Source organism: Brachionichthys hirsutus, unplaced genomic scaffold (assembly GCF_040956055.1).
Source record: "Brachionichthys hirsutus isolate HB-005 unplaced genomic scaffold, CSIRO-AGI_Bhir_v1 contig_716, whole genome shotgun sequence".
In the NCBI taxonomy this organism is placed as follows: domain Eukaryota; kingdom Metazoa; phylum Chordata; class Actinopteri; order Lophiiformes; family Brachionichthyidae; genus Brachionichthys; species Brachionichthys hirsutus.
The window spans coordinates 1-71,691 of record NW_027180545.1 but is presented as its reverse complement, the minus strand read 5'-3'; the positions used below and the strand labels follow the sequence as shown (position 1 = coordinate 71,691).

The window sequence follows — 71,691 nt, the reverse complement described above, 5'->3', positions numbered from 1 at the left end:
GTGACACTGACTGCCCGCTGTTTGTTTAAGGACACGCAAAAAGATGACCCCTCCCCTTCAGTACAGACACACAAAAATGCACAAATAGTTCAGACAATGAATCCATTCATCTCTGTGCCGCTCTGTCGCTGCTGTCACTCGCTCTCCCTCGCTCCTCGCATCAGCGAAGGTCAAATACACATCTCGTCTGGTTGACCTGGATCTGCTCTGGGTGTTTTGTCTTTTTTACAGTTTGTTTGAAGGCCTCCAGACCAGTTTTTTTTTTTTTTTTGGTGCAGGCTCTCTTAACTAAGTACCGTAGCCTTGTGGGAGTGTCATGGTAAATGGAGCTGGCAGGGAATTACAGCTTTGTTTTAGCTCTACCAGTTCAGTTCAATCTTGCAGCAGACAACACGAAATGTTTTGCATGAGGGAAGGCATTCAATCAAACACAAGACAAATGAGCAAAATCAAAGACTAATTTAGAGGTTGACCTTCCCAACAAGTCCATGTGTCACTGGTAATTTGTCTGGCTTTAAAGTGATTCTTCACCAAAATGCACTGATTTTCAATGATTTCAAGTTGATTTTGCAAACTTAATAAAATGCTGAAAAAGCCTCATTCTCTAATGAAAGAAGGAAAACATAAATAAATATCTAAAACAACCTGAGACGCACATCTGATATCTGTCCAGCATTTTTTGCGAGCTGCGCTCTGCTACGTCCGACCGGATGGATAGACTATAGGGTAACCCCCCATGTACCCCTCTAGTCTGGTGGGGCATGAAAAGTCATGAATCTGCTTCTTAATCTGCATCTTTCAAATTAAAGGGCTTCTTCTTTGACATGCGCTCAACACTCTGTCATGCATTTCGGTGCGACAGACAAAGAAACCATTCAACAAACAAAACAACACAAAGATACAAAATGCCGTTGTCGAGTCGTGCAGCAAAAGAACAAATGACCAGACTTTAAACAAAACCAAAATATGAGTTTACATCCAAACAAGCATAAACTTTTAAAAGGGTGGCGGCTAAAGATGATGAGCAGTGATCAGCATCAGCTCCTGTCAGACGAGACAATGCTAAAGTAGCCTGTGAGATACTCACAAGCTCATTGATTACACTTTAGAACTCTCTCTTCAAGCATCCTCCTCCTGCCTTCACTCCCCTCATCACTCACTCCGTCTCGCATTTCATACACATCCAGCACTGATAAAAACAAAAAACAAAAAAAGACCTCGCCAGCTTCATCCCCACCTCCCGTTCGTTCCCCACGTGCCGACGTCTGTGACTTTGGAGCCAGCGCATGCAGCTGCCGCTCTGTGTCTCCACTCCTTTACAGAGGAATAAACAAACAAACAAACAAACAAACAAACTCTCTCAGGAGATGTGACCTCATCAGCACGCTGCACAAAAGGTCAAACCCCTCCAGAGTGAGGAGATCCCTGCGCTGACAGAGGATGGAAGCAGCACGGCGTGAGGCTTCTGGTGCATCTTAAGTAAATGCTACTGAGAGACAGGTGCGAAGGAGTGTGGATGTTTTACCTCGCCCGGTTTTTCTCCCCAAATCTCTTTTGCGTCCGATCCCAGTCGGCTCCAGTCTTCCTTTTCTGCTCCTTCTCCTCCACTTCTCCTCTGTTTGCCGGCTTCGCTCTCCTCCTACCTTCCCTCCCCTGGTCAGTTTTGCTTCGGCTCACCGGGGCGTCACAGAGGAGGCGTGCGTCTGGCGTCTGAGTTTGTGTGTGTGTGCGTGCTGTGTGGTAAGTGTGCGTGTGTGGGCGTGTGTGTGCGTGTGTGTGTGTGTGTGCAAGCTGGAAAGAGAGCGTCTGTGTGTCTGTGCTGCGACCTCGAGCGTGTTGTTGCAACTGTGACTGGGAGAGAGGGAGGTGTGTGTGTGTGTGTGTGTGTGTGAGAGAGAGAGAGAGAGAGTGAGAGAGAGAGAGAGATTAGTTGACACACAAACACATCTCCGCCTCAGGGAAACACCCCTTCCCCTCTCCCCCTTCCTTCCTTTTTCCTGTTCTTGTCTTTTTAATTTTTCTCACATCAGGTCTTCTCATCTGATCACCTTGAAGGAATCACAGAGCAAAACATTTCCACTCCTCCTCCTCCTCCTCCTCCTCCTCCTCCGCTTCCAAAGAGACTCCCACAGAAGCTATCCTCCTTCTGGATTCTTGTTTTTAACCTTCTCTTTTGTTGCCTTTCCTCTTCATATTCCCCCCCTTCAGTTTGTTGTTGCGAGTCCCCTGAATCATGAATAAGTTACAGAGAGCTGCCTCGAAACGGCACAAAGGCAACACAATAACCCAAATATCTCCGTTTGGCTTCGTTCTGCGAGCTGCTGCTTTCGACTTGAGTTGAAATCAGCAGAAACGTGCAATGCTGCTACACTTTCCGGGTTTTTTCCTGCCATTCAATGTAAAATGTTGCGATTAATTGAATAGCAAAGCAGTAGGTGGAGAGAGAATGGAATCCTTTCACTCTTCAAATCATTTCAGGGACAAATTATTTATCGATGGATGAGGAGTTTGACTGAACAGTGCTTTGCTGAAGTTTGTGGAAAATGTCAAGATGTGGCACCAAGTGAAGAAGGAAGTTTCACAACACACTTAAACTTGCAATCAAGTCTTTTGTACTTCAGTTTGATAGTATGAAAATCTGCATTGAATCAGGTTGCTTCTCGTTTCTGTCAAACGGGCGAGTGAACTAAACTTTGTCAACGTGCTTCCAATAAAAAAAATAATCAACCTCTTGTTTGGGTTTCTGAGATATGAAGATCTATATCTTGAAAATAAACTATTGAACTTGGCTGTCTGGAAAGTCTTTGCCCTTTAAAAAGATGCGACTTTAAAGGATGCTGTTAAAGACAACAAATAAATAAATGGTGAAATAAAAGTTGGATTTTCTCACACACTAGATTTAAGAGTTTTGAGGGAAACAGGAAGAGGCAGAGGTCAGTTTAACCTTGAGGGAGACCCCTCCTCAGTTTAACGTAAACCCATCACTGCGCTGACAGATTGTAGCTTTAGCCTGCTAATCTGCTCTAGATGCCCATTAAACTGCTCCTGAGCTGATCTGGGGGGGGGGGTCTGGGTGTTGATGTAGAGGCGATGCTGCTGGAACATGGAGACACCTTTATTTTAGCTGTACGACACCCCCAATGCTGCGAGTCCTGGATGGATGGATGTGAGTAAACCCGAGCACTATTTGTATGAACCCGATTAATTTGCTGTTCAACTAATGCATTGTTAGCACACACCCATCCGTCCGTCCATTTTGTTGTAGACTCACGCACACACTCAGATATTTTTGGTTTCAACAATTCACCTAAGCTGCATGTTTCTGGAGGCGGGAGGACCTCCAGGCTCCTGCACATATCATCCTGTTGTAAATACATCCCATAAAACCAATTCCAGAATATTTTTCCATATTTCCATTCACTAACGGTCGCCTCCATCTCACCGGCTGCTGCCAAAGACATGCATTTTTAAAACTGGGTCAGGAAATATTTATTTAATTCTATAAAGGTTAAATAATTTCCTAAAACAGCGCATGCTCTCTCTCTGTTTCTCTCTCTCTCGCTCTCAACTGTCTCTCTAGCTCTTTCTCTCTCTCTCTCTCTGTCTCTCTCTGTCTCTGTCTCCCTGTCTCTCTCTCATTCTGTCTCTCTCTCTCTCTCTCCCTCTCCTTTTTCTAACAGGACAGTAACACATCTTGACAGGACTATTTTCGGTGGCGGATTAATCCTCACTCCTCACAATAGGACTGTGTATGTGGGATATTGTAAAAATAAACTACTGTGTGTCTTCGTGGTGATGAAGGAACACTTCACCCAGAGCAACACTGATGTACGTCTGTACAGCAATGGAAGTCAGAGGACTGAGATAGATCAGGAGATGATGCAACTCTGCTTAAAAGAATCAACTGATTGCCTGTTTTGCATCTGTTGCCAAATTGTTGTTGTTGTTTTTTGGCAGTCTGAGACTAAAAATGGGAATATCCTCAAAGTAATTAAAGACAATCAAATCTGGGATATACAGATAAAATTGGCATCATCAATTTTCTATCCTTATATAAACCCAAATACCAGAACATTGGTACAAAAGAGTTGCGATGCCCTTTATCCATAACGACTCTATTACGATTCAGAAAGGCCTAAACAGCCGGGAGGGCGAACTCTCCGGTCTGCTGCCAATAACCCTTCATGGAAGAAGCGGGCAAAGTGTGATTCAAACTGCGTGAGAGACATGATGGAAGACATGTCTGTACATTTCAAGCATCGACACACGTCACAGATTCCTCACAGCTCTACACGGATCTGGTGTTTTCATTTTCATCTCTTAGTAGTTTATTCCAATCGATGCTCGAAATTCTCCAAACATTTTTTTTAAATATGTAAATTCTATTTTAAAAAATAGACATATTTAATTTAAAATATCAAAGACTGTGGAAGAATGGGAAGCATGTAATTACCCTAATATTAGAGATTGTGTACTCTACTTGCACATACTTATTTAAGTCAGTAGGCAGAGTGTGTGTGTGTGTGTGTGTGTGTGTGTTTGTGTGCGTGGGGGGGGTTGAGGGACCAAATTAGAAGAAGACCCCCATCCCTCTGAACAAAGCCTCTCCACCAGCTGAATTACGGGGCTTCGGTTATCGTGATTTTACTGTGGAGGGTGCTGAGGGGGCGGGTGGGGGTCTTTTTCTCCCTCCAAAACAAAAAGCTGACCCCCTGTTGAGTTTCTCCAGGGGCTGTAGTCGTCGAGCCATCTTCCTCTGCCTGAAACCTCGGGGAGACGTTCAATCAGCCCCCCCCCCCAGTCTCTTTCATCTCATTTCCCTCCCTCTAAGGCTCCCTCCCGTTAACTATCCCTCTGATCTGCCGATCTGATCACTTTCTCCAACAAAAAAATAAAAATCTATTTTCCTCTCCTTTTAGCCATCTTCCCTTTTTGTTCAGGCCTCCTCCCCGTCTCTCTTTCCTCTGTGGCTGTCTCTCGCCCTCCCCACTGACCCTGGCCGTAATCTCTCTCCTCCAACCCTCTTTTTTTCTACAACTTCTCTTTTCCTCTCCTCTTTCCATTGTTAATGTCTCCTTCCAAACAGCAAAGCGATTTTTTTCTAGCTCACTTGGGCCTGGGAGAAAACCCAGGGGGGGGGGGGTTGTGCTTCATGAGGCGACATCTCTGAATAAATAAGCATGGGTAATTTGCTGCGAACCTGCAGCCCCTCATTTTTCCCCCCCCACTACCAGTTTATAGCGAGGAGATAAAGACACAATAAAATGGTGGGAGATCCTCACAGTGGCTCATTACATGGTTGTCACTGACGTTTTCTCACAGGGCTTTGTGACAGATTGCTCAGCCCTGCTCGGCTCCGTTGTTTTCTACTCGGAACAAATTACCGGTATCTATATTACATTCCGGATCCTCCGGTGGCTGCGTATTGGGATAAAAACCGGGCCTCGTTTAAGGAAGTAATGAACCGCTAATTGTAGCTGAACTGAGGTAGATTATCACAAACAAAGTTCAAACCTTGTCACATAAACGGCCAATAGCAGAAACCAGCTTGCACGCCTTCCCTTTCATAAAGATGAAATCATTTCTAAACCACTTGCCACCAAAAGAAGACATTTAATGCACATGACTGGACGTGGCTTTTCATCCACGTGCGTAATTGTCTTTGTTACAAATACATACAAACACTCACTTCTTCCTTCATGGGAAGTGTGTGTGAGCACCAAGTCAGCTATAAATAGTGCTGGACAGGAAGCAGCTCCTGAGACTACAAAGTCGTGCACCGCCAGTCCAGGTGTCCCCTCGCCATCACATCCCTCTGGTGCCTTTTAGCCTCTTTCCGCTCAGGGTTTTGGGTTTTGGTTTTCTGGCCCACGGTTGGACTGTTTTGGTTCCCTTTCGCTGCTCTCACGCCCTTATTTTCAGCTGGAACAGGCAGATGGCTTCAGGAAAAAGGCTCTGAGAACTTCAACAAAAGACAAAGTTAGCAGCAAGTATATGGAGCGTTTCACCGAGGATCAATGTTTTATTGTGAGCCTCCAGTGTTTCTCATTCTGCCGGCTTCACAACCTCACGCAGAAAGACAAAACCAGTCTGATCAGTGCTGTTTGACTGTTCTAAAGCTCACAGCAGGAAGTTAGAACATTTTGTAACAAACAAATCCTCTAGAAAGCGAGGTGGATTTTAGCTTCTGGACATATTCCAGCGAGGAGCCGCCAGGCTGTTTTACCGGCTTGTAAAAGTAGCGGTTGCTCAAAATGTTTATAGCCTCTGCAATTCATCTTTTAAATGGTTTATAGATTTTTTTTTTTTTACTTTTAAAAAATGTTTATCCAGATGTTCTTTTATTGATCTTTATTGATTTGATCAGACTATTAATGTTATTTATTATAGATGTTTCTGTGTTTTTCTGATGCTCAAGCTGCTCAAACAAAATACATTTTCTTCAGAACTAAACTAGATGCTTCTGGCTGCGCAAAGGGGAACGACTGACTTCACCTCCGTAACTTAGAAGCTACCAAATCACCAATCTTGTTTTCAGAGTTATTTCCCAAGATCCCCAAGTGGCAAAGAAAAAATAAATCTTCAGTCTAAAAAATCTTTATGGCTGTTGGCTGCTCAAAAATCACAAGCATGCAGAAAACTTGAATAATTATTTAAAAAAAACATTATAGTTCAGCTCAAAATATATTTTTCCTTCACATATAAATATGATCACCGTATAATTTCAACAAAATAATGTCTTTCAAGTTTATATTGAAAGACATTATACATTTCTTGTGTGTGTGTGTGTTTTTTTTTTTTTTACTACATATATGTAGCCAGTCTTCAAAATATTTATGAACAAATAAATATTCCAGAGTTTACAACAATTCTGTGAATCTTTCCCTTCGGCCTACTTTAGACACATCCGTTTTTTAAATACATTTCAGTCGACCAATGTGAGAGTCGTTACACTTCTCTGTCTGGACACACTTCCCTCTTTCTCTTCCTTTAATAAGCTACTGGAAGTTGGTGGGAAAGTTTCTGGTGAAAGTCAAGTGGAGAGAGAGGGAGAGGTGGAGGTAGAGTCTAAGGGGGCGAGTTTCACTCTCCGTTAGTTCACGGAGCCACGAGGGCAGCAGTCAGAGGGATGGTCAGCGCCGGGCGGCAGCAGGTCACGCTGTCAGCGAGGCTGGAGATTAGCTCGCGTGTCATTCTCTAACAATCTATTCAACTTTGTCTGAGATATCTCCACATAGTTTCACATAAAACCTTCACATTTTGTGCTACTATTTATCACTGGAATTCATGTTTACAGGTATAGAAATATTTCTGCTGCTTTAAAGGTCCCATTGAGAACAGTGCCCTCCATCATCTGAGATGGATGGATGGATAGATAGATAGATAGATAGATAGATAGAGTTTTCATTGGCTGAAAAATGGATTTTATTATCAAACTGTTTCTTGGGGTTCAGGAGACTTTTAAAATATGTATAATTACGTTATGGTTGGCGCTCCATATCTTCTCTGCTGCCCTCTTGGTTTCATTTTGATGATGTACTTTGGACCGCTGAGTGGGTAGTGATGTTGTTTGTATGTAAATGGTTGTCGTAATGATAATAACAACATGAATTTGTCTCTTTTCTGTTGTGCAGGTCTTTTTCTACAGCAGCTTGACGTCTTCCTTTATTACATTAATAAGATTGTTTTGCTCATTTTACCTTACAAGCATTTTATACTGCAGATCAGAAATGCATTTTTGTTTTCATTGCTAGTGCTTTCCAGACAAAATACATTAGCCACCTTTTTACTTTTTGAAATGTATTTGCTTTTGTTTTAAAGCTCAACTTCCTGCTTGTGTTCTCTTGTAATGCTGCAGCATTAAAAAAAAAAAGAGTGGCTGGTGTTGGAGAGGACGACGCAAAGGACAGGGTGAAGTGGAGAACGCTGATTTGCTGTGGCGACTCCTCAGGGGACAAGCTGAAAGTACAGCCGTAGTAGATTTGTTTGGACATATACAATATTGGGTGTGTTGGATAAGAATGAACCTTAGTTAGTAGTAGGGAGAATTATTCTTCCTGCACCATTACCCTCACACGGTAATGTTTCCAATATGATCAGATCAGGGCATTAATAATCCTTTATTAATGAATAATTAATATATAATAAGCATTCTTATTATTAGCTAGGTGATGGTCGCTATTATTATGTGTTCCATAATCTAAGTATTACCAAGGTTTTTAGTAAATTCTGAGGGAGGTGATAGAATATTCAGATAATTTGTCATTGGATCATCCAATCTCCATTCCAGAGTCTGTGCTCATTTAACAGATCCGAGATAAACATCTGTTCACCCTTTGCACACAGATAAAGCCGTTCTATGAACATGTGGTCACTGCTGGAGCTTACCAATTTCTCCATGTGTTGTCCACTGCGAGACTCGGCTCTCGTCAGACGCTGCAGAAGGACAGACGGGGTTCATTAGCCGCCAATGAGAACAGAGGCTAATTAGCCATCAGTCGCCAGCTGGGACATCAAACCTTATTTTGTGGGGTCTTTGTGTCTGAGGAACTAAGAGAAGCGAAAAAAAAAAACAGTGAGAGGTTCTGATTTCACTCAAATCTCTGCTTTGAGAGGATTCCAGCCATTTGAACAGGCGTGAAGCAGCTGCAGCGCAAGAGAGAGACTTTTTAGTGAAAGGAGGCAGACGGCGTTTATTTTGAGGGGTTCTAAATGAACAAAACATAAATACATGTTTACATTTTCAACTTTGCCTCAAACTTTTAGCAAAAAATAAAAATAAAAAAGGTTGAAGTCCACGCCTTTCTATATTAGAAAAGCACTCAGAGAGCGCAGATCTGTTTCCTCGGGTATTAAAGATAGAACTAGAGAATATTGATACTTATACAGTTTACTTATTGAACATGTGCTACTTTAAATACTGTGTATAACTTAGTGTCAGACCAGTGGCCACATTCACTACAGGCTTTGTTGCAACCTGGGCAATTTAGTGACATGTTGGAGTTGACTGTGACTCGCTTGGTTTATAGAAATCTAATGTAAAAGTCTCATTCTGCATTCTCTGACTCCCACCTTCAAAGCTCAGCGCAGTCAAGGGCTCAAGGGCTTGAATTAATCCTGTCAGATATTTATAATGAACTGATTTGATCAAACATATTGTAATTAATAGTAGTGTGATCAAGGCATTAACAAATTACATTTTAAAACCTAGCATTTACCCCCTTTTTTTTTTGCTGCTGTGGCTTCAAGTGGCTTTGGATAAATCTGCAGTGTGTTTCCTGTGGTTTTTAACCAACTGCTGACTTAATGCATTTTAAATAAACCCTCAGTAGCAGGGTTGATGCAAATGTGTCTCAGAGCCTCAGACTAATTACCTGCCACGAAACTAAATGGCTTCCAGGGAGAGTAAAAAAGAGTTTTGAGGCATTTCTCATGCAGTACTCGTACTCCGACTTCGCTGAAGTGTCCTGGGACGTCAGAGCAATGGACGCTTTGCAAACCACCAGCTCCCAGGATCAGTTCAAAACAGCCAGAGGCAGAATGAACTTGCTCAGCAATAAGACCAGATCAAGAATTTTATTATGCTGAAAAAAGGTTGTGTGCAGACAGCTCGGCTCATCACAACTGGAAAATACGTTTTGCTTCTTGGCTAACAATGTCTGAGAATTAGCAGGAAAAGGTGTATGTCCAAAATCACCTGTGACACAGCACACACACACACACACACACACACACACACACACACACACACACACACACCGATGGGTCACACTTTAGATGAGGAGATGTGTCAGCAAGTGCAGGAAACCATTTTCATTGGTTCAATGAATCGAGCCCAATGGATGAAGCAAAGATGATGTAAGTTCTGGTTTTTGTTGAAACAGTTACAGCCATTTGAATTTTCAGTTTGTGTCCTTCTGCTCTAGACAGTCAGGTTCTCTGTCTGGTGGGAAAACTATCAGTGATGATTTAGAAGTGGGTCCATATATTGTTGCAGTATACTGCATTTGTTTCTAGGGGCCTTCAGCGAGGTTCAATAGACTTATTCCTGTCAGTCTGACTCACTTTCTTTTGATCCTGCTTCAGGCCATTGAAATTCTGCTTATGAAACATTCTTTTTGTGCCAGTTTCCTCAGTTTTCGCAACACTGGCATATCACAACCTCTGCCATGTGAGGACGCGCAACGCGACTTAAGACAAATAAGTGATGTCCTTGCACATCGGAGGACAGCAGATCGCTCAGACTTCCACAGTGCACAGAACGTGTTGCACTGTGTATTATGAGAGTGATCAATACTGACCTTTTATTTTATTGCTAGATACGTACAGAATATTAGGTGAGCATCAATATATGTCTACCTTCTGAAATAATTGTTTTTGTCCTTTGCCTGTTTTTGACCAAAATGTTCCAAAAATCAAAGCTATTTCTGAAACTCATAACTTTGTCTTTTTTTTTTTTTTTGCTTTGTTGCTTTTGCCTTGTGATAATTGTGTGGTTTCTGTTCCTCATGCTCATCTTTATACATTTATACATGAGACATCACTTGTGCCAGTTTCCTCAACTTTCGCAACCCCTCCGTCTGTCTTAAAAACGCCACAGAAGCAGAACACAGATTTGCAGATCTACATTTCTCTGGGTTGCCAACTCTCACGAGTTTGGCACACACTGTCACACAACCCAAACAAATGTCACAGCAGTTACAATAAGAGGTAGCGAAAAGAGGATTGATTATCAAGTCATCTTTACAGCTTAAAGTCAAGCTTTCTGGTTTGGTTTTTAAACGAGTGATAAGGGCACCGCCAAAAAGAGGCAGTGCACAAAACAACATATATATGACAGTAGCAGCAACTTCAATTAATTATTTCAGTCTTGCATCTTGGTAGAAAAATAACAATCCCTCTACCCATTTCTACAGACTAATAATAATCAATCCAAGCATTGATCGCGAACGGAAGAACAGTGAAAACTTTAACCATTAAACCATCAGAATGACGATATGGCATTTAAACAAAATGCTGGCAAAAAATGAAAACAGCAGCATCTCAGAGAAAGAAAGAATCTTTGTTCATCTGGATACATGACAATGGCAATAAACAATTTCTGATTCTGATTCTGATTCTGATTCTGAAACTGTCTACAAATGTACTTTATTTTACTGATGAAACTCTCCTATTAAATTACTACCTCATAATTACATTTCCAGCGTAAAAGCACTGAAAACAGAGACAACATTTGAATTAGCGGTATTTACATTCAATCAAATTAATTAAACTTCATTTCAATTGTTAATGCAGAAATCAGCCTGTATGAAATGCTATTAGAATCCTCTGATCCTAAGCAGAACCATTATGCATACATAATGAAGGCGTCCTGTCAAGGCGAGCCTCTCTTTCAGAAATTATCGATTCCTCAAAATGAATAAAGAGGACGTTCCAAAAGTACATTCTGAATTCTGGCCCCACAAATGACACCAGTATTGATTTCAATACAAATCACAACATCCATGTGTCATCACCACGGCGCATGTTACAGATTTACCTTTTTGCCTTTTGTCTGTCTTTGAAATCATGACCTGAGTTCAATCTTCTCATTTGTCTGAAATGGTTGAAAGTACAAACTCATAATTCACCTTTAAATAAAAGTGGAACAACTCAAGAGATTCATTCAACAAAGTGCTGACAGATTAAAACATGACCTCAAGACAATAAATAGCTCTATTTTGACATGGTTTTTTTTTAACCGCTAAGTAGTTTGCCAATAAGATGGTCATTGTAGTTTCTTTTTAACACAAATTGGAGTAAAAATTGCACTTGTTTGGGAGCTATTTTAGCCAAACGCACTGCTCTCCACCATTTAATTCCCCTGCTGGTGAAATGTATGTCACACCGACCCTGCAACGTGTAATATGTCATTCTGGCTCTCAGAATAACTTGTGTCAGGATTCGACACCAAGGGCCTGAAATGGCAGCATCAACTGAAAGAATAAAAAGCTACCAAATGACAGGGGAAGGGATGATTCTTAGACATTCAGCCGTTGTGTTAGAAATATATTTCAGTAACCTTCAATTCCACTGAATAGCAGAACGTTATGATATAGAACAGCTCAGCCTTTGTTCTTGCAGATAACCTCCACCAAGGAGGTCGTGTTTTTGATGGCGTTTGTCTGTTCGGCTTATTATTAGCAGGATTACGGGGAAAAAACTGCCTGATGGATCTTGATGGAAAAAAAATATCTGAAGATGGGTCTTGGTCTAACTTTGTTTGCAAGCGATTAGGATTACAAAAAAATCTTGATTTTCCCAATTACATATAATGGAGACTTTAAAAAAAATCTAATTAATCATCATATCTTGTAAAATTTTCAATTCACTCACCGAAAATCACAGTCATAAAGGGATCCGATACGCACTATCGTGCAAAATGTCTTCTGGATTTGATCCAGAATGAAGTCAGGAAAAAGATGGAATTGCTTTGGTGGAGGTAATAATCCTAAAGAATTATTATTTGACCCAAGTAGAAGTGCGAATGACTTTAAGTCATACATTTTTTATTTAGCCTCTCCACCGATGAAGAGGTGAGGTCCCCACACTCCCCTGGTTGAATGATCCGCTCCAGTTTTGGGCTCACACTGGATATTCCACTGTTTGGGAAGAAACAGTATAGGTCAATTAATATTTGTAAACAAGGATCATCCTTCGTGACGCTGGAAACAAGACAAGGCGGAAGGGGAATGCACTGTGACGTCCTCCAGGGAGGAACCTGGAGCTGTTCCACTGGCAGCCGACCACACTCAGCTTAAAGGTTGAACATCTGCTTTCAGAATCTTCTTCACAAAGAGGCTTCTCTTCCTCCCCCTTTCAGTCAGACGTAGTGGACCTGGTTCACTCCACTAGAGAGGTTAGAGAGCTCTAAGAGAACACAGACCATAGTTTACTCTTGCAACACACACATTTCTCCTTATTGGTTGTATTCTTTACATTTCTGCAGGGAAATCTCTAAAATACAAGACAGTAGATGACAGGAAAAGAGGGAGGCTCTGTGTCTGACCTATAGCGTATTTCATTTAATACTTGGCGTCCTGATGTTTAGTCATGGCACTGCACCGTTTCACACATAGGTCCACTGATTTTTACTTACAGTAAGCTAAACTTAAAAGCTCAAATCCTTCTATAAAAAGGAGAATCAAGCAGTTTATTCTTACTGTTATTTTAAGAAATAACATCCATATAACAAAGTAAATACTGCTAAATGCTTCCTTAAAGATGCCTGTGCCCTGATTCGGTCTGATAGCTTAAAGAACAGGCTGACACCATATAATCTCAGTTAAAGTCAAACAGAATTTATGTATCTTGTGATTTAAAATGGATTTAAGGAGACAATCTTCTTTGGAAATGTTAAAAGACACAGTAGATCCTAAAGGGATGACCTTGATGAGTTTGTCTGCTTCCACATGGGCCTCGTATTGTTCTTATCAGCGTTGTGACCGTGTCCCTTTGCTCCAGAAGTGTGACTGGGGTGTGTTGTGTCTGGAGCTCTGAGCCTGGAGATGCTGCACTATGACGCTCCTCTGAGCCTTAGAGGCTGGATGAGAGGAGAGGAAAGAAGGACCAGAGAGACGGCATGAAAACAAAAGAGAGGACACCGGGGGGGTGAATCGAAGACAGTGCAGAGGAGACAAAAGTGTAAACAAGAGAGGAGAGCAGAGAAAAGATGAGGAAAGAAAAACCCAGAAAGATGCTGTACTGGTGGAAAACTGTAGCTTCCTGCTAACCCATCAAAAAACATCTCGAACATTTCAGGCTACATATCAGAATCCAGAAGGAGCATCTCCGGTGAGAGACACAGTTCCTGAGCCAGTACAAATCACCCTCAGTGGACTATGAGCGTACTATGGGAGCGCTTAACTCCTACAAAAGTGCAAACCTGTCCTGGTGTTACACCTTGATCCTGGGTAGAAGATCTAATCAGCCTTTCAGACCTCTCCAAGGTCACATTCTCCAACATTTCAGCACGCTCCGTTAAAGACTGTCTTGAATCGTTCTGCTAACAAACATAGAACTAATAAAAAAGACAAGCTGACAAATGGCAAAAAAAACTCAAGTTCCTAACTCAACTTGTCATGATCTCACTCAACAAATCAACGAATCTGCCCTGCAGAATTCATTATTTAAATAAAATAAAATAAAATAAAAACTCTTATTACAACGCTAAAAGTTTTGCTATTTAGTCAAGCAAGCAAAAGCTAATAAAAGTATAGCCATGCCCTTGAATGGATCGTAATTCATTTTAAAATGCTGAACCCATTTCCAAAGGAAAAATATACTGTCCAATGTTCCAAAAAAGAAACACTCTGGCAGCCTGGCAACAACAGCTCCTTGACTTTGCTCCACTGTTCATTTTGTGAGAATCTTTTCCGGGACATCTCAGTTTTTAATTAGACAGTTGCAGGTCATGCACAACTTTGCAAAGCTCTGAGGTTCCTCTAATCCTCTTCTTGTGTGTGAGTGTCTTTGAGGTGCTTGGAGACAGTCATTTGCTGCGTGACTGTTTTATACAGTCTCAGCCGAAAGAGGATTTGGTAAACAGCGTGTATACCCCCCCCCCCCCCACCCCCACCCCACTGCCAATTCGCTAACATGTTGATGTCAGCATGGTCAGTATATAATCCCCCTCTTAATGTACTGTAATACTCTTCCTCCGCTGCTCTACTTTAGTGAGCTGTTTACAACACACACAGTAAAACCTGAGGGAAACAGTGCGACACGACAGGATGCTGCACTCGCTCGGTCGACGTAACCACATTACCAGAGGCGGGATGAAGCTCTCCGGGGCTTTGGACAGGATGAATTCTGACCCAGCACACACCTCTGCTATGCAATCACTAAATTAAGAGTCTGTCTCCATGCCGTTCATATTTTAGTTTGATTAATCTCATTTTGTTGAAGTGTTTTTTTTTTTTTTTAACCATGTCAGGTGCTGAGAAGTCTTGTTGCTCCTAAAGGAGAGGAGGAGGCTGATGGAGAAACAAATAATTATAATTAGAGTGAGATATAATTAGAATCAACACCTAAATACACCAGAACTAACGGGGTAATTAATGTTGGCCCGGGCCTGTGCAGACACGTCACAGGCTGGATCTGGAGAAGAGCTCAACAACATTCTGAAGCGATGGCTCGCCTTTACAAATCCGAAACAAGCCACTTGGGTGATGTTGAATTATCTTGAGGGCGTGTCATGTGGTTTTGTAACTGCATTTATTCTTCACATAGATCCACTGGAGATGAGAGCTAAAAAAAATAAATATTTACTACAGGGCGGCCCGGTGGCGCAGTGGTAAGCGCTGTTGCAAGGAGGTCGTGGGTGAGACAGTTTTTTTTACTGTTTTGGTGAGATGAGAGACGAATGAGAGGCTGCATCAGTAAAAGGACACATGACCCTGAATGCAACACATAATTCATAACGGTAGGTAGTAATGAGACAAAAGCACGGCGTGTTGAATGTCTCTTATTTTTGTCTTTTTTTTTCTCTTTTATCGAGAAGTGGGTCTTCTGATTTTTTTAAATATATAAATAAAATCCTAAATAATTCCAAACATAAATTGATTTTTCATCACTTCCAGTGTGAATAACTCTGTGTCCTATGTTTATTTATAGATTGTAAAAAAAACATTTTTGTGAGCTTCACAGTCAGAAATAAAATAACGACATCCAGCCTCATCCCCGTCCTGAGAATTCATCTCCCTCACTTCGACTCTGGCATCGTCGGCCACGCTCCAGTCCTGGAGGATGCCAGTGAGTGTCGGGGCCAACATGGCAGCTAATGATGCGTGGCTCACCAGGGGGATCGAGGCGAGTCTTCTATTTCATCCTGGGGACAGTACAGTTGGGTCAGATTATGCATCCAAGACAGCTGGTGACATAGGCCCACTCAGTCGTTCACAGGATCTGTCGGTCTGGTTGTCCGCCCAGAGGTTCAGGTATGATTGGTTGGAGAGAGGCGTGTGTGTGTGTGTGTGTGTGTGTGTGTGTGTGTGTGTGTGAGCAAGCAAGCAAGGAGGCTGCAGGTGTCTTGCACAGATCACAGGGCTGCCAGATACCACTGCTCATCTCCTCCCTTTTGTACACATCTGTCTACCCAGCTGTACGTCTGTTGCATCAGAATAACACACCTCCACTGCACACACACACACACACCTACACACACACATGTGCACAATTTGTTGCAACTTAAAAATCAAATCTAGCTCATGCTAGATTTGATCTAGCATGATATATATTTTTGTTGTTCATTAGATATTCCTGAGGGTGGTCTGTTTAATAGAAGTCTGTGGTGGCACTGTGTGTGTGTGTGTGTGTGTGTGGAGTGCACATTTGTCTCCACTGAGTTACCAGGATACTGTACTTCAATAAGAGAGCTTTTGTTTCACCAGAGGTCTTTATTTACATGTCCCAGCTCGCTTCTGAAAATAAATAAACAAATAAATACACAAAATGTTTCTGAAGAAAAAGCCGTGAATAATTCAGCCATGATTAAAAAGAATAAACTATGATAATGCATGAATATGACCCGATAATCCCCAAATCTTTTTTTGAATGATCATCATTTTAAGAAATTGTATGTTTAGGTTAGATTAGATTCCTATTTTGCAGATTAAACCAGATTATAGATGCACATAACCTGCAAATGTGCTGTCTCAATAAACCGGTGCCTCCTTACAGGTGACGGTTTCCCAGTATGGATTTAGCTCATCTTGCCGTACTCACTCTCTCACAGCAAGTGAGGGGGGGGCACCTGTGTCCCCTGGGAGACGCCATGGCCTGGCTTTAAACAAAAGCACCTTGCTTGCATTGTTCATGCAGGTCATTCCCTCAGCCGTGCCATGACTTGGATGCTGCGCGTGCCATTGCTTCTTTTTTTCCCTTCTTTCTGTCTTTGTTTTGTCCCTCTTCTATGGGCGAGTCTTTGTCCAATTAATGATGGCATTCTTACTCTAGAGATTATCATGTTATCCCCAAAGAGGAAGCACGAAGTTGGGGAATAATCAGGAACAGGATTAACTAAAAGATGGGAAGGTGTGTAGCAAAGGGTCAGAGGTGAAACAGAACCTGTAACAAAGGAGTGAGCTTTTAGAATACAGCATGCACATATTGGTTGCATGATGCACGAGCGTAGCAAAGCTAACATTCATTTCTTTTCTCCGACAACCACTACGTGTGTAAACGGCGAGCAATTCTCCAAACGGAACAGCAAACTATTTTAATGTCCAAATGTTAAGTAGCAGTTCTGTTCCATTCCACCAAAGGTCGGTCGTCCCACAGCGGCTCCGATCCTAGATGATGTGTTTTAACCGCCTGCCTACCGAAGACGGTACTTTCTTCACTAAACTATCTTCCAGTCAGAAGACTAAAGATAATGGATTGCAGAAGGTGCTGCAGATGGCACTCTACTTGGCCCTAATGAGCCAGAGCTGTGTGAATATCACAATCTCCTTGATCCTGTGCAAGCACATGGACCTGAGCAAAAAAACCAAACACATAATATGATTTAAAGTGTCACTCACAACATCTCCATATATTCACAAAATGGCAGCAGTACGAGACAATGAAGTACCGGCCTGGCCACTGACAATAATGTGGAGTTCAGTTTCTTAGCAGAAAAACACTGAAATAAAGTAAATGAGTGGATAAATCCTGGGCATCACGGTGGCACAGTGGGTAGTGCCAGCAACACCTAGATTTCAGAAGAAGCAGTCAGGAAAATGAATGCAATCAAGCATTCACACACAAATTCACACATTTCAGTCACCAATTGTTTGACAGAGTTCTGGCCTGGCACTGGTCTGACTGAGCACCCAGTGTCCACTAGGAAAAAGAGTGGAATCAGATGACATTGGCTTTGGACTCATCATTGACTAGAATTGAAACGGTCTAGAAGTGGCTTTGCCTTGCAGAAAATGCACATGTGATATTAACAGGTGCCTAAACAGCAAAACACAGTCAAGAGCCTCAAGTCACAACTCAAAAAAACCCACAAAACACAACATGTTTTTCGTGCCGAAGGCAGATACACACACAAGTATGTGCACTGCCAACACACATACAGACATATGTCATCATCATCATTCATATCACACTGGTTTCCTCTATCGGGAGCTCAGTAGAGTTCAGGTATGCTAGCGATGTGCTAATGTACCTGGGAGGCCGAGAGCAGGCCTCAAGGCCTATGGACTGCATTAATATTACAGCACACAGGGTCAGAGAGGAACCAATCAGATATTCATTTATTACTCCTCTTCTCTTTTTCCTCTGGTTCTCTCCATCTCCACTGTAACGTGCTGAAAACTTGCAGCTTATCTTTGTATCTTACACCTCAGTGAATAGACTCTGCTTGTGTACTCGGTCATCCACAGTTCCTGGGGGGGAGATTTGGCAAAGCAATATATGAAATGAGAGATGCCATAATGCTGAAGAGGGAGCTCGTAGCTCATATAAATACACTTTAGTGTGTTCATTTTTACTGCGATTAGTAATCTGCATATAGTCGTCAGAGGAAGATACACACAGATAATTAACTTAGGTAGGAATTACTCAACAAAAAATAACATCACCAGCAAAAGAGCTGTGTTCAAAACGTTCAGAAGTAGAAGAAACAGAAAGAAACTCTTTATTTTTCATTTGCATAATACACAAAGTACACACAATGAAATGTAGTTTTTCACCCTGCAATGGGTCCCTCTAACAATCATTGGGGGAGCTGGGGGGGGGGGGGAGTCCTGTTCATTTCCTTTCTATTCTATTCTTCTTCCCTTTTTTGGTCAGGCAAACATGATCATTATCTTCACTCATATTGATTTTTGTTTTGAAGTTTGCAACAATGGCTTGTATAGGGAAACTGTATTGTTGTGAAGGAGAAGTGGAAACATTTGATTGAAGAAGGATAATTTAACATCCCCATCTGCTGGGGACTAGATGACACAGCAGCACTGTGATTTAGGTCTGATAAAATCGGTTGTTGATAGTGCCTGCGGCAGAGGAAAAAGAATATTACAACATTATGACAATTTTGATATTGTTCAACCGAGCTGAGATACAATAACAAGGTGAGATCTCTGCTGGAAAACTCAAAATCACTAATATGAAGCAGTCAAGAAAAGGAACATGAAGTTGGTGAGTCACATAAATACATTAACAGTTGACTGATATGACTTATTTAAAGTTATCTGAATGGCCATTTGTATTCAGACACTTTCAGAGATCTTAACCACAGTTTCTGTTTTAATGAAAGAATCTTGGGAAAAGCCAAAAACAAAAACTGTCCATCTGCAAATGTAAATCCTTGAAGAATGGGCTAAAGTGTGAACTTTACAGTAAATGAAGTGACTGATTTTTTATTTCAAGCAAACAGAATTATGGATCTATGGAGGCAGAAAATGAGAGATAAATGTGGAGGTGGTGCGTGGAGTATATGCGTGAGTTAGCCTACTCTGCAAAGATGATACAATAGCTGTGAGCGTTGTGTTTATTTTGTTTAAACAAAATATTATAATTTTATTATATCACTTTAATGTATTTTTTTTTCAAATATTTCAGGCAATTTCCCAAATGACATTTTGTTCACTTTATTTTCTCCGTGGCGTTTTCTTAGAAATTACGCTCTTATTTTGAAACTCCCTCCCCCAAAACAACGGAAGTGCTTGGGCGGAGCCGTGAGGTGAAGGGAAGGTGGCAACTTCCGGTTAGCTTCAGAGGTACTGTGCAAACCTTCCAATATGTTTACAGAACATTCTGTATTTTATTTTCCTCTGATGAGTCATTAGTCTGGCCGAACCCGGACGTTGTTAATCGTAGAAACGAGCTGCTAATCTTACAGCCATGCATAGTAGCAGCTAATCAATGCTAACTAAGCTAGCTAAACAGCTAAGAAACGGAGCGTTTAGAGTTTTCGGTTCATGCTCTACGTGCAGTCTGTGCTTCCGGTGCTTTGCGTGTTCTAACCCTGACTGCTAGCGAGCAAGGTGACCATCTCTGCTCAGCATGTAAACTGAGACAGACTTTTATTTGAATAATAATCCCCTTGATTTTAGCATTGAGACACATGAATAACAATTAAAGAACCTGACATTGCCATATATATATCAGGTTCTTTCCAAAGGTTTAACTAACCCCCCCTTCACCTGAATCCTACGAGTTCTTCCTCTGACTGTGCTAAATATCATCCCTAAATTTCATCTGTATGTGTTTTCTTATCCATGTAGGTCTGTAATCACACAAATTACTGCTGATGACCGGTTCTGGTCTTTGTTTTGCTCTCCCAGAGACTTCCCGTGGAGGTCATGGACCACCCAGCAGGACGTGAGGGCCACGCGCCCCGTCAGTCATGGGCAGGCGACTCTTCTTTTCCAGGCTCCTCTGAGAGTATTGCCTTTCTTCAGCAAACCCACCACGCTCCTTCAGCGCTGCTAACCGGGAGCCAAGGAGAAAATACGCCCCGCCCCGCCCAAACCAGCCAGGCTCCACGGCCGTGGAGCTTCCAGCAATCGCCTCTAATTTCAACCTACAACGGGTTAGTTCAGCCTCAGGTAACTAATCTGGATTTCCTGAACGGCCTTCAAGAGCCTCCGGTTCGCCTGCCGTCGTTTGATCGGCAGCGTGAGGATGCGTCTCAGCCGCCTTGGGAAGGAGCGGATGTGGTTCCTGCTGCTTTCGGCAGCGTCCGCAGCCATTCCTCATTTACTCAAGAACAAGCTCAGTGGATGCTGTTATCAAGCTGCAGGGGTGAGCTGTGCTTGTCAAATGTTGGGGGGTGGGGGGGGTTCCACTGATGAGCTTTGATGCGATATATACAAAACTGTTTATTGTAACTATTTAACCTTCATGTTGGCTGTCGTATTGCAAGCCTTTTATTTTACACAGTACTACCGAGGTATTACTGCAAATACTGGCTCCTGGGTAAATATTCAGATGTCAGGTAACAACTTGGGCTTTTTAGGAGAACATCAAAAAGTCATGATTCATATAAGGAAAAAACACAAACGATGTTTCTCCAGTTGCTTTCCACTTATATTGTCTAACTTTATTTGCTTTAGGAGCCCCGAATGATTCTGCCGCTGACGCAGCGCCACTGCACGAGGGCAGCGTGGCTCCACTGGTGAGGAAACAAATACCAACTAATAACTCATTGTTATGTTTTGGGAATATTTCATGCTGTCAATTGATTAAAACAATGCAGTTGATCACAATGATTCACATTTATTAATGGCAAGTTTAAAATACAGAAATGTACTTACCGAAATTAAATACATGTAATGTGTTGGTTCTTCATTAGGAGTAGAAACGGTTCAGTAAAAACATCTGCGGAGCTTCACAACGTGCATCTTATATTGGTTCATCTAAACTCCCTTATGGAAACTTTTAAAGTGGAACTTAAATAAACTTTAATATCGCCTAGGAAACCGTGGTCATGCCTTGCTGAGAGGCAAATACTGCAACACATCATTCAGAACGTTTACATCAACGTGCACGACTACTTCTCAAACTGGCCGAGTTGGATAAAGTTGTAAATGTTTTTCATCACGCTCGAATCCATGCCGTGGAAATGATTCTGATTGGTTCCTCTTTCTTAACTTCACGTTAGCTACCCATTAAGCTGGAAGCAGCTTCACACTCGGAGGTTTTTAGAGATGCTTAGATGCAGCAGTTTGTTTTGTGGTACTTGTACTTTTCTTAAAGAATAAAATACTTTTGATTTCTTTGCTTTCAGTCTCTTCCCTCGGGTGAAGATCCATCTCAGCGTGAAGGATCTAAGACCAGTGATTCACAAGCGGTTCAGCCGTCTGTTCTGCAGCCGGAGGTAGCTCTGGTTAACATTATTTACCATGCATAAAAGGCTTCGTGTAATTTGTGCAGATTATTCTTTTAATTAGTACAGAGTCTGGGTTCAACCCTGGTTTTGTAATCGTTTTTGAGTTCCTAGTCTTCTTTTCTCTGTTTTGTGATTCAGTCTATTAGAAACGATGAGGAGAACGAGAGCTGTGATACAACCGAGGATCAGACGTTCGACACAAAATCTCTGGTACTTACCAGTTTTCTTCTCTTTCTTTGTTTTCCTTAACAAAAAGTATATTTTCATTTTCAAAATTACTGTCTCTTCAGTATAATAATCTGAGACTAAGATTTATAGTGTTCTGAATCTTCCTCTTAACAGATGCTCTGTCTCAGGTCGTGTTCTTCTGTTCGTGTGCTACCGTGTAGTAAAGTATATCTACGTTTACTTAGTTGTGTAGTCCATGAACTTCAACAGTGTAGTGTTTCAGATCAAACGCTGCATGCGTCACAAATGATGTCTGCAGCCTTTGACTATGAATGTTGCATCACTTTATAATATATCCACTGGTTTTTTCCCTTGGCTAAAAGTGAATTGTTTAGTCAAGCACTTCCTATTTTACTTTAACATGCAGAAAAACTGCCTTGTGGTCACAATTTTAATCTAATCTTGAAAAATGTCAAGTCTCCCCTTCTACTTCATGGCCAAGATGGAAACTATTGAGGGTTAGAAAAGTCCAGGGTACTGTGAACCCTCTTTTATGCTTACGTACTGTAATTATTTACTGTGAGTTGAGCTGCAGCAAGAGTCTACCATAGTTCTTCAGAACCCCAGAACAGACATGACGAGCACTGAGACAGGCGAGAGTCCATTTGTTTCCTCATTTTCTATTTTTTTTTCTCCAAAAGCCAGAAAATGTCTCTGACATGTCAGAGGATGACTGCGATTCTGACTACAGTCCTGACCATGATGAAGACGACAGCTCCTCAGATGGCGCTAGTGACAGCAAACCCTTGACCCCCGCAGACAAAAGACTTTCTGTTGCAGGGGGGAAAAGGCCTTACTCAGAAACCTCTATGGTAGCGGACCAAAGTGCCAGTGCTCCAAAAAAGATATGGGCACTTAATCTGAAGAGATCTTTTGAAATGCCTGTGATGCCTAGTTCGAATTCTAAAGAACGTCCTGTTCGTGACAAGAAGAATTATTGTTTGTTTTGCTCGAAGCAAATGACCAGACTTTCTCGACATCTAGAGAGCAATCACAGCGACAAACCAGAAGTTGCTGCTGCATTTCAGTTTCCCATAAATTCCAAAGAAAGAAGGAAAATATGGAATAGGCTAATAAATCAAGGAAACTTTGCTCATAATAAAGACGTGTTGAAAACGGGGAAGGGCCAGCTCACTGCCCGAAAAAGACCAAGTCAAACGAGACCAGCTGGAGACTTTCTTCATTGCATGTACTGCCAAGGCCTTTTTCTGAAGAACAGTATGTACAAACACCTAAAGTCATGTCAGCTGAATGAAAACAAAGAGAAACCTCTGGGAAACCTCGTCATGGCCTGGTCTGTGCTTCAAACGTCGGAGGACCTTGGCATCAGTGGTGGCTTAAAAAAGGTGTTGTCCATTATGAGATACAACGTTGTGACACAAACCATCCTGGAAGATGAGGTTATCTTGCAGTTTGGTGAGCTCTTGCTTAGTCAGGCTGAGAAGGACGATGTTAAGAACCACGGATATGTAAGAAATAGGCTTCGAGAAACAGCACGGCTGCTGCTTGAAGCGCAGAAAATGACCCCTCTCCAGAAACTGGAGGACTTTATCCTCCCTTCAAACTTCCCTCACGTGGTGTCTGCAGTGAACGTCCTGGCGGGCTACAGTGCGGGGAGCAAAAGTTACAGCACTCCTTCCCTTGCCATCAAGCTCGGCTACAATCTGCAGAAGGTCTGCGGCATTGTTGAGAGGAATGCCGAGAAGCGCGGCGATGAGAGCGTGGCACAGTCTGCACGGGAGTCTTTCACTCTGTACCAGAAGAAATGGAACGAGCTTATTTCTGCAGGTGCATTGATGTCCCTCAGAGAAACTCGCTTGAGCAGGGCAAAGACGGTGCCGCTCGTCGAAGACGTGAAGCGCCTCGTCCTGCACATGGAGAACGTTCACCTCCTTGCTGAGAAGAAACTAAGGGACAGTTCCTCTCTCAAAAACTATCGTGCTCTGGTCAAGATCGTCATATCTCGAGCAACCGTTTTCAACAGGAGACGATCCTCGGAGATATCCTCACTGAAACTGGAAGATTTTTTGTCGCAGCAAAAGTCAAACTGGAACACTGGCGGCGAGATAGCCATGTCAAATCTGGAGAAAAAGAAGTGCAAACTTTTCCCAAGAATTATCATACAAGGGAGTTTTTGCCGGATGGTTCCTATTATACTGAAACCATCGTTTGTTTCCTCTATAGATCTTTTTGTAAAAGCTCGCGAGGCATGTGGGGTCTCCAGTAAGAATCCTTTCCTGTTTGCCCGACCATATGCTCTAACCGCCTACACGGTGCCAAAGTTCTTCCAAATGTATGCCCACGAATGCGCAGTGAAAGAGCCAGACCTTTTGACGCTGAGAAACATCCAGAAGCATCACGGGAAAATGGTCCAGATAATGACCCTCGATGAAAGTGAGGCCGAGCAAATCTTCGGTCCAAATAATCCGGTTGGGAGCCTTCGACAGAGCAGCAGCAGCAGCAGCGTGCCGCTCGAGGACATCGAGACGGACTCTGATGGTGAGAATCTCTCGTCTTGTGTTTGTGGCTTCACTTTCATGCATTCAAGATTCTTCCTCAAGGCTACAGACAAGTCATTTGCTGTAAAAGTAATCGGTACAGTAATGTACTGTATGTTATGAAGTATTTATATGCACACAATAGTGTAAATAACATAATACTAGACACTCTCCGTAATACCCGATCCTCCCTGAAACCCCCACACCCTCTTTGGGGGTTCTAATCAGAGGTGGGCGTCTCATCCCCCCCGCCCCCAGCCTCTGTCTTTGTCTGAACCTGTAAATTCTCAGTGATTCACATTCTGATTGCTAAATATCAAACACATTTAAAATCCTTTAAGATCTGCAAACCTCTCAAACTGACGATTTGGAGGGGTGGATGAAGGGTTAATCAGCGAAGCCTGGCTTGAGTTGGACTTTAATAAGAAGAACATTTCACCGTGCTGGTACCACAAATGTTCATTTTCCGTTTCACCCCACAGACACCCAGAATCCAGGTAAACACAAATGGAAGGAAGCCGAGGTTCGAGCTGTGGAAAAACACATGATGCGTTTCATTCGAGGCCACAAGGTGCCTCAGAAAAAAGACTGCGCTCAGTGTCTTTTGGCCGAGCCAAAGGCGTTGAGGGCCCGTTTGTGGAGAGGAGTGAAGGATTACGTCAGAAACAGGATCACTTCCCTAAGATGTGCCAAAGCACGAAAGCAACACACAACTGCTGCAGGCCGGAAAAATCCCGATCAAGCCCCGAGACAGAGGGACGACTCCGAATCGCACTCTGACGGTAGGACTTTTTATTAGAATTACATCTAGAGTGAATATTTTCACAGTTTAGGATTAAATGTAAGGTTTAGACTCTAAACTTTAGAGAGAGCGGCCACCTGTTACATGTAAAGAGTGTTTCGGTCCAAAATATTTGTTTTCGTTAAACTTTACTGTAAAACCTGCGAATTAACTGATTAACTCACTAAATCTAAATCGTCCGGGGCAACGTACGGCTAGGCACCACGTTTTAAAGAAACTTTCCTGGATGCTGGAAGGCCACAAAAAAAACGAGTTTGAAGGCTCGCATTTCCAACAATGTTTTGAACTGACCGAATAACTTGAATTTGACACAGTCTCGTTTCCCACCGCAAGATATCTGAACCTTATACACATGTCGATGTTGCGATATTTCTCTGGCTCTTCTCTAGTAATATCAAATTAAGTGTGTGTAGGTTAGAGATTTGAAAGACTTTCTCTCTTTCTTTCTTTTTTCTTGAACGCAACAAGCTGCTGGTCATGATGAGAGTCCCAGTGCACAGAATCGAGCAAGAGAGAAAACACAGTGTGCAAAAACAGACAACAAAAATGTACCTCGAACATCTGCCAAGTCACGTAATAAAGGTATGATTTTATTTGTATTTATGTATTTATATTTGTGTTCCAGAGATGACTGCTATTATGACATTATGTGTTTGCCCTGGCCGTTGTCCATCCCGGCCACCTCTTGCCTGGGATGGACAACGGCTTCTGTGTTTTCTTTCTCTGAGTCGTAATAACTGGTGAAACTGAAATACTACTTGTAGTCATTATTCGATTGGAACAACTGACTACTGCGCAAGATTTCACAATTAACTATATCATGCTTTTTCTTTTTAAATGGCGCCACAAGCAATAATTTTTTTCCTCCGAGATCATGCATCATGACATGAGATGAGTTTTCTTTACTCAAGGTTTGGTTTCAGGCTGTTTACTGAATGAATGAAGCGTTTTAAGTGAGTTGCCTCTTTCCTCTTTCACCCCCTCAGGTGCCCAAAACAAGGGCAAACATAAATGGACGGAATCAGAGGTTCGAGCTGTTGAAAAACACATGATGCGTTTCATTCAAGGCCACAAGGTCCCTCAGCAGAAAGACTGTCTTCAGTGCCTTGCAGCTGAGCCAGAAGCATTGAGGACCCGTTCGTGGAAGGTTGTGAAGGATTACGTCAGAAACAGGATCACTTCTCTGACAAGGCAAAGCAGAAGGGTCCAAAGCTAGATGGAGGAGGGCTGCCCGTATCTTCAAACATTAACCTCCCTGGACCAGACTCACCATGCACAGCAGAGTGCTTTTGATTTTAATCTTTTATAAATGTGATAGCATTGAAAACATTCCACTCCTCTGTTATTTTGAACCTTTTCTTTTTATCCTTGTATTCATTCAGCCTCCATCACCTTGATTGGTGCTCTTCATTGGTCATTCTGTGGTTGATGGCTTGCAGTTGTTCACGGTTAACAGTTATTTTCTGCTGTACATTTTTGACTGCTGTCTCTTATTACGTGTTTTATTTTGGCAGAGACAACAAAGAATGTTTTGTCCTGACAGATTTACCTCATGAGTAAATGTTTGAGCTACAAAATGCTCTGTCATTTTTCTGTTAACTACATTAGTATCCTAAAGTTGGTTTGATGTCGAGCAATTTACCTGGAATAAAGATAGAAAAATAATATTCTAGTTATTCATTTGAGAATAATTTTTTTATTGAAGGTCAAGCAGCAAAGTTGTTTCTTAGAAATCGTCCTGCTACATCAGACAGAGACGTGACTCGGGGAAACCGAAAGGCCAAACGGGCCAATAATTCAAATTGATCACTTAGGGAAATTCAAAAACATAAAAGATGTACACAGTAAATAAAAAGCAGCACAGATACACTCAGGTGAGCTGTTAAAGACGGTCCTACTGTGTTTTTGGGTGCTTTGAACAGGTGTCCATGAAATTATTTATCTTTATTTGTAACTTTATTTGTAACTGCTGCATACATTTCTTATTATTACAAACAGCTTGTTTTTTTATTTTATTTTTTACAGTTTTTTACAGTTTCTTCGGGATTAAATTTGGACACAGGTCGCACTAAACGGTTTGAGTTCACATCCAGCAATTGATTTGCGCGCTCCCTCATATTTGCCCCTATTTGGAAACACGCGCCCTGAAGGCGGAAGGTGTGTTTATATGGAGCCCCTGCGGCCACGTCATCCGCCAGAGGGCGGCAGAGAGCCACGTCTCCACCAAGACTTGGCAGTCAAACTGCAACCAAATCAAGATTGTGTCAAGTGAGCTAGACTTATCAGCACAAAACCGGAAACTAGAGGAGTTTACCTTCAAAATAAAAGCAAGTCCATTTCGAGCACATGGTATCGTACAGAAAGGTTGGGTGTACAAACAAAGACCTAATGTTTTTAAGAGAAATTAGAACTTGATTAAAATAACAATTATATTAAGACCTCAGCGACCTACTGACAAATAGTGTGAAATGTGCTTTCTTATAAATTTCAAGTTGTTATAATGAAAAGACCGACATATTTGATTAAATCAGTTTAATATGCTTTCTGAGTTTTTAAATATGAACATCAATCTTTGGTTGGTGTGTTAAATTAATGCTTTTCTCATTCACCTGCTCTCTGGCAATTACTAGCTGGTTAGACAATCAGTATCTATCTATACCTTAGCCAATGACATTTTCAAAGTTAATGTCAATTGAAGCAGGAATTTAATATTTCTATTTAAATTAAACAATAGCTAGAGCTAGAATGTCCAGAGTGCAGAAGCCGCTGTTTATTTTGAAAATCCAAAGCAGGAAGTATCTCTGTTTCAGTGCCCGGTCTTGATTAGGGGCCGTTCGAGCGCGTTTCGCTGTCAGATAGTGGAGAGAGAGAGAGAGAGAGAGAGAGAGAGAGAGAGAGAGAGGGAGAGAACGCCCACCCTGGTCTCTCGGCTGGAACACGCCCTCCTTCGCTCCTGCTGGGGGGACCGACCTGAACCAGAAGCGCACGCTGAGCGAAACATAACTGCACATATTTCAGAGCCGCAAAACTAGAAGAAGAAGAATAAGAAGAATCCAGAGAGAGAGAGAGCGAGCGAGAGAGAGAGAGAGAGAGAGAGGGGGGTGCGACATGGCGACGACAACCTGCACGCGATTCACAGACGAGTTCCAGCTTTACGAGGAGCTGGGGAAGTGAGTCTCTTTACTGTCATTATGGATTCAGCCTGGATGCCAGCGCGGAGCGGGACAGGCCAGCAGCAATGCTGTGTGTGTGTGTGTGTGTGCGCGCGGGCGTGCGTGCGTGCGTGTGTGTGTGTGCGCGCGCGCTTTTTCTGGATGACAGCTCTCAAAGTACGTTCTGTCCCCCTGAGCAGGTCTCTCTCTGACAGACCTGCGTTTTCATGCATGTTCCCAGCGCTGCGTGGACACACAGCGTGGACAGACCGCGTGGACACACAGCGTGGACACGCAGCGTGGACACACAGCGTGGACAGACAGCGTGGACACACAGCGTGCGCGGTCTTTACGTGGGTTTGTCTCACGAGCACAGAAACTATAAACGTCTCTGGTGCAACCGGAGCAGTTTCAAAAGTAGAATTCTTTCCCAGCACGGTTTATCTATGAAAGCAGAATGTGAAGATATTCTGCTGCTGCTGTTTTGTTAGTTTCTGATATTCAGGGTTCTGCAAGCATTTTGTATTCATTTAAGTTTTAGTGTTCTCTTTCAGTGGCCAGTCTCTCTGTGTGTGTGTGTGTGTGTGTGTGTGTGTGTGGGGGGGGGGGGGGGGGGTATTTTATAAAGTAAAAATAACTCCCTCTTGGTGTGCCTTGGGACGCTAAACTTTAAACTCTTGGTAACTTCTAGACAGTTTCTTCTTCTGTGTCTGGCAGGCGACACAAGATCAGGCCAGACTGCGCGCTGGCGCCACACGAAACGACTCCGGTCCTTCTCCTTTCATGTAGCTACTCGACTGTTAGTGTTTATCTAATCTAAGGACTTGAAATCACGTCCTTTATAATCTAATGACATTTTTTTTAAAGATAAATTGCATTATTATTGTTGTTGTTGTTGTTGTTGTTACCACCAGGGTCATCAAACATCTTCAACGTGCTGCTGATCCTGCTGTTGTGTGATCAGACAGTGAAATGTAGCGATGCTGTAGCTCGCCCAGTTCTTTCTCCTTCACACAAAACGAACAAAAACTGAATCAATCATTATAATTATACATAAAAATAGACACAATAAGATCAGCAAACACCGTTTTTAGCTTCCCACACAACATTTAGCGTAACTGATAATCGGGTTATGAAATCATAGAGTGACGTCGGAGGCATTAGAATAAACACGGAGGTCAGCTGGGTCATCGAACGGAGTTCTGGACCGCTGCTAACTGGGTCGGGCCTGTGGAGAACTTCCTGTGTTTGTTACCAGCCTTTCCCATCCTTACCCAAAACTGTGTTTTACAAGCAGCAATAAAAGCTCTGGTGCAGTAATACGTAGTACTATAGATGGCTGTGGTGCAGTAATACGTAGTACTATAGATGGCTGTGGTGCAGTAATACGTAGTACTATCAATAGCTGTGGTGCAGTAATACGTAGTACTATCGATAGCTGTGGTGCAGTAATACGTAGTACTATAGGTGGCTCTGGTGCAGTAATACGTAGTACTATAGGTGGCTCTGGTGCAGTAATACGTAGTACTATAGGTGGCTCTGGTGCAGTAATACGTAGTACTATAGGTGGCTGTGGTGCAGTAATATGTAGTACTGTTAATGGCTGTGGTGCAGTAATACATAGTACTATTGGTGGCTGTGCTGCAGTAATACGTAGTACTATTGGTGGCTGTGCTGCAGTAATACGTAGTACTATTAATGGCTGTGGTGCAGTAATATGTAGTACTATAGGTGGCTGTGGTGCAGTAATATGTAGTACTGTTAATGGCTGTGGTGCAGTAATACGTAGTACTATAGGTGGCTGTGGTGCAGTAATACGTAGTACTATTAATGGCTGTGGTGCAGTAATACGTAGTACTATTGGTGGCTGTGCTGCAGTAATATGTAGTACTGTTAATGGCTGTGGAGCAGTAATACGTAGTACTATTGGTGGCTGTGCTGCAGTAATACGTAGTACTATTAATGGCTGTGGTGCAGTAATACGTAGTACTATTAATGGCTGTGGTACAATTTAAAATCTCATCTCATATTCAACCGATGTTGCTGGAGGAGTTTTTTATGGGGGGGGGGGGGGGGCAAATAGGGATGAGAATTGATGAGATTTAAATGATTCCAAATCCATTGTGGATTCCGTGAAATGATTCGGTTCTTTGTCGATTCTCTCATCGACTTTGTTTCTTCTTTCAGAATTTTCAGTCACGTTACGATCCCAAACTAAATGAATGTTCTTCTGTAGAAATGAACAAAATACAAGACCGAAATGATGACAAGCAGCAGATGTGGCTGCATTAGCATTAGCATTAGCATTAGCATTAGCCGGTAATAACCCAGCATATGAGCAGGGTGCTAACGTTACCGCTTAGTGCTACTTTAGATCTGGTCCCCGGCGGACTCAGAGACGGGCCATCGTTTTGGAATTGAATGCATGGCCCTTCGTGATGTGGAATGGAGAGGGGGGGGGGGGGCTTCGGAGTGATGCTCCCAGCTGCACCTTGACTTCCTTAAAGTCTGCATGCAGCATTCTCCTCGGTTTTGTCTCCATGGCGATATGTCCGTATCGTTTACACACGTCAGTGCAGACAGCTGTTAGAGGCTGGCGAAGGCTGCGACACCAGCCGTCCAATCAGCAAAGGACTGGGGGTGCTCGTTTTCTTCCCCTGCAGATGCCGACATTCACCTAATAGATTTGAGATTGTGTTTGTGTTCCTGACAGCCGACCCCTAACGCGTGGTTTCTGTTCAGGAGCCCAACTTTAGCCGACGCTACGCGCGTGCAGGTTATTTAGAGCGTGCTGACTGAGCAGGGATCCTCATGGGAGCTCATCAAGCGCAGAAATCCTGCCGGCCTGCTCTTAATGTAGGAAGTTACGTCGAGTCCGTTCTGCATCAGGCCCTGAGAAATGCAGGATCAGCAGCAAACGCTAAGCTGCAGTCATTAAACTCACCGAGGTCCCGAGCCTCAATTCATCAGGACGATACAGATGTGCTCTTCACAGCTGGACGCAAACCATCGCCCGGTTTGACTGGCGTGAAGTTTAATCGATGCGTCTTTCTGTCGTCCACAGGGGGGCGTTTTCAGTGGTGCGCAGGTGTGTTAAGCTGTGCACGGGACAGGAGCATGCCGCCAAGATCATCAACACCAAGAAGTTGTCTGCGAGAGGTAAGCAAAAGTCCAGAGTTCCTCCAATCGTAGCGCCGCGCCAACGGAGCCTCAGACAAGGGCAACGGCAAGGTCGTTTCACCCGCCCGCAATGACCGTGAGTCATCCTACGGCGGCGGCGGGTGCCTGTCGGATGGCGGGTGCCTGTCGGATGTCGGGTGCTTGTCGGATGGCGGGTGCCTGTCGGATGTCGGGTGCCTGTCGGATGGCGGGTGCCTGTCGGATGTCGGGTGCCTGTCGGATGGCGGGTGCCTGTCGGATGTCGGGTGCCTGTCGGATGTCGGGTGCCTGTCGGATGTCGGGTGCCTGTCGGATGTCGGGTGCCTGTCGGATGGCGGGTGCCTGTCGGATGTTGGATGTCGGGTGCTTGTCGGATGTCAGCTGCCTGTCGGATGTCGCCGTGTGGCATGTAACACGTTTCATCACAGGACAAAACAACGGGGCAGAGAAGGAAAAACGGTTGTCATGGCAGCACAGTGGCCAAACAGTACTGCAGTATTACTGCAGTAATACCTTGGAATATTGTAATCCTAATGGAACGTTGACTAGTTTTGATGAGTGTTGACTTCTTTTATAACCACTGAAAGTCTCACCTTTCATAATAAATGACTTAATATCGTTTCTAATCGTTTCGGCAGCTTAATCAAAAGCTGCTCATCCAGTAACAGTTCAAGCCAAACCTAAATGCCACGTCCATCGAGATGAGTCCACTGGCCCCCCAGCCTCGTAACTGGAGCACCCCCCCCCCCCCCCCCGCTGCCAAGGGCCTGTCAGGTGGTGCCACACTGACACTTGACTTTTACCCCGCCTTCACACACACACACACACACACACGTTTCTGTTCAAATAGCAGGTATCAATAAGTGGTGTGTGCTCCTCTTCACACTGCAGATGCGTGCAAACGGACATCGGATGTTTACTTCTGTGTGCGGATCTTCAGGTGCAGCAGACATTAGATCAAACGGTTTCCTTCTCCTCAAAGGGAATTTTGTTCAGTGAAGAAACGGATCAAAGATCCTCGGTGGAGAGATGTTCTACGCTGGACACATTTCCAGGGGTTTGAGCTTCCTCTGTTTCTTACCTGTGACAATAAGACGGCTCAAAGTGTGGGGGTGATTTCTCATAGCGGCGAGCCTGATCAATTATCAAACTGATTTGCACTCATGAAAAGGTTTTAGCTCTTCAGTGCAAAAACAATTATTTTTTCCACAGTTTTATATTTCCCTTTCCCAAATGTATCCATTTATATCAGGACTTTCTCTATATCGTAGTAGAGAAATAGTTTACACAAAAAAGCGCTCTAATCTACACCGTTAGGGGAGTATTACTGTATTCCCCGTCGTACTTGGCAGCAGTTGCGCCTTGCTAATCACGTGTTGACCGTAGGTCAGTGTGAAGGACACCTTTAACGGCACGTACCCCATCCTGGATGATAGCGACGGCATTAACAGAGGACTAACGTCTAATCCCAGCGCTTGCCTTGATGGGGAAACAGCAGAATAAATCAGACATCAGGGGGGGGGGGAGGTTATGTTTCACTCGAGCCTTTTATCGGGGGGGGCTGCAGCTGCTTCCAGCTTTCCGACGCGACCCGAGGCTCCTTACTAATGGATCAGCCGTGTTCGGGGTGGTGTTCGACGCTGCTTCTTCCCCAGGCCCTATTTATAGCCCCGTGACCCGTCTGACATGTCTTGCTGCTCCGCTGTAGAAGCAGCAGCAGGTGTCATTCAGGTGCGCTTGTTTTTTGTAATACTCGTCAGGCAGCAGGTGGAGGTCAGTGAGCTCAGAGCTCCGGCTGAAGCGACGTCGAGCAGGACGGATGGAGATGGGTCACGCGAGAGATGGGTCATGCCTTTAGCGTGGGACGCTCATCTGACACAGACACGCACTCGGGTATTCAGACGGTCATAGCAGAGGAGCCGAGGTCAGGCTGATCTAGTTCTCTCTGGGTCTATCGGTTACAAGATTATATTTACTGTAGAGAAATTCTTTCTCAAAGGTCACAAACACTAAAACGTGAACATTCATTCATAGTCCGAGCAGCAATCGATGAGATACCAAATGTGGTGATTGCATTCTGACGCACGCCGACAGTCCCCCCCCCCCCCAATGCAACACACGTCAACAGGAAATGTAGGACAGGTCTGTTGGGCAAGGTCTCCGTCCAATCACAGAGCTTGTTTACTGGCAGTGATCTGATCTCTGGTCAGGGGTTGCCAGAGGTCGCCGTATGGCCTTGACATTTTCCGCGATAGAGAGAAGAGTAGATCGAGCTGTACGTGTGTCCATCCATCCATCCATCCATCCATCCATCGTCTTCCTGTTCTTTCAGCTGCAGTGATCGTACTCGATTTTTCCAGCTAGCTCTGCGTTTGTGTCAGATAACCTGAGCAGGTCGTCTTTGTGGTCATCAAACCCTTTCGTCCAAGCCTTATTGTGAAGTCCTTGCATTCTAGCTGTGGCTTTGCGTATGTAAATAAGTTAATTCAGTTGTTTATTGCACTTTTTTTAATGATTAAAACGGTCTGCATTGGCGATTTAACACCGTAGAAAGTCTGACATTTTTTATACAAGTTTTGTTTCAGTGATGAATATTTGTTGAACTTTTTTGTAGTGTGTCCGATGTTTTCTTTTATTAAAGAGTTGAGTCGCGTCTGCAGGGATCAACCCATGCCACTTTTTGTCATCTGAATCCTTAACGATAACAACATTGTTTTATTCCATTAGTTATTTTCTGATTGTAAAAAAAAAAAGAAAAGAAAAAATCACATTTATAATATGATGCTGCTGAGAATCCTCAGAATTCATCAACTCCGATTCACGTTTACGTTTCATGGTTGGTGTATAAAGATATCAAGAACAATTTAGACCCGTTCGGTGATGATCCAGATCATCATGTGAGCGGTGTGAATCCAATCAGGCGGGGGAATGAGCTGCTTGGCGGAGGTCTGCGCTCTCGGAGTTTCTAGTTTATTTAGTGTCTTTATTTAGAAGTAGCGATTGCTATGCTAAAACTCACATGCGGTATAACTCCTAACAGCTTTTACCATGACGCCTTGCAATACGCACTGCAGTCAGCTTCCAGTCATGCAGACGCTTTACTGGTCACTTACACAAAGTCAGCCTGCAGAAGCCACTGAAACGCGACGCCTGCTCTTCTTTATTACCATTTGACATTGCTGCCCGATGGATGACATGTCAGGGAGCGTTCAACATGAGCAGACAGTTGGTGGTTTTTAAAATACCCGTCGGGAGGAGTTCGGCTGGAGTCGAGGCCCAGCAGCCCGAGGAGACTCTGACGGCCTGATCCTTCATGGAGTTTCAGGCTATCTTCACTAAAGTGAACAGAGGAGGGACACATCAAAAAGATAAGAAGCAAGACATGGTGGTCTGTGGAACGGCGCTTCCATGCCACATGTCTCAGAGACATATTAATCACACGTGCACTTTTTCCTCCTCCTCTGTCCCGTCTTCAGCGCTCCGATCTCCGCCTCACTCCTCTCGTCTTGTAAGACTGTAATCACGGGGCTTACGCTTCACTGTCATTCCACAATGCTGGCATGAATACGTGCGCTAGCGTTTAGCCAGTCTATTTTTGTGCCTGCATGCTATGCGCATATGGAACATAACATGAGAACATGAGCTTTTGAGTGTTTTAAGCCTGTGTAATGTGAATGTGGTTTTAGGTGAGCGTGTGTGTGTGTGTGTGGGCTATGATTGCTGCCTGCTTGCTAGCATCATTGAATTCTTAAATAAACACACACACAGATAAATTCACATTCTACATGCAGTACGTGTGTGTAGTCTGTGTATTTGTCCTCCACGGTCTTGTATTCAGATAATACTGTAATAATTATGTTGCTTTTGTTGCCTGATTTCCTGTTTAACAGGATAAAGTAGCAGGACACGTCATTTAGTGTTTTGCTTTTCATGTCTGTAATTAAATCATTCCGTACACATTGTAGAAATGAGAAATGTACAAATTAAAATTTGTTGTGACATTTTTGTTTTTAGATTCTTTTTCTGCTTTTTCCTCCTGACATGAGTATAAATGATGCATAAAAAAACATGCTTCATAATTGTACTATGAATTAAATCCATGTAACACAGGTTGCACGCGTCTGTGTCGTCAGCAACACCGACTAAACTCTTGCCGTTCCACTGACGACTCTTGTGTCAGATTAACTGGACCCAAACTGCCCATAAATCAGACAGAGGGGACGTTCAAGCAAGGTCTACTTTAACAAACAAAAAAAAACTATTGTGATGAATGGCAGACTGGGCAGACAGTAAGACAGACAGACAGCGGCAGGAGATGCGGGTTCTACAGAGGTTAGCAACGAGCTTCTCACAAAGCAGGTTAGGAGTCAGCGCCACCAGGAGGTGAGGAGGGCCATAGCTGATGAACAGATCAGCTGATCAGTAGAGGAGGAGCAGGAGGGAGTGCAATGGACAGAGGACCAGTGAGACGCGCTCTGGAAATACAAGGCCGTGCAGACGGGGGAGAGACAGACGGGAACATTCGAGCATTAACTCCTCTCTCTCTTCTTTGTGTCGCTCCTCAGATCACCAGAAGCTGGAACGAGAGGCTCGTATTTGTCGCCTGTTGAAGCACCCCAACATTGGTAAGGGCAAGTCTCTCTCTCTCTCTCTCTCTCTCTCTCTCTTTTGTCCTTCCTATTGCACCAACACCCGTCTGACTGAAAAGCAGCGCGTTGAAACTCCATCTCCATCGACCTTATCGCTGCAGCACATCACTAAATGAACCCGTATGTCTGGGCTTATCTGCAGCGGTACGATGGAAGCAGGCCACGCTCCTTTGATACTGGTGCAACATGGTCTCCAGCTATTGCTGTTGATTAAGTCGACCACTTTATTACTAGAAAGCCCTCACGGATAGTAAATATCTATGACTCGGTTATTATGGCTCTCCATGGTTTACACACACACACACACACACTCTCTCTCTCCTACCCCTGATCGCTCTCGTCATTCTGATTTTTACTTTGACGTTAACCCTTCGTTGTGTCTGTCTGTGTCTTCCAGTTCGTCTTCATGACAGCATATCAGAGGAGGGCTTCCACTACCTGCTGTTTGACTTGTAAGCCACCCTCCGCTCCTCAACCACACTGGCGTGCACGTGCAATTACACAAGCCTCCCTCCTCTATTACCCCGACCACCACCACCCACGCCACTACATTAATCTCTTGACAGTTTCCATGGTAACAGCGTGGGAAGGTGGGAGGGGGTGCCAACAAGAAGTTAATTAGGAATGTTTGCTTTATAGCCTATATAGTTACCCCCCCCCCCCTACCGTTTCAGACATCCTTGTATTAACTAAATATATATGTGTGTGCGTGTGTGCGTACGTTCACAGGGTGACCGGAGGTGAACTCTTTGAGGACATCGTAGCCAGAGAGTATTACAGTGAGGCCGACGCCAGGTACGAGTTCAGCCGTTACTCTTTGATGTGGGAACAGGCTCCTCCTAGTCCTCAAATATTCTGTCTCCTGCTTGTCTTCTACCGTCTCCTGTTGTCTCCTGTTGTCTTCTACTCTCTGTTTTTTAGTTTTTAATATTTATTTATATTTATTAATATATATTTATTAATAATGACAGTTGTGATGTGGGTGTTAGTCCATTCAGCAATGTTAAAAGAGGAACTGCAGGAATCCACACCAGGGCTGCAGTAATTCGTCCTCTAGCCCTGGTCTGAAGTCAGTTTCTACATTAGTCCATAGTTTGCTCTTTGTAATACACATTAAATGTTTGATAGAAAATGAATGGCTTTACCCACCAGTCTTCAATCTGTCCTGCACATGCAGCTCTGCAGAAATTAAATGTGAAGAGATTCCTTTCATCATCAGATTCAGAAAACATACGTGTTGCCATCTTTTTTTACAACTTGAGAGAGAGAGAGAGAGAGAGAGAGAATCAATATGTGTTGGGTTCCAACAAATACATTAATTTCTGGTAAACCCTGTAGGTGTGTTTACTGTCTATTGTACTGACAGCAACCTACCCCCCCCCCACTCTATAATCCTTCAGTGCTCGTCCCTTGCTCAGGCACACACATAAAGGTAGACACACACACACACACTTTCCTTCCCCGCTCCCTTCTGAATGTCAGTCATCAGTCCTCCCACCTCCCATGGAGGCCATCAAGAAGTGGGACTTTAATTAGCTTTGATAATTAGTCTCTCCCTCACATCTCCACACAGACTCCGAGCGTTGGCGCCCCCGTCAGTACCGCTCAGTTGTATTTGATGTGATGGAGGCCTTTATGCGTGGAGCCTTCGAGTAAATGTCACTTTAAATCGAATCACGGCATTTCTTCCTCATCGGCGAGGAGAGCCACTCAAACACTAACTTCCGGAGACACAGCAGTGTTGATCTATTGGGTCAGATCTGCGTCTCTGCATTCGTGCAGCTGCTCGATGATGCCAGACAGCCATTCATGCTTGAATTTACAAGAATGGTTGTATACCCTCAACAAGCACAAGCGTTTCAATATTTTAACAATTATTATACACAATCTTGTTACAGCTAAATACGGTTCCCTCTCTTTTCATAGATACATATATCTCTGCTTTTAATTTCCATCCCAGTATCTTATTACTTCCCTGCGGAGAACAGTGGGACATCGTTCCTCTGTGCTGAGCAAGCCACACTTTTTTAATTTATTTTTTCACAAGTGGAACGCGAGCTGCAGTCTTTGGCTCTTCACCCCACTAAGAGTTCATTAACAGAAAAGCCCTTTGCAAGGACTTGATGGTTTTGGGAATGAAATGACAGAGACACACTAATGAAGCAAAATGCCACGAGGACGCTCCCTTCTTTCTAAATGCCTCCCACAGTGGGTCACTGAAGGGGCAAGCATGCAGCCACGTCTTACTTTCATTTTATATTAAAGGTCACATTTTATACTCTTTTTTTCCACAAGTCAATGCAGTTCCCAAACACTTGTATGAAATATCTGTGACGGTCTTTGGTCAACATAGCAAACAGATGCTGCAGGACAGCGTCTGTCATTTCTGTCTCAAACAGCTCCGTCTGAAACGCTCTAAACCCGGAAGAAGTGACTGCAATCAGTAAAACACCAGACCTTTTGCGTTTTATTGCGTGAGAACAAGGACACACATAATCTCTCTCAGAGCTCCGTCGCTATAGACACTGGGCGGCCGTCCTGCTGGCTGCCTGTCTTTGCTCCTGCTATTAGTCACCTATTCTGCACATTACAATTTGTCAGTGCATCACGCACACACACACACACACACACGCACGTTTGAGGGTGTATGCATCACTTCCAGTGCACTCAAAGTGGTGTGTTTTTTTATTGGCAGAAAAAATAGCCTGGTGTCATCCCACCATTCTTCTACTTCTATTTAGTGTCATCCTATATATAAGCATTCTATTTATTCTATTATCTCTCTCTTCACAATCTGCCACCCTTTTTTCTCTCCTCTCCTCTCCTCTCCTCTCCTCTCCTCTCCTCTCCTCACTGTTGTGATTTTTATACGCTGTGGTTGTCCTTGTTTTCTCTCATCTTGTATTTCAAAAAGCAAAACCAACCCTTTTTGTCTCCTCCACCTGTCTTCACCAATCTATCACCCTTTCCAACATCTGCATTAACCCCTTCTTACCAATGCCCCTCCCTTGTCTTGCACCTGTTATTGGTCCTCCTCCTCTTTTTTTCCACTTGAACTCCTCCAATCTAACCTGCCATTTTCTCATCTCTGAATTCATCTTACATTTAATCTTCTACTCCTTTACCCTTCTCCACTTTCATCTCTCTGTACATCCCCATGATCCATCCATTCCTCTGTCTCCTTTTACCCCGCACCATCCGTCCTCTCTCTGTTTTGTCTTCACAGTCACTGTATCCATCAGATTCTAGACAGTGTCCATCATATTCACCAACATGACATAGTGCACAGGGACCTGAAGGTTAGTATATATGGAGGAGCGCCTGCACCCCCTCAAAAAACCAAGACCTTTGCCTGCTTTTCTTCCTCCGTCCCTCCCTGCTTCCGTCCTTCCTCCTCCCTCTTGTCTATTCGTATCCTTGCTGTTAGTTTTTGGTCTAATGTCCGCCTCTCCGACTTTCCATTTCATGTTCTTGGTATGCTCTCATCTTCCCTTGTTTCTTTAATGCTGTATTTATTTTTTAATTGGAGGACCCTGGTCTGCATCAACCCTACCACCCCCCCCCCCCCCCCCCATCTACCCATTCACTTATCAATTATTGTATACGTTACTACGTAACCAAAGCTCCCGTTTCACTGGCTGACAACCCGATCAATCAATGAATGAGCGTTGTGCACGCACCCACATTTACCCAAAGTGAGCACACATCCTTCTGCAGCTGTTTACACATGCCCACATAACCATCAATTGTTCCCACCAGTTGTCTTCATTGATTTTTTTCCCCCTCCCTGTTCTCCCTCACTTTGAGTCATTTATTTTGTTGTATTGATCCAAAAGACGGCCTCATTCAATGTCAGCCTGCCTGCTGTGTGTAACCTTTGACCCTCAGTATCAGTATCACCATTCAAATGTGAACACATGTGTGCAATCAGTTTGCAGATATTTTCACAATGATTTCAATTCTTAGACTTGCTATTTATGTATTTTTTTCATTTTATTTATATTACAGAAGAAAAACAAATTGATAGAGTAAATTAAAGATAAGTTGCTGTTCCCTCACTGCTAGTAGGATCAAGGTTCAATTCCTTTCATTGCGGAGTTCGTATGCTGTCCCCGTGTCAGCGCGGGTTCTCTACGTGTTTTCTGGTTTCCTCCCACCTCCAAAAATATCCCTTTCACAAAATAACTTTGGCACAGGTGTTGCACCGAGCCGACTTGACATTCAGCGCAAGATAAAGCCACACTTTTGAGTTCTGTTTGCTGTGGTCCATGACGGTTCCCGTCTACCCAGGGAGGGGAGGGGGAGGGGGGGGGGACTGCAGAAGCAACAAGCTTTCGACACAGAAACTAAAACTTAACTTGAGGAAAATTTATTGAACCAACAAAAATTTAAAATTTATTTCAAGAGTTTTGAATGTGCAGCCCAATCCAAATTTCAATGTGTTCCTCGCACATTTGTTTCTTTTACTTTTTGCTTTTTTTACTTTTTGGTTCCCAGTTGGCAACTGGTACAAAAGCAGCTGTTGACAATGGGAGCTGGCAAGACTGGCAGTAAACTCGATCCCACACACGGCGTGTAAATATTATTACACTCACAATAACCCACTCATTCCCAAACCTCCTTCATCAATGCCTGTCAGACCCTCTTTGATCAGGATATCTAGAACACGTCTGTAATTGACAGAACAGTTAAATGGGTTTCTTAGATGAGTATCTCTTTGGCTATATTCATCTATAAAGAATAAAGAAACAGGATGTTCATTGCAGAGCATCTTCCAGGCTAACCGAGTCAAACCATTAGCCGTAGGCTGTTTGAAACACTATTTAAGGTCATTCATGCCATTTTCTGCTCTTTTGGATGTTTGATTGACTGAAATCCCAACAATAATATTTGATGCGTTCATCACCTTTAATGTGGAAAGCTCACTATGCAAGAGCGCATTGTGTCACAATGGTTAGCTAAAGTCTACTCTGTCTTTACATAAATCTTGAAGGCATTTCCCAGGGTGTGCGCTAACTTGTGGCTCAGCTGAAGTCTGGCAACAGAAGAACCCTTTCGACCTTTGTCCGTACCTTTCAATTGCCTTCTACCCCTCCATACCTTCCCACGTTCCCTCCCATTCCTTCCCAACCCCACTGGCCTTTGCATGGGATTGTAGCTCTGCTCACACTAACATGCCCCCCCCCCCCCCTGGTATTTGCATGCAGCCATTGCATCCAGCAGATCCTGGAGGCGGTGCTTCACTGCCATCAAATGGGCGTGGTGCACCGGGACCTAAAGGTGAGTGATGGGGATCACTTTGCTGTTCCTTGCGAGTATGATCGTGTATTTGCGTAAGTCTAATAAGTAAGAAACTGTCTGTAATGTGTGGACATGATGATGCTTATATAAACAGAGCGTAGGGAGGTTTTTAAATCATCTTAGTCTCTAGATATCTAGAGAGAGTTGCTTTCTTTGTACCCCTATACAATGCAGTTTAGCTCTACAATAGTAGAGTTAGAACAGCCTCTGCATGTTGAGACTGTTAAATACCACTTCCGAACCTTCTCCATCTCTGCCCTGCCGTGTGCGGGTTCCAGCTCTGTGATGTCGTCATCTTCGTCTGTCTGCCAAGGTGTTGTGCTCACAGTGTCATGCATGACGAGCATTGCAGTTGTCCAATACGACCAAGGGTGCTATTCAATGTAACCTCTAGTCAGAGAACGATGTCAACTATTGATTATAAGACACCCTGTGTGGTTTCAGTTGTCTTCATAGAGCTCATAATGACCCTCAATGCTTCCAACCGCTTGGAATGCACAAGAAGCAGTAGATTGCCAGCTGTGAACCGACTTACAAGCTATACATTTGCTCAGTTTGTTTAAATTCAGCTAAATTAAACAATCACACCACTGTTTTCTGAAACAAAACAACAAAACAGCACATCAAATCTGAGGTTTTGTGTCTCAATCGAATCATTTGAGGGTCCGCTTTCTGTCTTGACTTGTGCTGCCGTGTGTTTTTGGATGTGCATGTTTATGTGTTTCATCTTGTCCTGCGTGGTGCATTTTTTTGCAGCAAATGCAAATGTCACTGCCAGCATTCCAGTAAAGGCATGTTGTGTTCATCAGAACGGTTGTGGGTATTTCTTTATTTAGCCGGCACGCCTATCTGGTTTCACACCCAAGCTTTGGAGAGAGCATTTCATGCAGTAGGTCATAATGTGATGCTGAGGACCAAACCAGGTTAAGGCAAATGAGATGACCACACAGATGAAAGAAAATCACCCAGAGCATTTTCACCTTGAAAAAGTAATGTAAGAAAATTACTAAGTAAGAAATGAAGACGCCATTAATAGAGCTGCTAAATAATAATAACCAATAATAGTTTAATTCAATCTGAGAACGACATGCTGGCATTAGATTCCATTTGTTCCAGTGTTTTAGTTTAGTTTGTATGAGGCAAGTATTCTGTATATGCAGAAAGCCAGCACAATGTGGCCCCATTTTATAACATGAATTATATATTTGGCTTTAGGACTATTGCTAAGAAGAAGAAAAAAGCAATTTGACATTTTACAAACTAGATTATAATGAACCAGCTTGCAGGCAGATCAGTCGACGCTGAAAACGGTTGTTGACTTCTGAGCTACAGTTTCTTCTGGAACAAATCACACTGACCTTTTGACCTGTCGCCGTTGCTCCTGCTCAACCTGCGGCTCACGTGCACATAATGGCGTTTTGAGCGATCTAAACGAGTAAAGCGCGGCCTTAAATATTTCCGTCTATGGTCGCTAGCGTTGGGGCCTGCTTCTCTTTCTGTGCTGCTGCAGTCACTTTAAGTTTCCTCATGACTGAAGTATACCTCTGCCATCTTCTCTGAAGGAACTAGTCAATAAGCCGTAATGGATCCAGATTCTCTAGACAGTGAAATAAACGGTACGAGAGAATGTGGAGAATTGATCCATTTGAAAACACCCACTCGTGAAATGCTCTCAAGTACAGCGTCCTCTATCCCTGCCTCTCTATCCCTGCCTCTCTATTCCGCCACCTCTTGCTCCTTTCTAGCTGAACCAGTAGATGCAGCTGTGTGTTTGTACATGCAGGCTACAGAGGGTGAGGAAGCAGCACACGTATCCAAAAGTGCTTCCAATATGATGTGGCCTTGTTGTCTTTATGCACCTTCTCGATGGAACCGCATGTTTTGGCTGAATCTCCACCCGCATCATTTTCAGGGATTATCTTACCGCTGCAGTGTTGGCAAGTTCTAACTCCTTCATTTACAAAAGGGAAAAAAGCCTTACCAAGTAGTCAAGCTAGGAGAATGTGATGGCATGCCTTGGGATCACTCGCAGGCTCCCTCTCTGCTGCCCGTTTCCGCCTCTTACGCGTGCAGGAGCTCAAAGGCTGCAGAAGAATGCTTTTAAGTATCTGAACATTCAAAACACCATATTTCTGTGTCTCTGACCAAATTACCTGAGGAGCGAGAACACAGTGTTCAAAAAACAGGCTTCTGCAATGCAGCAGATGTAGTGGTAGAAATGGGCCCTATATTTAATGTGCTAATGCTCTGTCTTTTAAATTTGTGCATGTAGTGTTGAAATTCAGGACATGAGCTCCGGTGCATAAGGTAGCTGGAAGAGACGGAAGGGCCAGCGTTGACATGAGAGAGGCTAACTTTAATCCCTGCAAGACACGAGAAAGCGTCTTGATTTTAACAATATGCATTGTTATTTGAACAGAGGCTCTGTAAAACTCACATCAGTTTAAGGGAACGACTGTTAAGGGTCCACATCAGTAACATATTTCATATGTGAATGCTCCTGGCCAGGAGTTCTGGTAAGGATAGGGTACAGAAGCTTGTTTTTTTTTATGCAGTTTCGCAATACAGTACTAATATAATGTGGATTTCCGCGTTAAAAAAGCCATTGGCATCAATGAAAAATAAAAGACACTGCGTGTTAAGGTTGTGTAATGTTTCCCATCACAGTGCTTTAGTTGTCATTCAAGGGGCCCCGTTTCATTGCAGAAACAATAATTAAGTGAGATGGAGAGCGATGTGGAAAGGCAACGAGAGAAGGCGCAGTGGGGAAAGCAGCCCATTATTAGAACCCTCCTCTGACACAGTAATGAGGCTGACTGTAGTATCTGGGCCACAGAAGAGGGAGCCTTTAGACTACAGCCCGGCTGCACGGACACATCAGGGCCCCGATCGCAACGATCTCATCTCTTTGGTGTGCTTAAGGGGTGGGATTGCAGAAGGTGTTACTTTGTCATCAGGTGTCAAAATGATATACGCATCATCAGTATTAGAAGTATTTAGTGGTGATCAAACAACAAAATGAAAACATCATGAAACACAGGGACTGTCCTTCTCAAGCAGCATAATCCACTCGCTTAATTCCAAGTACAACCTCTTACTGTATGTGCAGTATGGTTTTAAGCAAGTAAGGTTTTGCTAGCAATGCATTTAAATATTTCTTCTGTTGAAATGTCTGGTGTGTTTGTGTGTGTGTGCGTGCGTGCGTGTGTGTGTGTGTGTGTGTGTGCGCGCACACGGGGAGATGCAGGGGTTGGCATGGGGTGGCTTTACAGTATGTAACAAAGTGCATGCATAAATCCCTCCGGCTTATACACGCCAGGTCATCGTGTGTGTCGGTAACCTTATTTCTCTCCTCCCCATTTTAGCCCGAGAACCTTCTCCTAGCAAGCAAATGTAAGAACGCTGCAGTGAAGCTGGCTGACTTCGGCCTCGCCATCGAGGTGCAGGGGGATCAGCAGGCCTGGTTTGGTAAGTGTAACGGATGCAGGAAGGAATTCCTCTAGCGTTGGTATATATTTGTGTAAAGTTGTTAAGGGGCTTATTATGACCAGAATAGAATGAAGTTAGGGAGGACAAGAAGATACTTGGACGTAGTGAGGGAGGATATGAGAGTGGCTGGCGTTGGGGAGGACGATACAAAGGACAGGGTGAAGTGGAGAACGTTGATTTGCTGTGGTGACCCCTCAGGGGACAAGAAGAAAGTAAAGTAGAATTTGCTTAATAATTACTTGAGGCAAGTGTTTGACAATTGAATAAAGGCCTGAGGATGAAGAACAGTGAACTAATAAAGTTCAGCTTTCAAAATATTTTACTGAGCTACAAAAGACGTGCCCCTAAAATGTGCAATTGTTGTTCTTATTTTTGCTCTTTGGTGCCCCCTCTTGTGGTCATGGAAGAGAAATTGTAAAAAATATTTTAAACTTGTAATGAGGACGGCCTGTGTCTCTTAACTACTATTGTACACACACCAGGACGCTGATGTCCTTACCCTGATGGCACTGACAGATTCCTGTGATTGCAAAAATCCCGCTTTATGTTCATGCATGATGATTTCTAAGCAGAGACGATTAAAAGCACCCCGGGGGGGGGGGGGGGGTTTAGCCACACTTTCACATCTCACCTGAATATACAAGAGACATCCGTGCCTGTCGCTGTCAGTGTGGCTTTTCTAAAGGGAGGATATAATCTGTCTTCAAATCTCAGTCTTCTGCATGAATCAATCAACTATTTCTCACAAAGGATTATCTTGACGTCTACACAAGCTCATCCTAGGAGAACAGATACATCATCGATTGACTTGAGCATCTCAATCAATAGTGTGCGTGTGTGTGTGTTTCGACTGCAGGATTTGCTGGCACACCAGGATACCTGTCCCCAGAGGTACTGAGGAAAGAGGCCTATGGCAAACCTGTGGACATCTGGGCCTGTGGTGAGCGGTTTAGCATTTCCTTGATGATTTTACACACACAAAGGTATATGCTTATACGTTGTGAATGTTTGCGTGTGTTTGTGTGTGTCTCAGGGGTGATCCTCTACATCCTGCTGGTGGGCTACCCTCCTTTCTGGGACGAGGACCAGCACAAGCTGTACCAGCAGATCAAGGCTGGAGCTTATGATGTGAGCCTCTTCTCTTTCATTCACCTTCCTCCCTTCCCCTCCTCTCGCTGCCCTCGCTCCTTTTTGGCAACGCTTACGTAATACAGTCACCTCATTTATATTTCATGGGTGAGAGTGCGGGAGCTTCACCTTAGATCACATTATAGTCCATGCCAAATAGAAAGGGAGACCGACTCTCTGGCAGAGATTCTCACTGGACGGTTGCACCTAAACGCAGAAGGACCTCATCGGTTTAGGATTTCTGTCTGAACACATTTGCTGGAGACTGTGCTGGACTGACCTTCAGATATTGTTGAATGTTGAAGACACACAAGCTTCCTGGGTTCATATCTGGCCTGAGAAAAGAAGCACAAATAAATGAATAAATACTTTTCACACATCATTTTAAATTCTATACGGAAGATATGAAGAAGTCTAAACCGGCATGAGTTATCTACTGCAGGGCCATCCAGCAATAAGCATTAAAACCAGTCTCTATATAAACGCCAGGGACTCCATTAAGTCCCTGGCGTTTATCATCAGGGAGTTGATACAAGAAACGCATCAAAGTGTGTTATTTTTGTGCTGCTTCTAATACTGCCATAAAAAAAAAACAACATCTAACCCACAGAGAACAAGTTGTCAATAGGAGGGTTCAATTTATGATTAAAATTACATGTATGCAGCAAGTGAAAGAGGTGACACCTGCATCCTGGTGACCATCAAAGAAAACAGGAAAGAAAGATATGAATGAAACTGAAAACATAATTAGAATTCAAATACATTGACATTTATATTTAGTAATTTAGCTGATGCTTTATTCCAAGCAACTTACAATCAAGCTGTGATGCAATGTTTGTGTAAGAGAGATAGTAAATATTATATTTATCTAAAATAATTGCTTATAGACTTTCACTGATTGGTAAATCACTTCCTTTAGTTCCCTTCCCCCGAGTGGGACACCGTCACCCCAGAGGCCAAAAACCTGATCAACCAGATGCTGACCATCAACCCAGCCAAGAGGATCACTGCTCAAGAGGCCCTCAAGCACCCATGGGTCTGCGTAAGTGTCCCCAGCATCACACAGACAGCAGTCATTACAGTGCAAAGAACTCGGACAAACAAGTAGTTTCATCACAGCAAATGCAAAAAAACTTTAATAACAAATTCATTCTAATCTTCTCTTTTCTTCTATTTGTTCCCTTCATCCACTCCTCTTCCTGCGTGTTCCTGGGTTTTTCATACTCCCAGCAACGGTCCACAGTGGCATCCATGATGCACAGGCAGGAGACTGTGGAATGCCTGAAGAAATTCAATGCCAGAAGGAAACTCAAGGTCTGTTTACATGTTCAATCTTTCCTGCTTCCTTCTCTTCTGCTCTAATGAACATTTTAGGATTACCAAAGTTTTGCCATGCATCGTGTGTTTTCACTCATTCCTACGTAACTTCAGCATTGAAGCGTAAAATGACAACTGAATTAACACAACAGATAAAAACAGCTGAAGGAGATCACAGATTGTGTGAATTTTTTAGTACACAGTTATTTGTACAAAAATATTTTGCAAAAGTTTTGTTGCTTTCAGATATCTTTGAACGCCAAGGTCTCTCTCGCCCTCTCTCTCTCTCTGAGAGTCTTTAATGTGTATTTCAGCGATGTTATTGCTGTCAGTAATGGCTCTTTGAGGTTCACTGCTGATTGATTCAATTTCAATGTCTTTCGTTTTAATTTTCTGTCAGTAATGTTAATAATTAAATGTGTGCCTCTGAAATCCTCATGTTAACATTTTAAGTGACTAAAAATTAAACGTATCATTTGTTTTCCTCCCAGGGGGCCATTCTTACTACCATGTTGGTTTCTCGAAATTTTTCTGGTAAGTCTTGCTTGGACATAATTCATGTGAGTGCGTCATAATTAGACAATAAATGTGCATGCAGACATGGTAAATGCACGGATTATAATGCTTGCAGGCCAGTTTTATTGCTTTATACAAATACCTACGCACTGAGGGAGACGGAAACGCTCATGAATTCAAGCAGCTCCTTTGAGCATCTGTTCCTTAAAAACACTTTCATCCATTATGAATTACCGTACACTTTTTCCAAGGATTATTTGAAATCTAATATTTCTTTTTTTTTTTTTGAACTCTATATTAAAACAAAACATTCCTTGACAATTGCACATATACATCATTTGCAAACTTGAAAATCTAATATTTCTTGATTGGAGATGAATAGAGATCCGTTTTATTCAGTGGGGTATTTTCAGCGGGGTTGTGCTCGGTAATTGGGACTTCCATTCTTACTTCCATTCTCCGTTTAGCATTTGTTTGGAGGGCCTTGATCTGCAGCTTTGCATTGATGATGCTCATTCTTGAGTGAACATCGATTAGGGGTGTTTGTGATTGTGGAAGAATTCACAGCACTTTGTTTATAGTCCTTGAAATTATTTATTTTTTTAATTAAGAGAACTGAGTCGGTGTTTGTGTACAGTTTGAGTGTGTAATTTAATTACATAGCTGATAATGTATGTGTGTGTGTGTGTAGCTCTTGCGCCGTGTGCGCTGCAATAGGAAATGGTCTGCATCGACTGAACAACCAACCAGCTCTCTCCCTCTGTCTCGCATATCGTCTGGTTGTGTCTCTCCCTGGAGGAACTAATCTATTATGTGTGAGATGATCTGATGAACGAGTCAGATTAGGGACAGACCTTCAGTAAAAGACATGCCACATTACATCGATGCATAAGTAATCACTCGTGTTTTGTGTAGTAGGACTTTATTCTCATGATGTTTTACGAGTCGTGCATTATACAAATCGGTGTATCGCGTCCCGGTGCTGACACGGAGGAGGTCCCGTCTCTTTGTATGCTGCTGGAATGCCTTGTAGAATTATCATCATGAGAACAATGAAGTTGAAAAGTCAACGTTGTAGAATGTTAGAATTGTTCATAACTGGAAACAATCAAAGTGTTACTTGTTAACAATATATTAATTTGGAAGCGAGGAGCATGAGAACCTCTTCCTTACCAAATTTTGTAACGTTATCTCGTCGTTGTCCTGAAGAAGCTGCAGCTTTCTGAGATGCAGCGCATTGAGATGAGAAAACAATCAGAGTCTCAGATCTTTCTTCCTTCATTTTCCCGAGCCGTCTCACCCCTTGTTCTTTCTCCGTGTGTGTGACTGGGCATTGGACTCTTAACAGTGGGCAGCAGGCAGACCACGGCTCCAGCGTCTGTCACTGCAGGGCTGGTGGAACAAGGTAGCATAGTGGCCCCGCCCAGGGGGTCCCCGCCTCATCCCATAATTCATTAAGGTCTTGGAGGGAAGCCCAGCCCCCGCTGGCAGAACATCTGTCTCCTGATGTCTTTGCTGCCCATCACTGCTCTGTCAGCGCCAAACAAATGAGCTAACCTCTTCCTTTGTTTCTCTTTGTTCTTCTCTCTTTTCCTTTCCACCTGACATCTCCTGTCTCTCATCAGGTTAATTTGATCGCATTACATTTACTATATTCTCTCAATTTGCTGTCTGTTGTCTCACAAGTCACTGGATATTTGCCTCAGTCACTCATCTCACTTTCCCCCGCACTCCTCTTTCCCGCTCTCTTCTTTTCTCTGTCTAATAATGACACTGGAAAGTTTATCCCAGCCACTTTAAGGATGGAACTGCCCAGCAGCTGTCAGTGAATGCTGCATGGGGGGCCCTGACGTGGTGCATGCGCTGCAACAAGGGAGGGATTTTGGTGCATGGTGAACATTGCGGAAGATGCAAGGCTGGGCTGATTCTTGTGAAGTCCAAACCTTAAGCTAATACTCTAATAGTCCAATACTTTGCATTGTAACATATCTTAATGTGGAAAAAAGGTATGCAGCCTCATCTCCATCTGATGCGCTGCAAGAATTCAAGCTCCGTGAAGAAACCTGGCCTTATCAGCTAACGTTATTAGCTTAGCTATAGGCATCTCCTTACATCCGTATGCATGTTCCAACTCTCAGATGTAAATCTACTGATCTGCTCCGTGTGCCACAGGTGTTGTTTGAGCAGCAACCTCTGTACAGTGGCAGCTTTAAAACAAATAATAATAACTGCGTATATGGATGCTCTTAATAAGTAGTACTTCTTTAAAGTGCAACAGAAGGCGATTTGGAGCTCATTTTAATAAATGTGGACCCATTAATCCCAGAATTTCCTTCGGGATTAATAAAGTTCTATTTTATCTTATCTTATTCACGTATTTTATGAGTATGCAGAAATGAACCACACGTCAGTGTCCTTGTTTCTTCGGACCACTGGGAATCCGCAGTCCTCTCCGTGTCCCTCAGCCTCCACTCGGCTCCAATTGAATATTTATAGTGGGCTGTCTCCCCCTATCAGCCTCACTGATTCAGTGAATGCCCTACTCCAGCGTTCATATTCATAAACACACGTACAGTCACTCCTCACCCTGAAGCGGGAAAAGAGATACTGCCCTTTGAGATGTCCTCGCCACGTCTACAAAGACTTCTTTAGAGACGTCTACATCTAAATGGGTTTCTCCAATGTCTTAATGCATCTCCCGATTCTATTTAAACACATCCCTGCCCGTCCCTGCTTCTTGCAGTGTTGCATCATGCAAGTTTTTGAATTTGAATTTAGAGATGTGTTTTTTTTTTTTTTTTAATCTCTTCCTCCTCTCTCCTCTTGCTTCATGTGTAATTTGTGGCAAGGTAAGGAGTGTTCCTAACTTCGCCACCTTCAGTTTAAATTTAAACTATCTTTGATTTTTCAGGTTTCCACAGAGATTTTCTCTTCTAATGGAATTTGAGCCACTTTTAGCCACGTTCGGTCCAGGTTTTTAGAAGATCCAGTTTACCACTTATGGGGAAAGAGCACAATGAAATACTTGTATTACTTGTTATCCCTCCTCTTCTGCTTACAATCTCTCTCTCTCTGCATTCTTTTCATATCCTCTCCTCTTCTGCCACCAGAGAATGTGAATGATCTGACATTATTCTGACCCCATTTCTTCTCCTCAGTAACAACAAGCCTTTGGAAGGAAGAAGAACAGCACAACATTAGACCACACATTCACGCCATTCTCACGTCCCTCCTGGTTATGCTCTGCCGTCATGTCACTTCCTGTTGTTCATTGTTGGACTGCTGTAAATATCTACCTCTCTTTTACCATAAGTTCAAAGAGGAGAACAAGTAGAAAAGCGGAGGCAGGACAAAAGGCATGCTGGTGTATTCTGTCTCCTCTGCATCGCTTTTCAAATAGAGCCTTGAGAATGTGTTCAAACGGATGCAATGTTTTGTTTTGTTTTGTTTTTTGCCTTTGGACTAGTTTCCTAACGACTGGACCTTTTTCATCCTAAGATATCACTGCCCAAAGGGTATCCTCATGAAATGTGGGCTTCTGAAAAGCTCAGAGGCTTTGTTGGAAGGGAAAGTGAGAAAATCATTGAGTGCTATGTCTCGTGTTCAGAGAAAGTAGAAGAGAGTAAGAGAAAAAGAAAAGGGAAGAAAATCGCACGACACCAGGGTCGTGTTTTTAGACATGTGGCTGGCTGCTGATGTGATAACATCTGACTGGACTTGAAATAGCAATCAGCTCCTTCTAAAGGTCTCAGTGAGGATTACATTCTAGAGGAGTGACTGGGCTCCAGAGTCTGGTGCTCAGACTAGCAGGTGGATCCAACATGCCCCAAATGAATGTGTTTGTGTGGTCGAATTGAGGGAGGTGGTCTCAAAGAAAATTCAACAATATTCAGAATAATTATTGGAACAGAAATGTACAGGAGGCTCATCCGTCCATCCCAAGGTATTCAGGTTTCGTTGGTCGAGATTTACAGTCACAGAGACGAAGATAAAAGTCTAGCTTCAACTATCAGACATGGTTAAGAGCTGAATGTGTAATAATTATCATAACTCAAAATGAGAAATGTAAAAATTACCTGTATTTGTGTGTGTGTGTGTTTCCACCAGGCTTGCATCAGTATAGTACTTACTACATAGTGTAGAGTTCATACGTGATCCTCACAGCCTCAGTCTCCCACCGCACGACATTCCAGAGAGTCTGGCTCTTGTTTTCGGGGCTGCTCGCAGTGAACGATCTTCCCTATGCCATCAGACCGCCTTGCTCTCCGCGCCGTCGCGGTGGAGTCATGGTGAATGCCCTGCAGACCATTTTCTATTGTCTGCACACCGTTGAAAGGGATTATGGGTATTGTGCGCATCAGAGGGCCACGTCTACTGTGCCGTTCCAACTCTCTTGCCTCCCAGTGCTCTCCATTAGACAGCAGACTTGACTCTTTACTAATCCTTCATAAGACACCCCCCCCCAGAGTTTTTCAATGCAGGGCTTATTGTTGAGTGTGGGATTGCTGTGAGGGGCAGCCATCTTTGTTTTAGCTTCCCCATGAGAGGACCTTAACAAAAATCAATGTGAACCAACAATGAATGTACGTTTTTATTTAGCGTGTTTAAAAGAGAAAGCTGCAGGTTCTTACCATAATGCGGCGAGTCTCAAGACAGACGGGGACAATAAGTGTGATGCATATATGTATAAGTGTTTGATGTATTGAACCAACTATGTTTGCATTTTAGCATCAAACCTCAGCTCAGACGGGCCGTCACTAAAACCTTTTTCTACTTTACAGATTGTGTGAGTGCAAATTGAGTTTGGCAAAAACTGCTCTCTGGCTTTTAGAAGTTCCAGGATTGTTCAAACATAACCAGAAGGACAATAGAGATGAAAGTGTAAATTCATTGGAAGTAGGGGGCATGGTGCTTTATTCAGAATGAAGTGACAATGAATCGCTCGTTACCTGTTCCTCGTGTTTGGTGACTTGAGGTGACGGGGATTCCTGGCGAGAACAGCCGGAGCTCTTTATCAGCGAGGGGCCCCTCGCTCTTTCAGTCTCTACAAAAATGATGCACAGCTCAACAAAGAAGGTTTTGTTTCTGTCTTTCTTTTGCTCTTCCGCTGCTGACTCGTTGTTCTGTCCTGTGTTGGTCATTTCAGCAGCTAAGAGCTTGCTCAACAAGAAGGCAGACGTCAAGGTAAAGGTCAGCACAGCTTCCTCACACATCTTTACCAACACTCCTCCTGTCGCGTCTCTGCTCCGCCTCTTCTCTCTATGGTTTCTCTGCTCTGCCTCTTCTCTCTCTGGTTTCTCTGCTCTGCCTCTTCTCTCTCTGGTTTCTCTGCTCTGCCTCTTCTCTCTCTGGTTTCTCTGCTCTGCCTCTTCTCTCGCTGGGTTCTCTGCTCTGCCTCTTCTCTCTCTGGTTTCTCTGCTCTGCCTCTTCTCTCTGGTTTCTCTGCTCTGCCTCTTCTCTCTCTGGTTTCTCTGCTCTGCCTCTTCTCTCTGGTTTCTCTGCTCTGCCTCTTCTCTCTCTGGTTTCTCTGCTCTGCCTCTTCTCTCGCTGGTTTCTCTGCTCTGCCTCTTCTCTCTCTGGTTTCTCTGCTCCACTCTTTCCTTTGTGGTTGAATGTGTTTGTTCCACATGCATTTTGTGCTCTACGTCTCTGTGTCATGATGCGTTACTTCTTGTGATATAAGTTGAGTTAACTTTTGGGTAAATGGAATCACGTCTGCATACATGTCTGTACTTGTGTGTGTGTGTGTGTGTGTGTGCTGCCTACCACGGAACTCCAGGATCTCATTCTTTATCTTGATTGATCAGCTCATCGCCACCTCTCAGCCGCCATTATTAAATGTAACCATCCATCTTTCAGCTCCTCTGCCTCTCTTCCATCCATTTCTGTCTCTTTTCCCTCCTTTCAGTGTTTCCTTTTCCTGCTCACTCCATCTGGTCTTTAGCCCCACATTTGTGTTCATCTTTTCATGAAGATCGCTCACCATCCCACGCTCGCACATATACACACACATATACACACACATATACACACACACATATACACGCTTCCCACACAGAACTTCCGTGCAAGTGTCTGCATCCATGCATGAGCTTGTGTGACAAAGCTTGTAACCTTGTGTTCACACAAATTAATGTGTTTGTTTCTCAGCTTTGTTAGCCAGAGCTTTGTACACACACGTTTACCTGTAGGTGTGTGTTTGTGTTTAGATAAATGTGGCTATGTGTGTAAATCCATCACATTTGTTTGTTGGTTTGAAAGTGCAGTTGGGGGTGGGAGAATGCCTGCATAAGTGTGGGCGTTCACATGCATGGTTTGTGCGTGTGTGTGCGTGTGTGTGTGTGTGTGTGTGTGTAATATGTGTGTACCCCCTCCCGTGTCTCCCTGCTTCGTCGTTTCAGCAGTGAATGTGACTCCAGTTCCAGGAATAGCTGCCAGTCTGGACCCCTGGAAACACAGACGACAGAAATAGATGCTTACTTCCACGGTGGTGCGCTCATTGCCTAGCAACAGGCTCCCCACACACTTGTTCAAACCGTTTCTAAAGGCATCTTCTTCATTTGCTTTTGTCCCTGCTCTCATTTCCAGTCATCTCTTGATTCTCCCCATGTTTTCTCACCTCCACGTGTCCTTTCTGTTCTTTTGCCATCAGTGAGCTCTTCTCCTTGGCCTCTCCTCCACGTTTTTCTTCTTCTCCCGCTAGTTTGTCCATACATAACGGTGCCCGATGATTGTCAGCTGTACAACGTTCTCACCTCAAGCAGGAACTCTTGCTGTCTCTGGCACTAACTGCACAACAATGGCTACCTCCTATTAAATCCACGCCATTCAGGCCTTCCTGCAGTTTTCCTGTGTTGAGAGCAAAGTGTGTGTGTCGTCTTTTTGCTTTGATAAAGCTACGACATGGAGCATTCATACAGTTTGATATGATGGTTAGGGTTTTTATTCTTTTGAAGTGGTTTTGCTGATGTTTAGGTTTGGACCGTGTTGTGGAAGGATGCTTCAGTGTAATCAGTTTTTCCATCTCTTATGTGCTCTTCCTGATCATTTCCACTTAAGTCACAACTTACTCCTCATGCTTGCGACACCTTGCTTTCGCTGAAACAAATTTCCAAGAGGAGAAGCTTTCCTTCTTCTGCTTCATCTGACTAAAGTCTTTCCTCGTACTTGTTAAGGTTTGGAGACCGTGAGGTTTGGTTGTTGTTTTTTTTCTTGAAAAGGTCATTCTTGTACTTTGTACGAACACAATCAGTGTTCATCATAAGTGAATAAATCTTTTGCGCCCCTTCTTCCACCATCCATCTGTCCGCCCGTTCGTCAATACACCCATCAAACGCCCGGTGACAGAAACGCAAGTCCAGCTCTACTGTCCAGTGTATGGTGAGCATGCTCTCTTTGCTTTTGCCCATTCTCCTTTTTTCTTGTTGTTGTTTTGCTCCTTTTTTTTGGCTCCTCAACTCCCGTTTCGTTAATCCACCACAATTTGTTTTCATTGAGGCTCTACAATGTTACCGGATTAAAAAAAAATTTTTTTTTGTATTGAATCAGTTTTGATGGAGCCATTTCTTGTTGGGACAGGAAGTGGTACTTTGGTAGTAATCACAGACAGAAAAGTTTACATGAGCCAGAAATAGATCGATCAAATACTCAGAAAAATCTGACTTCTATTCCAAGAAGAAGTCTTTGGCCCTTGCTGATTGTGCTGTGACAAAACCAGACCTCACATTACTCTGAAAGCATGACGGAAGCAGGGTGTTTCAGCGCCACCTAAGGGACGCTGCTCCAGATCTGTCCCTTTTAGAAACAGAGGCAGTGCTTTATGTTTGTGGTTTTGACACGGAACTCTTCATTCCAGCAAGACATCAGACGTTCAAGCAAAAGCAATGCCAGTATAGGCAATGAGATGACCTGCTCCTGGGACCATCTCGGGACTCACGTCAGCACCTAACACAGTTAATAAAATCCGATAAGTGAACTAGACGGTAATGCATCCACTCCTTTTTGCCTTTAAGCAGATTCTTTCCATTGTAACCTGCATGTACCCTTTTTCCACATACCCATCATCCCCTCTGTTCCTATCCCCATTTGTTCTTCATTCCACTGCTTCATTTGTCCATCTGAAGAACCAGCTCTGAATACTTTCGCCCACTTTCTCTTTCTTTGCTCTCAGAAACATTATGAAACCATGTTGATTGTGTAAAGATGAGTGATGACTTCTGAACATACAGCTTCTCATTTGCTGGCCTTATTACTTTTGTGTGTGTGTGTGTGTGTGTGTGTGCGTGCATTGTATGCATTCTGTGGGTCTGCTCTTTTATCTCCTCTCCTCCTTTACTTCCTGTTCTACTCACTGGGTTTCTTTAAAAGTAAATAAATATATTAACCTCTAATTATAATATTTTGCTCATGTGAATATCTTCCTTTTCATAGATTCACCTGTGATTGGCTTTGGGATATGATGTCAAAGTAGTGTCACAATTATTAGTATTTCAATTATTTCATACTTTCATGATGAACAATTATTTTTTATGACTGTGTTTTATAAAATGTTCCTGAATACAGCACCACATTCGTTTTTCAGAATAAGCTCCTATCGCCCCCGCCAACCAATCCGGTACCCTTACCTGACATGACCAAGTTCAAGTCAGTGAGATATCCTAAATGTTGTCTTTTAGATAATTTTCCATCCGCAGATGTGAGATAAAATGGCCAGCTTGATTTATTCATTGGTCTTATTGATTATGCTATTTGATGGGATTCTTTACTCTTTCATTTAAACTTCACAGCAGATGAAAACGTGACGCGCATTAAGTGATCTACAACTTTTATTGACCTCTTTCACTGACCAGTAGTTGTTGCGTAGACATGAAGCCGACCTTGTGAAGTGAGCCACGTTGGATCGTTCACCTCCACACCCAGGGCTCTTTATTACTTTCAAGCTGCTGTTTAGCCAGAAAATACCACAAATTATATATGTAGATTCCATGCAAAAATATGTTTGAACAACCGGTAGGTATAAAGCATTGGGCGGCGCTTTGATGCATGGTCTTCAAATTAACATTTGGTCTGGCCTTATTAATGCGATTGTCACAGAAATGGCACCAATGAATCATTGATGAATGAACTCCTAAGCAGCAGCAGTGGACAGAGACAACATGGTCATGTCACTTTGGGATTTACAACATAGTGATGTCACTTTTTTAAAATACGCTAATGAAAACCTAAACATGTAAACTCAAGTCACTAAACTAAACCCAGACGTGAAATCTACATATTTGGATCAGTCATTTCAGTTTACTGGAATTCAGGAACATGGTTTTTCTAGCCACGGTCATTGTTGAAACTTTGGAACAAGTCGTTTCACTATCCATGAGAGAATAATTTATTGGAGTCTATAGGAGTTACTTTCACTTATGGTGTATGTTTTTTGTGTTGTTTTTTTAGGCAGCTCAAACAATCTAATCAAAATGAATGTCTTATAAAATAAAAATAAAAATACGAAACTAAAGTTGTGACAGTTAACGAAAAGAACGGCGGGAACACCATAGGGAAAAGTTCATCCTCTAACATAAGATCAAAAGAAAGTATGTACGAAAGCACATGCATGGGCACACGCTCACTAAACCCACCTCTTATTGTTGGTAACACTTTTGTTGTCTTTCCTCCCTCTCTCCTCCCCTTTGCTGCACAGCCTCAGACAAACAGCACCAAAAACAGCATAGTCACCAGCCCCAAAGGAAACATCCCTTCACCTGCTCTGGTATTTACCTCCTCAGCCCCTTCTCTCACTTTGTGGTTATGCATGTCTATCTAACCGCCGCCAGTCCGTCACCCTACACCACTCCCCCCACACACCTTCACCTGTGTCTGTTTTTCCTCTCTGTCCATCTTGTGGATTGTGGTTATTTGTGTAACAAAGAACAATGCAGGCAAAAGGCCAGCAGGTGCTGTCAGGAAGCGTTTCCCCATCATAGGTGCGGATGATATGTGGCTTGCAGATGGGATAACATTGTGCTGCCATGTCATTTTCTCTTTCGGTTAAAGGCTTGCTCAAAAGAAAACCAGTGCCTGCTGGGGGTTGTTGGTATGATTTACCCCATCCTTTCTGTTTCTGCCTCTGTAGAGAAGTTACTCCCCCAGGTGTGTGCATCAAGTCGAAAGGTCTGCAGCTTGTCCTTCTAGCTAAAAAAGCACACTAGATGCCTCAGAGAATAATTCATCCTCTTGTGTTAACGGTGTGGAATCACCTGGAATGCATTTACCTGGGCGACTGGCACCACACCTCCAGGGGGAGAGTTCTTAGTTAGTTTTTCATTAAGTGCTTCTCTTCTCCATCTGAGTTCAGCTGTACAAATTCACCATCATTTCCAGCTGGTAAATCCGTCAATATTTGTGAATCTTTAAAAAAAAAAGGCAATTATATAACTTTTTGATAAATAAGCCAAAACCTTCTTGTGTCAAGATTTTATTTTGATACCAGCAGTCTTTCAGAGTGAAGCGCTAGAGGAGATGAGCACTTCAGTGTTTTCAGTTTCTATCATTTTTCTAACAATGGTTCTTTTTAAAAAGTCAATCAAATTGTAAAGATGCAGAAATGTATATACAGACTTATTCCTAAGACTTGATTTTCTTTTTACGTATTTTTACACAGTTGTGTTGCACCGAAGGTGCAGAGAGTAGGTTATTAAATGTAATATTGTTCATATAGTTCATAAATTCATAACCACGTATGGGTAACAAGGACCAACATGGTGTCTAGGTTGCTGGATCAGAGCATCTCCAACATGCCCAGTATTGTTTGCTGGTCCCAATTTCCCTATGAAAAGGATATGGGTGATGGGTACTCAAGGGTCATTGGTGTGCCTGGGGAGGGAAGGCTAGAAAGTGTTGCCCAGTCTCACAGAAGAGCTGCTCCAGTGCTAATTGCTAGAGTCACAGAGTATGGGGGGGGGGGGGTTATTGAATATCAGAAAGAAAGAAAAAAGGAGAAGTTGTAGTAATTCTCCTGCCTGTAAGGAGAAAAAATCACATCATATGTTCACAGCAGAAAAAAACTGAAAAGACATTTGATTGCAGAAATTTTAGATCATAAAAATGTAATAGCTCTTTTTTGTAAGTGCCCTCGGGGTAGATTCAGTAGCCAAAAATTAGAAGGATGAAACACTTTACTCTATGGCTGATATGACGAATAGAATACATTTTGTTTTGAAGGCTGAAACGATGCCGTTCTCTGCTTGGCAGGAAGGAACAGAAGGAACAGAATGACCCGTTTTCATGTGAGATCTTAGTCCTCTTGCTGTGTGACAGTAAGATCTCAAGGCAAGCACTTATGTTTGTCAGAGCATATTTCATATATATTTTAAGAGTTGGTTTTTCGATTTTGTACAGATTACAATTGTCTTGACTTTCTACGTGTTTGCACCTTGTAGAGCATCAGAGGCTACGTAGAATTATGCAGACACAGCAGGGTAGAAATAAGAATGTAAGAAGACGTTAGGGTTCAAAACATGCCCCTCGCTGTGCTGTCATGTTCCTTTGGGTTTGTACGTGATGTATCTATGCTGTGTGTGTGTGTGTGTGTGTGTGTGTGTTCTATATACAGATTCATTTTCACCCCCACATCTCACTTCATTCTGGAGATTTCTTCATTCTTCATTCTCTCATTAGTCATCTTCAGCAAACACTTCCTTCCATCTAATTATCATCATCCCCGTCCATTTTTACACTCTCTTCTATCTTTATCCACCTTTATTTTACAGTGTTTTCTTTTCCTCCTTTGTCCCCTATTTCTTTCCTTTCTCTCTTTTATTCCATGTTCTTCCATCTCCTCTCCTCCTCCTCCTCCTCTTCTTACAGGAGCCTCAGACAACCGTCATCCATAATCCAGTGGATGGGACAAAGGTATTCAGCTTTCCCCAGTCTGGTCCAATTCTTCATCCTCTTTGTCATTCTCTTCCTCCTCTCACACAGTGTGATCCTTGTTTTAATAAAGGCATTGGCATTTGGTTTTCTAATGCATACATGCATATATGTGTGTGTGTGTGTGTGTCTGTTGCTTGAGGCCACAGGACCGTATGAAGGGAACATGGGATGAGTAATGTTGTAGACCATGATGACCAGTTCCCCATCGAGTAAACCTGTGTGGTCATGTGACTCATTTTAACACACACACCTCATCTCCCAATATTAAAAATGAACAGCAGAATATTACCGGTAACTAACAGTGTCTACATTTTCATTAGAATGGCACTCGTGTTTATAAAACAGGCTATTGTTTAATTACAGATAATCAAGAACCTTAACTTTATATTAGATTATATTGTGTTTGACACAACGCTCTCCCTCACGCTCAAACACTTGTCATCACTGCTCAGCCTCCTCCTCTTGTCTCCGGCTGCTTTCTGTAAGACTATGAAACCACTTTTGTGCCTTGTCCTCCCGGTATTATTGGTGCACGGCTGCTCTTCTAATTGAGGTCGCAGAGTCTCTCAACTCTCCTCTAGACCCATTTAATCTGCTAATTGGAAATGAGAAAGCTGCATCCTCCCCTGAGAGGAGACAAAGACAGCCCGAGGGGACAGGAGGTGGATGGACAGACGCTCTGGTGACAACTAAAGGGAGATTAATAATCCACTCTGCCCGCTTCTATTTTTGATTGAACACATTCCTTTGAGTTTCTGTCAGCTTCAGTCAGAGACGAGCGCAGCCTGTGGAGGAAGGATGTCACTCGACCGCATGACGTGACACACACACACACACACAGAAATAAAAGTAGGATGAAGTAAAGCGAGCTTTCTCCTGAACAGATGAAGAGTAATCACGTTTCAGGCCAAGTTTAAAAAGTGAAATGCGGGCTAGCGACAGCGATCGGGCTACTAGGATGCTTTTCAGGCACGGTTGTCTTTTGCACTAGTTGACACAATAACATTTCTGTCCTCGTTTGAAATCTGTCCATGCATTTGATCAGTATGAATTGACCTTGATAAACTCGGTACTCTGTAATCCTTTTTTTGTTTTGAGAATACATGACATGGCGACATAGGAGTTTTCTAAATGTTTTGAAATGTGTCTTTGTGGATGTGTGATGTATTCAGCTCAAAATGTGTGTGTGACTGTTTGCATTTAATCTTCAGGAGTCATCAGACAGCAGCAACACCACCGTTGAGGATGAAGATGTGAAAGGTATAAGACCGATAATGAACAAATCACAAACCTCGAAAAAAAAACTGTGTGACAATTAAAGGCCAGAATACGTCCGAGACAAATTCTGGATCCGCGCTTGACATTTCCACGGTGTCGATCTCATAGTGATAGATGCACAACAAGAATACCTGCAGAACTACATGAGGTCACTCCCGTGACCATGAAGTCATTGTTTCAATGCAATAGAAACACAAACAACACATCGACAACAATCTGCAGACAGAGATGTGGCTCGGGTGCCTTTTATTCTGCCTCGTCATGGTAACAAGCTTCATTGTGTTGGACTGTGACAAGCTGTTCATCGCCTGTTACTGTCAAATTGTAAATGAAGGCGTCTTTAAAAGCACGCACAGCAATAGTTTAACCTCCTGGCGGTACAGAGCGCTGAATGTGCTTTCATAGTTAGCGGGCTGCCTTGAGTGAGTTTTGATTTTATTCCACAGCAATATCACAAAATTCGCAGTGTAAAAGGGTTTGATGCTAACTGCTCAAAAACGCTCCAGCACTTGGTTTTGCCTTTGTTGTGGCTAACTGCAGATGATATGTGTGTGCGTGCGTGTGCATGCGAGCTCTGACATGTAAGCGGTCTTATGATACGGTTTTGGCGTCTTGAAGATGTTGAATTTCGTCTAAAATGATGGTATTGAGAAACACACACCTCTGAAAACAACACGTCTGTGACACGCGTGAACCTCTGGAGTCGTGCACGCTCGCGTTGTGTCGACCTTTTTTTTGGTCAGTGTAATTTGTGTGAAAGAGATGTTTGGGCTCCATGTAAGATTCTAGAGAAAAGTCCTGAATGGATTTAGGTGCCAGAGAGAGGTGGAGGATAAACCAATTTTGCTCGCAGGTTTGCTCGTATCTCGGAGCGCTCGTATGTCGAGGTATTACTCTATTCATTATTTTACAAGTATCATCCTTATTCTAAAGTTCCAGTTTGAACATTTCTTTTCGTAGAGAAAAGTAACTTGTACTTTTAGAATGACAAAAACAATTTAAAAATGTGTGTGCAAATGTAGGCTGGAAGTGGCAGTAAGACACAGACGTTGTGCAACCCTCATTAGTTTTACTACATTTGATTTTAATTCACATCAAGAACACAATTCTGGTAAATACTGCATGTGACAGCAAAATAGTGATCCAGACTAAATTCCTCAATTCCCAATATATCCAATCACAAGATTCAGGATGAATGTATTTCAGAAAATGTCATTTTGGTAACTGAGGAGAACAACTAGACTTGTTCAGACCACATTCGGTTTCATTAGTTAGCTTCATGCTAGCTGGCTCACGAAGAAAAGTAAAGCAACAGTTGTTCTTTAAATCATTTACAGGGGGGTGATGTTGTCGTTCGGCCCCTAGTGTAGCTCACCATCAAGGTTTAAGCTCCTTCCTCCTTCTCTAAAGACTGGAGCCTGAAGCTAAATAGAATGTAACATGTCGTCTCTTTGAAAATGTATATTCCTGAATTAGCCACGACATACACACACATACACACACATACACACACATAGTCTGCTACGGTGCCATATTCCTGGACCATTGTGGCCCTTCCCTGCACACACTGGGAAAATCCTCCCCCTCCTTCTTCCAAGCTCCAAAATTGGACTCTCACCCCTCTGGTAGGAGTGGAGAGAGGGCAAGGTCACCTTTTAGCTGGTGGGGGGGGGGGGGTCAGTGTCCACATTTAGCCCGATAGTAGGAAATGGAGACGGAGTTCCCAGAGAGGCGCCACCTTTAGGTCGCGTTGGACTCACACAGCGGTTTTAATATAGTTGAGGAAGGAGCCAGCAGTGCGGTGAGCGCCTGAGAAAACGACAAGGGCCAGGTGAGTGCGGGAGGGCAGGGGGGATAGTTTGTGTCCTGTCGGATCCTGTCGGATCCTGTCGGGTCAGTGACTGCTCGGCAGCTGGTTGGTAACCCAACGCCGGCGTTGGCGGTCGGAGCGTCTGAATGCATGAATCTGTTCTGTTGCTCAGTGAGGTTATCGTGATGGATGCGTGTCAGCGGCGTGTTTCCTGAAGGCTGCTTCATTGTGGGTCTTTCCAGTTTGGTTGTGTAGGCGATCATTTCTCTGTCAGGTATGATTTATATGCTCACCTGCTGCAGCTGCAGCTCTCCTTGAGGCATCATGGGAAATAAGCGCTAACTTTCCTGAGCTGCGCTTTACCAGAGATCACCTCTGCCGTGCCACTACGTCTTCTGTCCTGATATTTCCTGCTCATTACGGTAACCTTTTTTAGCTGAAGTGATGTTTACTGATGCTGACGCTGAAGTGTCTGTTGCTTTGTGAATCTGAGCATTAATGAAAAGAGGACGTTTTGTCTTGCCATCTCATTTCTTCTGCAGGGACATTTTTTTGTCCCTTTGTTTGTCAGGAAGGTTTCATGAATCCCCCCCCCCCCCCCCCATATCAGCTAATTAATCAGAAGAGCAGTAAGGAGTTCAACGCCACCTATCTCATTCTCATGCTGGAAACACTCCCATCAGCAGAACCCGCTTGTAAATCCTGCTATAATGAAGCCATTAATGTGCTTCAGGATAAAAAATGAGACCCGATGAGAGACGAATCAGTGAACAGCAGCTTTACAGAGCAACGATTGGCTGAGTTTATCGTCTTTAGGAGCTGGTCATTTTGCACCTCTCCTCACTTTACGCTTCTGTGTATTGTCCCAGGCACCCCTGCATGCATTAAAGCAAATATCTGCCATTAAGCAACACTTAAACTCCTGACCTGCGCTGGGCCTCGTTGCTCCATTAGACTCTGTAGCATCGTTGCTACATCTCACAATCGGACAATCTGACGACAACGCGGAAATGCAAAAAGCGAGCCGCTCTGGAAAGCCGTTGAATGTTTCGTAGTACCGGTACTTCTGCCCCCCGACTATCCTGCCGTCCTGACTTTCTGCCGACGCTGCATGATATTTACGATAACTCCACGTCTCCCCCTCTTGGGCAAAAGGAGGCATCGCAACACAAAACCGCTGCATGGCAGGCTTTTCATTGCCTCTGTTGGTGCATGCTCCGTTCCCGTTCTGTTTTAGAGAGCTCTGATGAAAATCCAGCACCATGGCGTCATCATTGATGAGACGCCATTGCTGCAGCGGCGCCTGGCTCGTCCTAGCGCTCTCCAGATAGTCCCGGCGCTTCGGCCAGCCTTTCATTGAAGTGTGATCTCTCCCATCTTCTTCCGGTCCTTCCTTCTTAACTCAGCTGCCACAAAGTTTTCTGACCTGCTTGGCTCAGTGCGTAGGGGCTCAGGGTCCACACCGGACTGGGAAGGGTCATCCAGCACTCCGCCTCCTGCTGCCCCCTCTGCCCCTTCCCCGCCACACCCCCCCGTTGTCCCAATGCAGAGTAAGTAGAACAGAACCAGAGCAGGGCGTGTGCAGTAACCCATTTCCTTTTCCCATAGCAAGCTGCACTCATTCTGTCCTTCAGGATTGTGAGAATGGAAGGGAAGTAAAGGAGCTTATCTTTAAGTTACGGGCCGACCCTTATGTCGAGGGAGAAACGGTCCTCTGCTGCGTATATTAATAACTAGATGAAAGGCAAAGTGTGCTTAGCTTCATCGTTGCATTGCATTCCTTTTTTTGACTTTTCTTCCTGCTCGCTGTTTATAATCTGTTCTTTTGATTTGGTCCTCCACCACCCTCCCATCCATCCATCCATCCAATCACGCTGCCCGGACGACACTCAGTGTCTCGGCTCACAGACCTGGTAAGCAGCGTTCGCAAGGTGCCGGCGTCCCCCGCACACGAGGGTGATGCTGCACCGGTGCCGGTACCTAGCGCCAGGCCCGCCCCTCCACCTGCACCCGCCACCTCCTTACCTCCCCCTCACTCCCCTTCCAGCCTTTCCCTGTCCTCCACCCAGAGTGAGTACCGAGCGTGGCTCGCCCCAACTCCAAGCATGGTAGCAAATCGAGAGAGAGAGAGAGAGAGGTTCTAACTGCTCTGCTGTCGCCTTTGTTGTAAATAAACTGTGCCGGTTGCAGCTGAGCCTCGATAACCTCCTCAGTCTGCCGTGAAGAGCAGACTGCAGAAAAATGTCTGTGTCTTTTGATGAGTTGTGATGTCTGTAACTAAATAAGGGACATAAATAGATGCCTTGTGTGTGCTCATGTTACGGTGTGTTTGAATGAGGAAGAGGAGGGCTCTGGGATTTGCGTGGGGATGTTGAATATAAGAAATGTATTGCTAAACTAATTCAAGGACTAAATAATGTTTTGGTTCAACTCCACGGTTGAAGAAATGTCACCATGAAGAACATTTTTCAGCACGATAAACAACATTTATTTTGTTTCTCAAATCATTATATTCCCAGGAAGGATAACTTTGAAGGCAGATGCTTTTCTTTGTCCATCTGTGTGCTTGCATTATTCAAATGAAATTATTTGTAGAAACTAACAGCTCTACATTCCACCGAAGGCTGTGATTTGCTCTGATTAATTTGTTAATCCATCCTCTTCAGCGCGCAAGCAAGAAATCATCAAGATCACCGAGCAGCTGATCGAAGCGATCAACAATGGCGACTTTGAAGCATACGCGTGAGTCTGCTGCTTGTGTGCAGTTTGTCAGGCTTGTGATCAAATGCATAGTTTAAAGTGAATTTTGGGGCATCGATAAAAAGTTCTGCTCTCCTCTTCAGTAAAATCTGTGACTCTGGATTGACTTCGTTTGAGCCGGAGGCGTTGGGCAACCTGGTGGAGGGGATGGATTTCCACAGATTCTACTTTGAGAACCGTAAGATTAAGACTGCTACAGTCTTCCTTGACAATAATGTGTATATTTTAATATTTGTTTCTTCTTCTTTTTCATTTTTACCTTATTTGCTTTTATTTTTGATAGAATTGCTCCTCTAATTAGTCTGAATCACAGAATGAGGCTCAGAAACAGGAACGTGGTCGGTTCTGTTCTCATTTAGCTGCTGGCAGTCGTCATAAATAGATCAGGAAGTGATTTGACAGCAAGTTTCAAATGGAAGCAGAGAAAAGCTCCATCCTGAACGAGCTCGACTCAGGAACGGTGGCCGGAGTTAATCCACAGCAGCTGCCACATTCACTGACTGAGATAATCATGTGACATGCAGGCGTCGCATTTCATTGTTGTGAGCCATGTCCTTAAACTTTCAAACAGTATTTGCATTTGTAATTGTCAAAACTTTAACAATTTTGCAGGATTTCATTTAAAAACAATAATATTGGTTATAGATCTTGACCTTGATGCTTTGTTCACTTTTCATGTCTTCAGTTTTGGCTAAGAACAGCAAGCCCATCCACACCACAATCTTGAATCCTCACGTCCACCTGATCGGCGAGGACGCGGCCTGCATCGCCTACATCCGCCTGACACAGTTTGTTGACGGGCAGGGTCGGCCGCGGTCGAGCCAGTCAGAGGAAACCCGAGTTTGGCATCGCAGAGACAGCAAGTGGCAGAACATCCACTTCCACTGCTCAGGCGCGCCCGCTGCGCCGCTCCAGTGAGGTACGGACACGGGCGCGAGATTTAATGATGAGATTATAGGTTCAGATTTCTGATCGTTAGAAGCTCTGGTTTGTTCTTTACGTGAGACAGACATTTTCTCCAGTCATATGTAATCAACAGTAGGTTTACGTTGACTGTTGTTTCCTGTTTTATGTCTTTATGATAAAGTAACAGAACTCTGGCAGGAGATTCATATTTACCACAGAAACCTGGGAATATCAAACCTCTCATCTAATGTCTTCCTAGAAAGGGAATATAAACCTGCGTCCCAAAATGTCAGAGTATGTTTTTGCACTGTGCTTTTATTGATCCGTCCGTGACCATTTGTTTCTTCTCAAGGTCGGGTTCCATGTCTCCGTCTGTGAGGAGCGCTCTGCTGGAGTGTGAGAGGAAGACATCGAGGAGGAAGGATGACACGACAAAGTCCAACGTCAGTTTCCCTGCCCTTCGACAGCAGACCCCTCCCTCCATGGATGCTGAGCCTCAACCCCCCAGCACACATCTCTCCTTTTACTGCTTCTGTCTCTCATCGGCTCTGCACCATTAATACACCAATACCAACCCTCTTGACCTCCTGTGAAGCTGCACCTGTGTGACATAAACACTGCACTGGAAAAATAGTATGTAAAGTTTTAAGCAAAATACAGTATATTATTATTATTATTATTATTATTATTATTATTAATACAAAGTTGCAATTATATATGTAATTTGTTCAATTCTAAATTCTTGACGCCAGTGGTTTCTAAAGGTTTTGTTTTGTTTTGTTTTGTCTTTTATAAGGAAGCATGTTTTTCCCGTATTAGCAGTGGCGATTTCTTATTGTGGCTATTAAGTGGAAAATGATTTGGGCAGTTTGTAATTTGCTTCTTGTATGTTAAGTATAATACTGCGCCCAAACCCATAATCATCGTCATCTTTTTTGTTATTTTGTCATGCACTATTTGTCTTTTTCTTTTTGGGTGGGGTGAGTGATGGTGTCTGTTTTATCTAAGCCAGGCACCAACACTGGGGTGTGCTGATCCAGACATAATGGCTCCGTAGAGTTAGAGGAGCCCCCGCTGCAGTATGACTGGCAGGAGGAGGGGTCTGTGAGGCTCAGCTTCTTGTTACCATGGGAGCATCATCATCGTCATCATCATCATCCAATTCTATCCAACAGTGTGTTATAACAGTTTTTCAGGATGACACACTCACCACTCGCGTTGGGACGTGATTCTTTTATCTCATATATGAATCCTAGTTCGAGAATTATTGCTTCGGCTCATGGAAACCGATTCTTTTATCTCTCAGGCTTTTGGTGCTGAAAAGCTACAAGTTACAAACATTCACAGAATAAAATCTAACTATAAAACACTGGATGTGCGTGCTACTAAAACAACAAAGCATGAAAAGAAAAAAGACATTTGCATCCTGGTTGTTGGGGGGGGACTTTCTCACTAATGTCGCCCTAACGCCACAGTGAGCTGGTTTCCCTCTCTGTCCTGACACGCCCCGTGCAGATAGTCGCCGTTCTGGTCCGCGTCTGTAAAGAAAACGGTCGGTTTGCTTGAAACCTTGAGTTTCCTGCTGTGATTTCTGGGAGGTTGGCCGACTGTGATGTTTGCCGAGGGCTCTCCTGTACCACAGTGTGTGTGTGTGTGTGTGTGTGTGCGCACGAGCATGTACAGTACATTTGCTGTCAGTATGAAGCGGGGGGGGGGGGGGTTGTATGAGAGGTGGAAGGGGAAGGCGTTATTTGTGAGGACATATCGGTCCCCTGCCTTCAGCCCACGACTCTATCGTCTGATTTCTCCTGCTTTTATCAGCTTTTAGGTTATAAAGTGTTTGTGCCAGAAGGGCAGCGGGATTAAATCCAATGGACTTCGCAGCACTGAAAACATTTGTTTTGGGGGGGGACGACAGTTGCCTTGTGATCAGCTCCTCTGTACAATGCTCAATCTTCATTGGCTGCCTTCACTCCACCCTATTGCTCAGCCTAACATATTAAGCGTCAGTTTGGTGAATGGTCCTCAGGTTTTTATTTCTTTTGAGTATTTATTTATTTATTTTAGAGTATATTTTTATTGTGCTTGTTTCTGTTTTGTTCGTTTTCCTATTGTACAGCCCATGCAGACCGTGTGTTGTTCAAAAGGACACTGCTTCATGTACCGGTAGACGTTTTTTAACAGGATAATACGCCCAGCTTGCATGTGGGTTTTTTCCGTAATGACCAACATGGTGTGAATTACATTTTCCTTTTGTCCTCCTATTTTTCTGATGGATCTTCAGTCATTGATGTTTATGATGTTGTTTTTGCAGTTTTACAGTCCTTTATTTATTCCACATTACCAGAGTTGGACACTTATCATGTACTCATAATACATTGTATCTTATTATGTGATCTATCCCTTCAAGAGCGTCATTGCCTTTTTTCTGGAAGCGGATCAGGACCACATGTGAGACGTGTGTTCTGATTTTAAACCAGAAGTTCTTTGCGTGGCCTCAGACATCTTCCATACCTTTTATGTAAGAAGATTAAACTTTACTGAATGACGTTCTTCAAGGTGAATTACTGGACTGTTGTATTGTACTCATGTCTCTTCCAGTAGCAGTGTTAATGCCAAGTTAAGCCTGATTTATACTAAAAGGTCAAAGGTCACCTGGAGGCATTCATGTCTAGTTTTGCAACCCAAACATACACCCCCCCCTCCTCCTTCTGAAAAGGAGAATTAGCAGCATGTGCAGTACAAAGGTGTCGTTCTTCTGTTCTTTGTATTTATTAGCCTTGGAAATCTATATGAGATTCACATTTACAAGCGTTCACAGTATTACACAACTGCAGCTAGCTCGCAGCAAGCTAACATTTTCTTGCATGGCGATCAACAGGATCCTTCGGGGGTTTTTTGTGTGTGTTTTTCATTTTCTACTGAAGCTTTTGCTATTTTCTCAGCTTTTTAAGCGCATAGAACTATTTTTGTCTCAGGATGACATAATGAAGATGATTACAATGATGAGGGTGATATTTGTGGCGCTATGAGGACGTTGACTTGTGTTGATGATTATCTTGCATGCTTTTCCACAGGGCTCTGTGTTGTCAGTGCAGAATGACTGCCTGCTCAGAGAATACTAGGAGAGCTCCAGCGGTGGGGGGGGGGGCACAGTCACATAGCAAAGCGCTGAAGCGCAGAGCAATGCATCTGATGTTGTTGCACAGCCCCTCATATATGAACTTTAGCTGTCCTCCTGTCTCTTGAGGTCAGCGCGAGTTCTGCTGCACTGACAACCCTGAGTTGGCTTCGCTTCGTCTGGTGTCTTTCACCATTTCTCCCGTTTCCACCCTTACCCAATCAGCTCTCTGCATTTGGCTCTTTATGGTTTCTCTCCATCTTTCTTTGTCCACTTGGGTTTCTCCTGTATAATATTAATCCCTTAGTTCTAATTCTTTGGATTACTGCTCTGTTCTCTTACTTGCTACATGTGTTTCTATAACTAAGGTGTTAAGGTGTTATCAATAAAATGATCATTTAAATAGAGATTTGTCAGTTTCTGTATTTACTGACACGTAAACAGCAGCAAGTCTTTGAGTAAGAGTAACTTGAGACGGTGAATTCAGTTACTCAATGTAAATCCCACTGCCTGATGAGCTGGTTCACATTTAAGGGACACTTAATACAAGCGCCCAGAAACAGCAATGTAGATGTATGACTAACAGAAAGTGGAAAAACTCAAGTGAACTACAAGAACACCAAAAACTGTGCTATAACAAAAGTACTTAGTTACTTTCCACCATTGTATTCAACTCCAGAAATTCCAAGGTTAAAATCCAAAATTCATATTGTTTTTGACTGAAAATAATCACATAATTTCATGGTTTAATTAACCAATATGTTTGCGACATGAAATCATGATTTCCCCAAAGACTGTAAACATGAACATGTGGTAACCTTTACCACCTTTTGGAAAGAAGTTATATTTGAACATGCAAACAACATTTTAATTAATTAAGTTGCCAAACAATGAAAATAAAAGGACTGTTTGTGTCTTTTCCACCATCAGGCCAGTTTCACCAGTCTCTCACTGGCCTCCCACAGTTTTTTTGCCACACCAGCATCTCTGGCGAAAGGACGGAGAGTAGCGAGTCGGCAGTCAACGAAATAGCCCCCGCTGTGTTTGGCAGCTTCATCTGCCACGGCGCAGTAGACGACAGTCTGAGCTCCAATCTCACACGGTACGAAAAACATCCACATGATCACCTGCATCAGCATTTGGAATAGGACGGAGTAGTGGCTCGTCCACCCGCTTTGGACAAATCCTTGCAGAAAGGACGACAAAAGAACAAAGTGTTGAAAGCGGTATTCAGTAAACAATATTCAATGCTAGCTGGACGTGTGTCACTTTACAGCCTGCGTTGAGCACAAACCGAATAACGAAAATGACACTCCTGAATGTTCATTTTTGCTATTTCTGAGATGTTAATTCTTACTAAAACTGAAGAAATCTGATTACCGGGATGCACAGCGTAGGAATTCACTCCTCTCCCTTCAGTGGCGCGGGCCAGCTCCTGGCTGAAGTAAATGTTGGCCAGCTTGCTGCGACAGTAGGTGAAGAATGGCAGCAGATTGTAGTTGAGGTCCTGAAAGTCGAGTTTCTGGTATTTGTAGGTGGAGCATGTGAGGGTGACCACCCGGCTGGGGGCGCATTCTTTCAGGCGAGGAAGCAGCAGGTTGGTCAGGAGGAAGTGACCCAAATGGTTCACACCAAAGCACATGCTGTAGCCATCGTCCGTCCAGTCGAGCACACTGGGCATGCCTGCAGAGAAGGCATGAAGAAAGAGTTCCGTTTTCATTAGGCGTCCCTGCGAGGCTATTCGTTCCTCGGTTTGTTTTTGTTGACAATACATTCAATAGTTGTCTTTACGA

At 43.4% G+C, this 71,691-nt stretch overlaps 2 protein-coding genes and 1 long non-coding RNA gene across 3 annotated transcripts; 2 read left to right on the top strand and 1 right to left on the bottom strand.

The window, feature by feature from the left end:
- The first annotated feature begins 25,270 nt into the window (after nucleotides 1-25,270).
- LOC137915894 (uncharacterized) lies at nucleotides 25,271-26,952 on the top strand. The gene is made up of 3 exons (XR_011106450.1): nucleotides 25,271-25,370; nucleotides 25,859-25,972; nucleotides 26,377-26,952. It is a non-coding gene; the product is annotated as an uncharacterized lncRNA (long non-coding RNA).
- Nucleotides 26,953-28,262: 1,310 nt separating this feature from the next.
- On the top strand, nucleotides 28,263-67,221 carry LOC137915890 (calcium/calmodulin-dependent protein kinase type II subunit beta-like). The gene is made up of 20 exons (XM_068759009.1): nucleotides 28,263-28,560; nucleotides 31,607-31,701; nucleotides 36,267-36,326; nucleotides 36,748-36,802; nucleotides 37,080-37,145; nucleotides 41,558-41,630; nucleotides 45,017-45,119; nucleotides 45,997-46,080; nucleotides 46,174-46,268; nucleotides 47,188-47,310; nucleotides 47,499-47,582; nucleotides 48,077-48,119; nucleotides 49,450-49,506; nucleotides 53,251-53,285; nucleotides 57,793-57,861; nucleotides 61,235-61,283; nucleotides 65,778-65,853; nucleotides 65,955-66,049; nucleotides 66,557-66,790; nucleotides 67,130-67,221. The coding sequence occupies exons 1-19, from the start codon at nucleotides 28,499-28,501 to the stop codon at nucleotides 66,787-66,789; spliced, it is 1,557 nt and encodes a 518-aa protein (XP_068615110.1). The 5' UTR covers nucleotides 28,263-28,498; the 3' UTR covers nucleotide 66,790; nucleotides 67,130-67,221.
- A 1,274-nt stretch (nucleotides 67,222-68,495) lies between these two features.
- On the bottom strand, nucleotides 68,496-71,618 carry LOC137915891 (retinol dehydrogenase 14-like). The gene is made up of 2 exons (XM_068759010.1): nucleotides 71,279-71,618; nucleotides 68,496-71,084 (listed from the first exon to the last, which is right to left on the bottom strand). Exons 1-2 carry the CDS (start codon nucleotides 71,616-71,618, stop codon nucleotides 70,825-70,827), a joined length of 600 nt encoding a protein of 199 aa, XP_068615111.1. The 3' UTR covers nucleotides 68,496-70,824.
- Nucleotides 71,619-71,691: the final 73 nt, after the last annotated feature.

Bases quoted from the DNA above. Each gene is read 5' to 3' on its own strand.
- LOC137915890 (XM_068759009.1), top strand. From the start codon at position 28,499: ATGGCGACGACAACCTGCACGCGATTCACAGACGAGTTCCAGCTTTAC. The intron at 41,631-45,016 runs GTGAGTGATGGG...TCCCCATTTTAG, and splicing joins TGGTGCACCGGGACCTAAAG to CCCGAGAACCTTCTCCTAGC. The intron at 47,583-48,076 runs GTCTGTTTACAT...TTTTCCTCCCAG, and splicing joins ATGCCAGAAGGAAACTCAAG to GGGGCCATTCTTACTACCAT.
- LOC137915891 (XM_068759010.1), bottom strand. From the start codon at position 71,618: ATGAAAACGGAACTCTTTCTTCATGCCTTCTCTGCAGGCATGCCCAGT. The intron at 71,085-71,278 runs GTAATCAGATTT...CCTTTCTGCAAG, and splicing joins TTCCTACGCTGTGCATCCCG to GATTTGTCCAAAGCGGGTGG.